The 72,089-nt window shown below is 39.5% G+C and overlaps 5 protein-coding genes and 1 long non-coding RNA gene across 6 annotated transcripts in view; 4 read left to right on the top strand and 2 right to left on the bottom strand.

Annotated features, from left to right (window-relative positions):
• Window positions 1-31,300: 31,300 nt before the first annotated feature.
• LOC140824298 (uncharacterized) lies at window positions 31,301-32,371 on the top strand. Its single transcript, XM_073185899.1, has one exon. The coding sequence runs from the start codon at window positions 31,301-31,303 to the stop codon at window positions 32,369-32,371; it is 1,071 nt and encodes a 356-aa protein (XP_073042000.1).
• A 4,181-nt stretch (window positions 32,372-36,552) lies between these two features.
• On the bottom strand, window positions 36,553-36,972 carry LOC140824299 (probable aquaporin TIP-type). The gene has a single exon (XM_073185900.1). It carries the CDS (start codon window positions 36,970-36,972, stop codon window positions 36,553-36,555), a length of 420 nt encoding a protein of 139 aa, XP_073042001.1.
• A 3,905-nt stretch (window positions 36,973-40,877) lies between these two features.
• On the bottom strand, window positions 40,878-42,002 carry LOC140823162 (probable aquaporin TIP-type). The gene is made up of 2 exons (XM_073184346.1): window positions 41,534-42,002; window positions 40,878-41,422 (listed from the first exon to the last, which is right to left on the bottom strand). The coding sequence occupies exons 1-2, from the start codon at window positions 41,942-41,944 to the stop codon at window positions 41,057-41,059; spliced, it is 777 nt and encodes a 258-aa protein (XP_073040447.1). The 5' UTR covers window positions 41,945-42,002; the 3' UTR covers window positions 40,878-41,056.
• Window positions 42,003-64,446: 22,444 nt separating this feature from the next.
• On the top strand, window positions 64,447-66,000 carry LOC140824300 (uncharacterized). The gene has a single exon (XM_073185901.1). The coding sequence runs from the start codon at window positions 64,447-64,449 to the stop codon at window positions 65,998-66,000; it is 1,554 nt and encodes a 517-aa protein (XP_073042002.1).
• A 1,855-nt stretch (window positions 66,001-67,855) lies between these two features.
• Window positions 67,856-68,484, top strand: LOC140824302 (uncharacterized). The gene is made up of 2 exons (XM_073185902.1): window positions 67,856-68,052; window positions 68,205-68,484. Exons 1-2 carry the CDS (start codon window positions 67,856-67,858, stop codon window positions 68,482-68,484), a joined length of 477 nt encoding a protein of 158 aa, XP_073042003.1.
• Window positions 68,485-72,038: 3,554 nt separating this feature from the next.
• Window positions 72,039-72,089, top strand: part of LOC140823163 (uncharacterized) — a 3,369-nt gene continuing 3,318 nt past the window's right edge. Inside the window, exon 1 of the long non-coding RNA XR_012116163.1 lies at window positions 72,039-72,089. This exon is cut by the window's right edge and continues 2,314 nt beyond it. This is a non-coding gene — a long non-coding RNA (uncharacterized lncRNA).

Below are 72,089 nucleotides of genomic sequence, written 5' to 3' on the forward strand. Positions count from 1 at the left end.
ACGAAACTATGCTGGAAATTCAGAGGGAGGGGGCGGCTGCTGACCTACTCAAGAACCCTAGGTTTTCACTTTTAAAAATAATAAAAATCTGAATGAATAGGGGTGTGTGTGTGTGTTAAGGGTTTCTAGTGTGTGTAAAAACGTGTAAATGTGTGTGGGTGTATGAAACGTGTGTGTGTTTTAATTAGGGATAAATTAGTGCTAAATTAACTAATTAAAATACTAAATAAAAGTTAACACACACTACTTTAATCAAAGTCCTTATTTAAAATAATTACACACTAATTTTAAAAGTTCTAAACTCTTAAATTGCTAAATACATAAATAAAGCTTTAAAATGCTAAACTAAATAAATTATTTAAAATTCCCATCTTAACTTAAAATAAAATACCACAATAAAATTGCCAACATCGTCACCAGTCTTTTCCTCGATCCCGCTTCGAATAATCGCCTAAAACATGAAACTCGAAAAACATTTTAACGTGCATCACTTAAACATAATTAATTTAAAATAATGCATTTAAATAAATCATGCAAGACTAAAACTCCTTTAAAAAAATTAAATGAATGATTTAATAATTAAATAAACGCATGAGTTTTATGCGTACTGAATTTGGGCACTACAGTTCCTCCCCCACTTATAAAAATTTCGTCCTCGAAATTAAGTCTTACCGAACAACTCCGGGTAGCGAAGTCTCATATCTGCTTCTGATTCCCAAGTGGCCTCTTCCACAGATTGATTTAGCCACTGGACTTTGACTAGCTTAGTCACTTTATTCCGGAGCCTACGCTCTTGCCTGTCTAGGATTTGGACTGGTTTTTTCTCGTAAAACAAGTCCGGAGTCAGCTGCAACAGCTCATAACTCAGAATGTGCGAAGGATTAGCCAGATATTTCCTCAGCATCGAGACATGGAACACATTGTGCACCCCGACCAGATTTGACGGAAGGGCAACACGTTAGGCTAATGTCCCAACTCTGTCAAGAATCTCAAAAGGTCCAATAAACCTCGGACTTAGCTTGCCTCTCTTCCCAAATCTCATAACACCTTTCATAGGTGCTATCTTGACGAATACATGACCACCGACGGCAAACTCGAGATCTCTCCTTCTCTTATCAGCATAACTCTTCTGACGGCTTTGCGCAGTCTTCATTCTGTCACGAATCTCGACCACCACGTCTGCGGTCTGCTGAACTATTTCTGGCCCAAGTGCTGCTCTCTCACCAACTTCATCCCAATGAACTGGTGATCTGCACTTTCTCCCATACAACGCCTCATAGGGAGCCATACCGATTGATGCTTGGAAGCTGTTGTTGTACGTGAACTCCACTAGAGGTAATCTAGACTCCCAAGTTCCTTGAAAATCAATCATGCAGGCTCTTAGTAAATCTTCCAGAATCTGAATCACTCGCTCAGACTGGCCATCTGTCTGCGGGTGAAATGCTGCACTGAAAAGCAACTTCGTTCCCATAGCTGCATGCAAGCTCTTCCAGAAGGACGAGGTGAACCTCGGGTCCCTGTCGGACACTATCGAAACTGGGAACCCATGCAAACGTACTATCTCCCGGATATAAAGCTCCGCATACTGCGTCATGGAGAAAGTCGTCTTCACTGGTAGAAAATGCGCTGATTTGGTGAGTCGGTCCACTATAACCCAAATAGAATTCGACCCTCTGACTGACCTCGGCAACCCAACCACAAAATCCATAGTAATGTCCTCCCACTTCCACTCGGAAATGGGGAGTGGCTTAACCAATCCTGCTGGCCTCTGATGTTCTGTCTTCACCTGCTGACAAGTGAGGCATTCTGACACAAATCGGCGGATGTCACTCTTCATCCCTGGCCACCAATACAAAATCTAGAGGTCTTTATACATTTTGGTACCTCCTGGATGGATAGAATACGGAGATGCGTGTGCCTCTGTCAAAATATCATGTCTGATCGATTCACCACTAGGCACCCACATTCTACCTCTGTATCTCACAATGCCGTCTATCACTGAGTAAAGAACATTGCCCTTAGCTTCATCTTTCAGTCTCCATTTCTGTAGCTGCTCATCTGAAGAATGTCCTGCCCGGATACGGTCTAGTAAATCAGATTTGACAATCAGATTAAACAGTCTAGGGGCTCTGCCCTCACGATAAATCTCTAGACCAAATCTCTGAATCTCCGACTGAAGCGGTCTCTGAGCTGACAACTGAGCGACAACTGCCACTCTTCTACTCAAAGCGTCTGCGACAACATTAGCCTTCCCTGGATAGTAGCTAATTTCGCAGTCGTAATCTTTCACAAGTTCCAACCACCGCCTCTGTCTCATATTCAGCTCTTTCTGCGTGAAGAAATATTTGAGACTCTTGTGGTCGGTGAAAATCTTACATTTCTCGCCGTATAGATAGTGTCTCCAAATTTTCAGTGCGAAGACAACGGCGGCTAACTCAAGATCGTGCGTCGGGTAGTTCTTCTCGTGCACCTTTAACTGTCTGGAAGCATAAGCTATCACCCGACCCTGCTGCATCAAGACTGCGCCTAAACCGAGCTTAGATGCATCGGTATAAAGCACAAACTCACCTTGGCCTGTCGGCATGGCTAGCACTGGCGCTGAAATAAGAGCTTGCTTCAGAGTATCAAAGCTCTTCTGACATTCATCACTCCACACGAATTTAGCATTTTTCTTGGTCAGTGAAGTGAGTGGTAATGCTATGGACGAAAATCCCTTAATGAACTTACGGTAGTAGCCTGCTAAACCCAAAAAGCTGCGGATTTCTGATGCATTCTTTGGCTCAACCCAATCCTTAACTGCCGCTACCTTGGCTGGATCCACCTCAATGCCGCTACTAGAAATTATATGACCCAAAAATGCTACCTTCTCCAACCAAAATTCACACTTACTAAACTTTGCAAACAACTTGCGGCTCTGCAAGGTCTGTAAAACTGTTCTCAAGTGCTGGCTGTGCTCCTCATGGCTCTTCGAGTATATAAGAATATCGTCAATGAATACTATGACGAACTGGTCGAGGAACGGCTGAAATACTCGGTTCATGAGGTCCATGAAAATTGCTGGAGCATTAGTCAACCCAAACGGCATCACCGAGAACTCGTAATGCCCATACCGGGTCCTGAAAGCTGTCTTGTGGACATCTGCATCCTTCACTTTTAGCTGATGGTACCCTGATCGAAGATCTATCTTAGAGAACACTGTAGCCCCCTGCAATTGATCAAACAAGTCTTCGATTCTAGGCAACGGGTACTTATTCTTGATCGTTACCTTGTTCAGCTCACGGTAATCGATGCACAATCTCATGCTTCCGTCTTTCTTTTTCACAAAGAGCACTGGTGCGCCCCACGGTGAGCAACTCGGGCGGATAAACTCCTTGTCTAAGATCTCTTGAATCTGCTGCTTAAGTTCTAACATCTCTGCTGGAGCTAATCTGTACGGTGTCTTAGAGATTGGCACTGTACCTGGCATGAGATCGATTGTAAACTCCACCTCTCTATCTGGTGGAAGGCCTGCGACGTCGTCTGGAAAGACGTCTGGGAAATCTCTGACTATTGGCACCCCTGATATAGAAGGAGTGGGCACGTCCGGTGCCGAGACGACACTAGCCAAGAAAGCCTGACACCCCTTAGAAATTAGTCTCCTCGCTTGCATGCAAGAGATCATGTATAATGCCCCAGAATTGTCGTAGAATTGATCAGACAAGATTACTGAAATATCCCAAGACTTGTAGAATTGATCAGATAAGATTATGGGATGTTGCTCGGAGCAAAATATAATTTTTCAGAACGTGCAAGACTGCACCCGCGCCCTTGTTTACACCGCACCCGCTATGTAAGTCCAGTAGGGTAGGGATTTTGGGCGAAGCAAGACCGCACCCGCGTTCTTGCATACACCGCACCTGCGGCCAAGACACCGCACTCGCGGTAATGATAACACCGCACCCGCGGTCTAAGCTTTCGGGAAAAAGAAAGGATAGACATTGCATGAGCGCAGCCGCGCTCCTTGCACTACCACACCCGCGGTGCGACGTGTTGTGCGAAAAATGGTGACACCTCTTAGCTTGCATGCACGAGTATATATATGTACGAAATCCTTCGAAAATCAGTAAGGAAAGTCGAGAAAAGGGTCTGAAGAAGAAAGGAGAAAATCCTTACGCCTTGTGTGAAAAATCCGTCCGTCTGAATTTGAATCCGACTTCGGTATCGAGTTCCTAGCAACGTAGGCTACAACTGGACGTAAGTTTTACTACGTTTTGACATGCTTTGAAATTATGGTATTGTCAGAATTGAATGGAACTCATATATGTTGTTCTTGACATATTAGACATCATAGAATCGAAGTCAGATTAAGACACGGACGGATTATGGAATTGTTATGATTTTCGGAGTAGTTTTGGAGTCGAGTTGATATCAGAATTGAGTTGTTATTGAGTAGGAGATATTAGAATTAATATCTGATTGATATGGTATGGTTGGGTATATTGATATTATACCGTTACGCCATCAATATTGAAGTAAGTTAAGTATTGAGCAGAACAGATTTGATTCGAGAGGTGTATTGATATTATACTCCTCGATATTGTTCTTGTCAGATTGAGTATTGACAGGCTTGGAGTTCGAGACTTCGACAGAGTCAGAGTATCAGAAAGAAAGGTATAAATTAATGTTGTGTTGGGATTGCACAACTCGAGGAAGGTTTAACTCGAGTTTCCCTAAATCACATGCTTAGTTTATTACATTGATTCTTGTAATTGATGAGATTGATGTTTGTTGTCTATTGATTTATAGCCACTGTATGTAATGACTGCTGATTCGCTAGTCATTGATTGAGTTGCTTAGATACTGACTGCATGTATTGATTACTGAGTCGTTGAGTCATAGGCTGATTCGCCTAGTCACCGGCTGATTCGTCGGGTTATTGACTGATTCGTCTTATTATCGGCTGATTCGCCTAGTCACCGGCTGATTCGTCCGGTGATTGACTGATTCGTCTAAACTTAAGCTGATTCGCTTAATTACAGGCTGATTCGTCTGGTTATTGGCTGATTCGCCTAATTACTGGCTGATTCGTCAGGTTATTGACTGAGTCGTCAATTCTGCGGCTGATTCGCCCAGACACTGATATATGAATTATATCGATGCCGTATAGGGATTGATTCATTCCTAGCGACTGAGATTCGATATAATTACCTATATCCAGACATCGGGATCCCTAGGATAGAGTTGAGTCGAGTCTGAGACGACGCGTCAGTGGAGTCGAGTCTGAGACGACGCGTCGGTTGAGTTGAGTCTGATATGACATGTTGATTTACATTGTTTATGCCATTCATGATTATTGAATGTTTGATATGAATTTATGTTTCTGATTTGAGACATGTTATGAATACTTCTTATATATGCTTTCGTATATGCTTTTATATGACTGCATGTTTACATTGTTTATACTGGGATATTTATATCTCACCGGAGTTATCCGGCTGTTGTCTTGTTTGTATGTGTGCATGACAACAGGTGGGGCTGGATCAGGGTCAAGAAGAGGATGAGAGAAGACGAGTTTAGCGTGGTGATTCCGGACTTGGTTTAGAGATAGGGTTAGACACTTGATATTAGTTGTTAAACCCTAGTTGAATAAATGTATGTTGTACAGGACTTGTACTTTTATACTGAGATGTATATTCATGTTTAATAAGTAATTTGAGTAAATTACATTACGTTTCCGCTTTGTATTTTAAAAAAAAAAATTTAGACCCTGTTTTCTAATTGATTAATTAGTCCCAATGATGATTAAGAACATGATTAGCGTCCGGGTCCCCACAACAGGTGGTATCAGAGCTGTAGGTACCAGAACTGTAGATTCTTAAGATATAGATAGAAGCTAGTGAGCGGGGTAGAAGGTGTTTATTTCCTTGCTTATGATTGCTAGCATTCTTTACTGCTTTATATGATACATGTTACTTGATATATCTGATTTGATATAGTAATATGTTTTATTGAGATTGGATCAGTATTGATTCTCGATCAGCAGTAAGATGATCGGAGGAGAGATTGAATTGAAACAGGTGTGTTGGATTGGATTACTAATCCTTTTGAGTTTCAGATATGCCTCCTAGACGAATCCTAGAACAGGGTAGTACATCGAATCCTCCAATGGATGTAACACCAACTCCAATGGAAACCTTGCTGAAGAGGTTTCAGTCATTCAAACCACCCACTCTGAAAGGTACTGAGACATCGGTCGAGTGTGAGAGTTGGTTAGGTAGCATTGAATTGCTGTTTGATTCACTGGAGTACAGTGATGAGCGCCGGATTAAATTGATTGGACACCAGTTGCTGGATGTTGCACAAAGCTGGTGGGTTACAATGAAGAGGGCTTTGGAGCAGCGAGGTACGATTATTACTTGGGATGTATTTAAAACTGAGTTTTATCAGAGATTTTTCCCAATATCGTACAGAAAATACAAGGGGGCGGAGTTTGCCAATTTGAGACAGGGTCAGCTGAACATTGAAGAATATGTGACCAAGTTCTCTACCTTGTTGAAGTTTGCTCCACATGTGTCCGAAAATGACGAAGCCGTTGCCGATCAATTCATCAATGGCTTGAATCCCGATATTTTTACATTGGTGAACACAGGGCGACCCAATAACTTTGCTGATGCCATGAATAGAGCAAAGGGCGCTGAAGCGGGCCTGATAAGGCAGAGAGGAGCTGAATTTGTTTCTCCAGTGTCGAGACCACAGCAACCACTTCCCCGATTCGAGGGTGGTAGTAGCAGTAGTGGAAAGAAAGATTTTCTGAAGGCTAGAGGAAAGCAGTTTAAGAAGTCTGGCGGCAGTTCTTCTATCTCTAGTGGTTCTCAGCAGAGTTATACTGGTGTTTACTGCGGAAATTGTGGAGGGAGACATTCCACTGAGCAATGCCAAGGAGTACTTGGTAGCTGCCACTTCTGCAAGCAACAGGGACATTTTGCCAGAGTATGTCCACAGAGGGGTTCCCAAAGATTCCAGGGAGCTGAACTGTAGTGACCCGTTCCAGAATCACCTACTAATCAAAAACTAAGCATGCAATTAACCTAATTAATTATAACCAGAGATAACAGCGGAAATATGGCCAACAACAATATTTATACAACCCAATCGAAATCGAAGTCTAGACTAACTCAAAATGAAATATCCAGTACAACCATATCGAATCAAATGGAAAACACTGAAAACTAAACCAACCAGCTACTCAACGTCCTCCTCCTGCTCCTCCTGAGCCATCCAACCTGAGGCCTGCCCCGTGGGAATGGGGTGTCCAAGAATAAACAAAACCGAGGACGTGAGCGATAAGAACGCCCAGTACAAAAGTATGAGTATACAAACCTATATGAAATGCACATGCTATGATATGATACCAGGGTAGTCAAGAAACAGGAATCACAAAGGATCTCAAAATGCTCAGTCTAGAGGCGCCAAGTGGATAGTGCCGCGCGGTCCAACCTCTGGGTCACTGCATCCACTACAAGACAGACGTGGACCTAAAATGTCCCGGACCACCGAAGCCCTCCCGACCCGTCGGCCACTGTGTACTCTCGGTGTCCATGCGTCCACAAGACAGGGCTGAGCGGCCCCAAGATATAGCTTATCTCGAAAGAGATACAGCTCAACAGTAAAGGCTATCTCGAAGGAGATACGGCTCAACATGATATGCAATATGCATCATAACTCGTGACATAATAGCATGCATCATATGACATATAACAATGCAGCAAATACTCATGCAACACATATATGAATGTATACTCAACCAGGATATCTCGGATAGTACTTTCGTACCTCTATCACAGCAAGCCTAGCCTTACGCAACACCGCTAATCAGGTCTAGCACAAGCCTACGCATCAAAAGCATACTCAATCAATATTACCATGCTCGACTAGCAAAACCAGTACTCCCTAGTACTACCAAAGGTTTAGGGTTTACCTTCGTCCGTCGACAGCCCTTTGATGTCGATTGCCTTGAAACTCAGGCGCCGCTACGCTACTACTCCTGGCAGCTCTTGGCTATCGCTCGACCAACAATTAACCCTAGAAACCTTCCAAATCCTCTCAACTATGAGGCAAAATCATGAATTGGCAAGTCACAAATGAGAAATCCGAGCACTATTTATAGGCCATGTTCGGATCCTCCGAACAACACTTCGGAACGTCCGAACGCTACGTGTCCATTGGCTCTTGACAGCTCATGATCGGATCCTCCGATCATACACTTCGGACCGTCCGAACATGCATGGAAAATGACGTGTCGATCAACACTTGACACCTATGATCGGATTCACCGAACTACACTTCGGATCGTCCGAACTCTTCGGTGCTTCCGAACCCTCTTCGGTCCGTCCGATCATGACCATAGCCAAAATTACACCTTAAACCTTCTTAATCACCATTACTCCGTTAATTACCCAATTTGGAATTCGGGCTACTACATTCTCCCCCCCTTAAAAGATTTCGTCCTCGAAATCAGGCTTAGAGAATGAACAAAACGAAATAACAACATCATTAATACATCTCAATTGTTGTTGAATACAACTGATACTATGATTACAACTGAAAACACAAACTTATACAAAGCACAACTCAAAAGAGCTCTGGATGCTCCGAACGCATACGACTCTCTAACTCCCAAGTGGCTTCTTCAGTGCCTCGACGCTGCCACTGCACTAAGACAAGAGGAATGATCTTATTCCGCAACACTTTATCTTTGCGATCTAGAATCTGAACTGGTCGCTCCACGTAAGACAAATCCGTATCAAGTTGAACTTCAGATGGATGTAAGATGTGCGACTCATCTGCTACATAACGTCTCAACAAGGATACGTGGAACACATCATGAATACTTGATAGGTACGGCGGCAACGCAAGTCTGTAAGCTAAATCTCCCACACATTCCAGTATCTCGAATGGACCAATAAATCTCGGAGACAGCTTACCCTTGAGACCAAATCTCAAAATCCTGCGAAAAGGCGAAACTCGGAGAAACACCTTCTCACCTGGCTGAAAATGAAGAGGTCGACGCTTTGTGTTCGCATAACTAGCCTGTCGATTCTGAGCAGTCTTAATCCGCTTCTTGATTACTGCAACCTTATCTATAGCCTGCTGGACTAACTCCGGTCCCTCTACCTGTCGTTCCCCGACTTCATCCCAGAATAATGGAGTACGACAACGTCGCCCGTACAACGCCTCAAATGGTGCCATACCAATACTACGATGATAGCTGTTGTTGTACGCGAACTCAATCAAAGGCAAATGATCCTGCCAAGCGGGTCCGAAATCCATAACACAGGCTCGCAACATATCCTCAAGCGTACGGATAGTCCTCTCTGATTGACCGTCAGTCTCCGGATGATAAGCAGTACTCAGACTCAGTGTAGTACCCAAAGCTGACTGGAAACTACCCCAAAACCGTGAGGTAAAACGAGGATCTCTGTCACTAACAATACTGACAGGCACTCCATGCAAACGTACAATCTCCTGAATGTACAATCGAGCCATACGATCGAAAGTGAAATCACGATTATACGGCAGAAAATGAGCAGACTTGGTGAGTCGATCCACCACTACCCAGATAGCATCGCTGTTTCTCGAAGATAATGGCAAGTGAGTAATGAAATCCAACGTAATATGCTCCCACTTCCATTCTGGAATAGGTAAGTTCAACAACAATCCTCCCGGTCGACGGTGCTCTGCCTTAACCTGCTGGCAAACTAGACACTTGGAGACAAACTGATACACGCTGCGCTTCATCCCTTTCCACCAAAACCGCATCCTCAAGTCTCTATACATCTTGTTGCTTCCTGGATGAACACTTAACTTGCTTCGATGCGCCTGAGACAATATCTCGTCCCTCAAAGTGTCATCCTCTGGTACTACAACCCGATTAGATAAGCACAGAAGACCATTGGACTGATAATGGAAATTGCTATCACCACCAACTAACCGAGCTAATCTCTGAGTCTTGAGATCAGACATCTGAGCTTCTCGAATCCGAGTGAACAAATTGGGCTCAGATAAAATGGTAGCAACACGAATGCTCTCCATACCTTTCCGATGCTTGAAGTTAAACCCCAACGAGCAACTATCCTGGATGGCACTAGTCATAGCACAAGTCTGAAGTGCAGAGGCTCTCACCTTGCGACTAAGCGCATCAGCTGTGAGATTCGCAGAACCTGGATGGTACTTGATCTCGCAATCATAATCCTTCAGCAAATCCATCCAACGACGTTGCCTCATGTTCAACTCAGCCTGAGTGAACAGATATTTCAGACTCTTATGATCAGTAAAGATTTCAAACTGAACACCGTACAAATAATGACGCCAAATCTTCAGCGCAAACACAATAGCTGCCAATTCCAGATCATGAGTGGGATACTTCTCCTCGTGAGATTTCAGCTGTCTGGAAGCATAAGCAATCACATGACCGTTTTGCGTCAACACACACCCTAAGCCTTGAGTGGAGGCATCGGTGTAAACACTGAAACCATCAGATCCTGACGGTAACGCCAAAACAGGTGCGGAAGTCAGAAGTCGACGAAGCTCTCTGAAACTATCTTCGCACTCGGATGACCACTCAAATGGAACATCCCTCCGAGTAAGTTGCGTCAATGGTCTGGCTATCTGAGAGAAATTCACGATGAAGCGACGATAATACCCTGCCAGACCTAGAAAACTACGGATCTCAGCCACCGTCGTCGGACGTGACCAATTCAGCACTGCTTCAATCTTGCTGGGATCCACAGAAACTCCTTCCTTGGAAATCACATGACCAAGGAATACCACACGATCAATCCAGAACTCGCACTTACTCAGCTTAGCATACAATTGCTTCTCGCGAAGAATCTGCAACACAATCCTCAAGTGTTGGGCATGCTCTTCCATACTGTGGGAATAGATCAAGATATCGTCAATGAAAACCACCACAAACTGATCCAGAAAATCTCGGAAGACTCGGTTCATCAGATCCATGAACACCGCTGGCGCATTCGTCAATCCGAATGGCATAACTAGAAACTCGTAATGCCCATAACGAGTACGAAATGCAGTCTTGGAAATATCATCATCTCTGACTCTCATCTGATGATAACCCGATCGCAAGTCGATCTTGGAGTAAACAGAAGTACCCTGAAGCTGATCGAACAAGTCATCAATACGGGGTAAAGGGTACTTGTTTTTGATCGTCACCCGATTCAGCTGGCGATAATCAATGCACAACCGCATCGATCCATCCTTCTTCTTGACAAACAAGACTGGAGCTCCCCAAGGCGAAACACTCGGGCGAATATAACCCTTATCAAGAAGATCCTGCAATTGCTGCTTCAGCTCTCTCATCTCTGACGGAGCAAGACGATAGGGGGCACGAGAAATCGGTGCAGTCCCTGGCATTAAATCTATGCCAAATTCCACCTCTCTAACCGGAGGAAAACCAGGAATCTCATCTGGGAAAACATCAGGAAATTCACAAACCACTGGAATATCCTCTAGACCAACACTACCTGTGGATGAATCAATCGCATAGATGAGGTAGCCTTCCCCGCCCGACTCTAAAGCACGACAGGCTTTCAGAGCAGATACCACTGGCATCGGAGGTCGCGCTCCCTCACCATAGAAAAACCAACTAGAGCTTTCAGTCGTACGAAACTGAACAAGCTTCTGGTAACAATCCACAGTAGCTCGGTAGGTAGTCAATAAGTCTATACCCAAGATACAATCAAAATCTTCCATCTCTAGGATCATAAGATTCGCAGTCAACTCGTTACCCTCAAAATCTAAGTGACAACCAATCACTAGACGCTTCGCTAACACCGAATGACCCATCGGAGTAGAAACAGAAAGAATGACGTCTAGAGAAACATAGGGTAACCTATGACGCTTAACAAATCGTGCAGAAATGAAGGAATGAGAGGCTCCTGTATCAATAAGAACAAAAGCAGGAATACCGCATAAATGAAAAGTACCTGCTATGACTCTCTCCGTCTCATCTGCAGCCTGATCCTGGTTCAGCGCAAAAACCTGACCTTGGGCACGAGGTCGAAGATTCGAACTACCCACTGCCTGACCCTGCCTCCTCTGCTGAACAGTCGTCTGAGATCCAGAACCGGATCCTGCTCCACCTCGCAACTGAGGACAATTCTTCTTAATATGCCCCATCTCTCCGCACTGATAACAAGCTCCTGCGGCTACTCGGCATTGCTCCGATGGATGGTTCTTCCCACAATGCGCACAAGACTCCTTCTTCTTACCAAAGCGGAAAACACCACTAGATCGAGATCCAGATCCAGAAGAAGATGAACCAGATTTCTTGAATGACTGAGATCGAGGCCTCAAAGTACTCGGAGATCTAGAAGAAGAAAGAATAGCCCTACCACGCTGGAGACTGATCTCTGCCTGGCGACACCGGTTCACTAACCCATCATAAGAAGTAGGATTATCACAGACAGTGACTCGATCAAAGATCTCCTGATTAAGGCCCTGGAGGAAATGATCATACTTGGCCTCAGAACTGCCACTGATATGAAGAGCGAAGGGTAACAACTCAAAGAATTTCTGCTGATACTCATCAACAGACATACTCCCTTGCTTAAGGTTCAGGATCTCAATCGTCTTGGCCTGGCGAAGGGCTGGAGGAAAGTACAGCTGCATGAACGCTGCACGGAAATCGACCCAAGTCGCTCTACCCTGCGACTGAACTATCGGCGCAGAAGTTGATCGCCACCACCTGCGAGCACGGCCCTCGAGAAGAAAACTAAGGGTCTCCATCTTCTGCTCATCGGTGCACTGGAATGCGCGGAAACAACTCTCCATGCGCTCTAACCAATCCTCCGCATCATCGGGAGTCTCACCGCCAACTAAAGGCTTAGGCCCCATCTGCATGAAACGATGCATATCGAAACGCCTAGGACCATCCCGACGATGACGATGCTCACGATGACGTCTATGATCGTCCTGGTCACCCCATCGACCTACACTCCCCTGACTACTCCCGTCATCAAAATGGTCAGCCATCGCTACAAGATAGAATAGGGAAAATGGTAAAATGGTCAACGGAAATCCCAAAACAGAATCTATATCCCAAAATCATACGCATGCTCTGATACCATAAATGTAGTGACCCGTTCCAGAATCACCTACTAATCAAAAACTAAGCATGCAATTAACCTAATTAATTATAACCAGAGATAACAGCGGAAATATGGCCAACAACAATAGTTATACAACCCAATCGAAATCGAAGTCTAGACTAACTCAAAATGAAATATCCAGTACAACCATATCGAATCAAATGGAAAACACTGAAAACTAAACCAACCAGCTACTCAACGTCCTCCTCCTGCTCCTCCTGAGCCATCCAACCTGAGGCATGCCCCGTGGGAATGGGGTGTCCAAGAATAAACAAAACCGAGGACGTGAGCGATAAGAACGCCCAGTACAAAAGTATGAGTATACAAACCTATATGAAATGCACATGCTATGATATGATACCAGGGTAGTCAAGAAACAGGAATCACAAAGGATCTCAAAATGCTCAGTCTAGAGGCGCCAAGTGGATAGTGCCGCGCGGTCCAACCTCTGGGTCACTGCATCCACTACAAGACAGACGTGGACCTAAAATGTCCCGGACCACCGAAGCCCTCCCGACCCGTCGGCCACTGTGTACTCTCGGTGTCCATGCGTCCACAAGACAGGGCTGAGCGGCCCCAAGATATAGCTTATCTCGAAAGAGATACAGCTCAACAGTAAAGGCTATCTCGAAGGAGATACGGCTCAACATGATATGCAATATGCATCATAACTCGTGACATAATAGCATGCATCATATGACATATAACAATGCAGCAAATACTCATGCAACACATATATGAATGTATACTCAACCAGGATATCTCGGATAGTACTTTCGTACCTCTATCACAGCAAGCCTAGCCTTACGCAACACCGCTAATCAGGTCTAGCACAAGCCTACGCATCAAAAGCATACTCAATCAATACTACCATGCTCGACTAGCAAAACCAGTACTCCCTAGTACTACCAAAGGTTTAGGGTTTACCTTCGTCCGTCGACAGCCCTTTGATGTCGATTGCCTTGAAACTCAGGCGCCGCTACGCTACTACTCCTGGCAGCTCTTGGCTATCGCTCGACCAACAATTAACCCTAGAAACCTTCCAAATCCTCTCAACTATGAGGCAAAATCATGAATTGGCAAGTCACAAATGAGAAATCCGAGCACTATTTATAGGCCATGTTCGGATCCTCCGAACAACACTTCGGAACGTCCGAACGCTACGTGTCCATTGGCTCTTGACAGCTCATGATCGGATCCTCCGATCATACACTTCGGACCGTCCGAACATGCATGGAAAATGACGTGTCGATCAACACTTGACACCTATGATCGGATTCACCGAACTACACTTCGGATCGTCCGAACTCTTCGGTGCTTCCGAACCCTCTTCGGTCCGTCCGATCATGACCATAGCCAAAATTACACCTTAAACCTTCTTAATCACCATTACTCCGTTAATTACCCAATTTGGAATTCGGGCTACTACATGAACCATCTGGATCAGCGGCACAGTGGAGTAGACGATCAGCTGCCGTTCCTTCATTTCAGCCAGCACCATCTCTGTCACAGCAGAGGCCAGGAGGAAGCCAGACAGTGGGCCAGCCTCCTAGACAGCAGGCCAGAGTATTTGCTTTGACCGAGGAGCAGGCTCAGGAAGCACCAGATGATGATGTTGCAGGTAACTGATTTGTTTGATTATCCTGCATATGTATTGAGTGATGCCGGTGCTTCACATACTCTTATTTTTGAAAGATTTGCATTGATGCATGCATTATCTGTTGAGTCCCTATGTACTGTAGTATTTGTTTCTTTTCTTTTTGGGAAAAGATCTTGTATCAGTTATTTCTGTTAGATCTTGTATACTACAGTAGGATGAGAATGAGATCGAGTTAGATCGTGTGGTAGCTTGTATTGTACTGGTGTTCTATGATTTTGGAACTGCATTACTGATATTGATATGCGGACCAAGCACAGAGCTACCATAGATTAGTTCCAGAAAATGGTGAGAATCAAACCTGAGATGACCAAGGGATGAATATAGTACGATAAGAATTCTAGACTGAGAATTCCTTTGATATTCGTACTAGCTATGACTCGATTATTACAGAAAGGAGCAGAATGACTCCTTATGTATTCAGTTGATTTACTGAAGTTGAGTCTATCATTGGCTGATTTACCAATGATAAGAAAGTTCTTGATGTTTTCTCTGATAAGACTTCAGATCTGATTCCAATCAGAGAGATTGATTTTAGTCTTGAACTGATATTAGAAACTGTCGATATAGTACATCCTGGTTGAGACAGATTGCATTCAGGATGTGTTATATCTGGAAATGATATATCTGTTGATTTTAGCAGAGTTAAACCGTGATTAGTCAGTTGAGATTGACATCGGTGTCAGACATTTGTGGTTTATGAGTTTAGCATGTTGTGAATCTGATTGAATATTGATGATATTCTGAATGCGTATTTGAGACTGATTGGGGACAACGGAGATTAGGTTGTATCGTCCGAACCAGAGCGGATTTTGAAACGTTAGCAGTTCGAAAAGTTGATTAGAATGTTTCGAACTCAATATCGATAGTCAGAACAGAGTGTCGATCAGAATATCAGGCAAGTAATACTGTATTGTATGAGAGTGATTATTCTGTTATGCTAGATGTGTCAGAATGGTACAGTAAAGCTTGATATTGATAGTCAGAGCCGAATACCAGATAGATATTTCCTCTTTACTTTATGTTATTAACTGATTTGTGTATATCAAATAGTTCGAATCAGAAAGAACAGATATTGTTAGAAGCTTACAGTCATGGATTCAGTGTTCAGTCTGATGACTGAGACTGTATTGTATTCGAACAGATAGTTGTGATATAGACAGATGAGATCAGTTATAACAGAAATGTATTGAAATGTTGGCGGAAATTGTACTGATAAGTCTGAATTGCTAACAGAAGAAGCCAGAAAAGATAGAAATCAGAAGATTAGTAAAGATTTTGTATAGTTCTGAACAGAAATGGGAGTACATTTCTATGGCTTTCGTAATGAAATTACCGCCATTTTCTTTAGATTATGATATGATATGATTATGATTGACAGATTATTCAATCTATATCTATCAGTTTGTACCAGATTACGTACAAACAGAACCAGATGGCATAGATCAATGTCAAAAAAATAGCCAGATTGACGAGAATGCAAGAATTAGATGATATCAGATTGTGATTTTGACGGAGTTGTACTTGTGATAGATTATATCATAAGCTCTCTTGTGCAGATTTATTACAGATTGACAGATAGTCAGAGTAGATTACCAGATATTGACAGATAATTGTAGAGCTTTGGTACTGGATGTTAGTACTAGTTGATATATATTATTGTCATGATATGATTGACTGTATGGCAGTAGCTATCAAGATAGTTCAGAATGGATAGATTTAAGAAACCAATGTCGGATGATGACGATTGGTAGTGGAAGAGGAAGATTGATTATGTTCTAGATTGGGATAAACAGATAGGATAACAACTACAGATGGTATTGTTTTGTGATAGATTGCAGATTGGAATATACGGATATGGTATAGCCAGTAATGCGGGATTGATTCGGCTAGAACGAGTTGAAGAAGGATTATGATATTATAATTCTTGACTTCTGATTCCAGACCAGAGTCAGAGCTTGATCAAAGAAAAATACCTCAGAATGATGGTAGTAAAACGAGTTTGGATGTTAAACTCTATTATATTTGATGGAATTGTCATGAGTTCGGGGACGAACTCAGATCTAAGAGGGGGAGAAATGTAATGCCCCAGAATTGTCGTAGAATTGATCAGACAAGATTACTGAAATATCCCAAGACTTGTAGAATTGATCAGATAAGATTATGGGATGTTGCTCGGAGCAAAATATAATTTTTCAGAACGTGCAAGACTGCACCCGCGCCCTTGTTTACACTGCACCCGCGGTGTAAGTCCAGTAGGGTAGGGATTTTGGGCGAAGCAAGACTGCACCCGCGGTCTTGCATACACCGCACATGCGGCCAAGACACCGCACCCGCGGTCTAAGCTTTCGGGAAAAAGAAAGGATAGACATTGCATGAGCGCAGCCGCGCTCCTTGCACTACCGCAGCCGCGGTGCGACGTGTTGTGCGACAAATGGTGACACCTCTTAGCTTGCATGCACGAGTATATATATGTACGAAATCCTTCGAAAATCAGTAAGGAAAGTCGAGAAAAGGGTCTGAAGAAGAAAGGAGAAAATCCTTACGCCTTGTGTGAGAAATCCGTCCGTCTGAATTTGAATCCGACTTCGGTATCGAGTTCCTAGCAACGTAGGCTACAACTGGACGTAAGTTTTACTACGTTTTGACATGCTTTGAAATTATGGTATTGTCAGAATTGAATGGAACTCATATATGTTGTTCTTGACATATTAGACATCATAGAATCGAAGTCAGATTAAGACACGGACGGATTATGGAATTGTTATGATTTTCGGAGTAGTTTTGGAGTTGAGTTGATATCAGAATTGAGTTGTTATTGAGTAGGAGATATTAGAATTAATATCTGATTGATATGGTATGGTTGGGTATATTGATATTATACCGTTACGCCATCAATATTGAAGTAAGTTAAGTATTGAGCAAACAGATTTGATTCGAGAGGTGTATTGATATTATACTCCTCGATATTGTTCTTGTCAGATTGAGTATTGACAGGCTTGGAGTTCGAGACTTCGACAGAGTCAGAGTATTAGAAAGAAAGGTATAAATTAATGTTGTGTTGGGATTGCACAACTCGAGGAAGGTTTGACTCGAATTTCCCTAAATCACATACTTAGTTTATTACATTGATTCTTGTAATTGATGAGATTGATGTTTGTTGTCTATTGATTTATAGCCACTGTATGTAATGACTGCTGATTCGCTAGTCATTGATTGAGTTGCTTAGATACTGACTGCATGTATTGATTACTGAGTCGTTGAGTCATAGGCTGATTCGCCTAGTCACCGGCTGATTCGTCGGGTTATTGACTGATTCGTCTTATTATCGGCTGATTCGCCTAGTCACCGGCTGATTCGTCCGGTGATTGACTGATTCGTCTAAACTTAAGCTGATTCGCTTAATTACAGGCTGATTCGTCTGGTTATTGGCTGATTCGCCTAATTACTGGCTGATTCGTCAGGTTATTGACTGAGTCGTCAATTCTGCGGCTGATTCGCCCAGACACTGATATATGAATTATATCGATGCCGTATAGGGATTGATTCATTCCTAGCGACTGAGATTCGATATAATTACCTATATCCAGACATCGGGATCCCTAGGATAGAGTTGAGTCGAGTCTGAGACGACGCGTCAGTGGAGTCGAGTCTGAGACGACGCGTCGGTTGAGTTGAGTCTGATATGACATGTTGATTTACATTGTTTATGCCATTCATGATTATTGAATGTTTGATATGAATTTATGTTTCTGATTTGAGACATGTTATGAATACTTCTTATATATGCTTTCGTATATGCTTTTATATGACTGCATGTTTACATTGTTTATACTGGGATATTTATATCTCACCGGAGTTATCCGGCTGTTGTCTTGTTTGTATGTGTGCATGACAACAGGTGGGGTTGGATCAGGGTCAAGAAGAGGATGAGAGAAGACGAGTTTAGCGTGGTGATTCCGGACTTGGTTTAGAGATAGGGTTAGACACTTGATATTAGTTGTTAAACCCTAGTTGAATAAATGTATGTTGTACAGGACTTGTACTTTTATACTGAGATGTATATTCATGTTTAATATGTAATTTGAGTAAATTACATTACGTTTCCGCTTTGTATTTTAAAAAAAAAATTTAGACCCTGTTTTCTAATTGATTAATTAGTCCCAATGATGATTAAGAACATGATTAGCGTCCGGGTCCCCACATCATGCGCGGGAAACACCTCCATCTGGCTGGCTCAAATAGAAACTGCTCCATGCCCAAAGGTCTGACTAACACTGATCTCTTCTGAAAATCGATAAGAATTCTGTTCTTAGTCAGCCAGTCCATTCCCAATATAATATCGAATTATGGCATCAGCAAGATGATCAAGTCGGCATATACTAGGTGGCCGTGCAATTCTAGATCGATATCTCTGACCACGCTGGTAGCTAACAGCTCTTCCCCTGATGGGACTGTCACTGAAAAGTTCACGTCTAGGCCAAAGGACTTGAGGTCCAAATGATTAGCAAACGTCTCCGACATTAAGGAGTGAGTGGCTCCTGAGTCTATCAGTATAGTTGTGGATAATCTCTTAATAAAAATGTTTCCTGAGAGACGTTAGCACACAAACTAACTTATATCCCCAAAATTACTAACATAAACCTTAAGCATAATAGAACTCAATAACCCTAGGCACACAAAATATTACTAGCACGCTAATAATCCCATGTAAAAATTCCATATGCAAGGCAAAATAATACTGACCTTAGGTAGAAAAGCTTACCAGTCAGTAAGGTGGTGTCTGGGTCCGCCTCATGTGCATGCATGGCGAATACCCTGCCCTGGGTTGGCTGCTTCCACTGTGGGCACTCTTTCAGCACGTGATCTGTAGCCCCACATTTAAAACATTTCCCGGATCCCCATAGACACTGTCCGGGATGCTGGCGATTGCACTTCTGGCACACTGGGAAGTTACCAGGCTTCTGAGGCGCCCCTAACTGCTGAATTGGACCCTTGCCCTTTGGCGGTCCTGGATATGGCTTTTTCCCAGGCGGCCCCTGAAACGGCCTCTTAAACTGGGGTCTCTGCTGTTGTTGTTGCTGGTGTTGTGGTGGTGCCTGATAGGGCCTCTTGCCCTGCCTGTCCATCTCGATATCTCTCAGATCTTGCTCTGCAGCCAATGCTCTAGATACTGCGACTGCGTAGCTAGTAGGGCTAGCTACTCGGACGTCACGGCGCAAGATCGGCCTCAAACCATTCAGGAAATGCCTCAACTTTGCCTGGACATCATTCGCAATGAGGGGTACGAAGTGACACCCTCTCTCAAACTTCCTAACAAATTCTGCAACACTATTGTCACCCTGACGCAGTGTCATAAACTCGCAGGTTAGGCGAGAGCGTACTTCCTCAGTGAAGTACTTGGAGTAAAAGACCTCCTTGAAACCATTCCAAGGCAGCACCTGCAAGTTGACTGCCACTGATGCACTCTCCCACCATAATCTGGCGTCCCCTGTCAGGAGGAACGTGGCACATCTGACCCTATCTGCGTCGGTCAGTTCCATAAATTCAAAGATTACCTCTATGGACTTAATCCATCCCTCTGCTACCATCGGGTCAGTGGTACCCGAAAACTCCTTAGGACTCATCCTCCTAAACCTTTCATATACTGCCTCTGGTTAGGGCCTCGCCCCTGCAACTACCGCTGCAGCCTGGTTCCCCGCAAACTGTGCGAAGAACTGCGTCATACCCGCAAGCATCTGCGCCTGCATATCTGGAGGTAGTGGTGGTGGAGGATTGGCCCTCTCCTCAGCTCGAGGCTCTCTGTCCTCCTCCCTTGTTTCACGGTCGATCACACGTCTAGGAGGCATACTGTTCCAATAAATTACCCAACACGTAAACCCAATATGCAAGAACATATATCAATATTTTATGATGCACGTAAATCAAACTTAAAACATGCACATACTGAAATCATAACTTGATGCTTACTACATAACATAATGCAAAACTTTAAACTTACAGATTTGAGGTGTGACTTCGTGAGCTTCTTGCGACTGGCAGTAGGCATAACCCTTTACAAGAACACGGCTCTGATACCAACTGTAACGTACCGTATTTTCATACTTAAAAGTTTGTGGAAAAATTAAAAAAATTCTTAAATGTAAACATCCATACGGTCGTCACTCAACATTCATAAAAATAAATCTCAAAATCATCCGTCACCAATAAAATTTTGCTAAAAGAAACTGTCTCAAAATATTTCGCATCCAGATATTTAAAAATCAGAGTATTTTGAAACTTTGCATAAAACTTAAGCATTGCGGTCCTCGGGTCTAGCCTTCCATTCAGTCCAAGCCTGCCCCTTGGTCGCCACCTCCTGTCTCCCCAACATAGTCACCTGCATCGATCAAGTCTAGTGAGTCTAAAGACTCAACACCTATAAACTGGGATAACGAGTACTACGTAATAAAATCGCATGCAACTTTAAAAATAGGACATACATAACTTGAGGCTTGAACTTGCATAATAAACTTGGACATACGTACGTACATAACTAGACGTGCCATCAACATAAACTTTCATAAACATACTGCATACTTGAACATACGTTCTTCATCATTTTCGTAGAGGATGTTTCAAAGCAAGTGACACATACATAATAAACGCCTGATCAGAGAAACCACAGTACTGGGCTGACAGGGACGTATCCACTGCCACATACATGAGATCCCCGTTCATAATTTAACGGGCTGGTTGGTCCCCGTTCATAATTTAACGCTTTCCAACCATGATCTAACCCGTTCATAATTTAACGGGGTGGAGATGTCATCGACCACGTTCACCGACTTCCAAAGCCATTCATAATTTGGTCACAAGACATTTAGCATACCCCAAAAACTTAAAATATTTTCTTGCACGTCATACATACTTACTTGGCGTTGAGGGATTCGTTGGACTTCGATCAGGGCCGTTGCTGCACATACTAACATGAATTCACATACGTAACTTGCATAACTTAGACGTAGGTAATCATGCTTACTTACGAGTTCGTTCAATTACCTAGGACGTTCTAAAATTCCCATGGCTCGACCTTGTAAATCATTGCACTAGACCAAGACATCAAACCTCAAACATGTTATAATTTTATTCCCAAAATATGAAGGACACGGACCTCATGCCTACATCCGTGTAGGGGTCCGTGTAGGCTCGGGTGAAAAGGTTCGGAAAGAAGGGTGGACACGACCCCGTGTCAGGGTCCGTGTGGGGGTCCGTGTAGACTCTTGAAAAAGACACCAAGGAGAAACAAAGGCACGGACCCCGTGTCAGGGTCCGTGTACGGGTTCGTGTACCTACTGTGATCGCGAACTTACGGAAATTATGTACATGCTTCGCTCAACTTTCTAGACTCGGTTTCACGGACTATGAATCGACACCCCGAGACCCATCCTAGCATACTATAACATCAAATCGCTTCCGTGCAACATCCCAAGCAAAGATGTTCACCCTATGGTACATACGAGTCAAAAACGTGGTAATTGACACCAACTCGATTCCTACGACTACTAAAGTGCTCGATTACCTATCGACACTAAACGACGTATCAATTAACAGCCCAAAATCATACTAATCATACCTAGACGCAGCAACGATCACCCGTCGAACCCCAACGAAGCCTGCAACATAAAATCTTCAAGAACACAATTTTCGTAAAAGTCGCAGTTTGAGCAGTCCCACAAAAACGTCATAACTCACTCAATTTTCATCCAAAAATCTCGAATTTTATATCAAATCGAAGGCTTCGAAAATTTCTACAATTTTCTAGTTGAAAGTTTTCTCAAAATCCCGACAGAAAAGTCGCAGTTTTAACCAGAACAGTAAAAACGTAAATTTCAGATCTAAAAAGGGTTTCAAAAGCGATTTAAACATGATTGCTCAAACTTCTACACCACATACACATGGTTTTACGCATAAATAACAATCCACGCATAATATGACATGATCGATGCATCAAGAAATGAATATACGTGCCTTTTGATATTTAAAAGTACCGTAACGACGATACCGAAGAGGAGATGGCGTGAGGATTGATCCGAGACGATCGTGGAACGATTTTCTTTGAAGAAAACTCGACGAAACTATGCTGGAAATTCAGAGGGAGGGGGCGGCTGCTGACCTACTCAAGAACCCTAGGCTTTCACTTTTAAAAATAATAAAAATCTGAATGAATATGTGTGTGTGTGTTAAGGGTTTCTAGTGTGTGTAAAAATGTGTAAATGTGTGTGGGTGTATAAAACGTGTGTGCGTGTGTTTTAATTAGGGATAAATTAGTGCTAAATTAACTAATTAAAATACTAAATAAAAGTTAACACACACTACTTTAATCAAACTCCTTATTTAAAATAATTACACACTAATTTTAAAAGTTCTAAACTCTTAAATTGCTAAATACATAAATAAAGCTTTAAAATGCTAAACTAAATAAATTATTTAAAATGCCCATCTTAACTTAAAATAAAATACCACATTAAAATTGCCAACATCGTCACCGGTCTTTTCTTCGATTCCGCTTCGAATAATCCCCTAAAACATGAAACTCGAAAAACATTTTAACGTGCATCACTTAAACATAATTAATTTAAAATAATGCATTTAAATAAATCATGCAAGACTTAAACTCCTTTTAAAAAATTAAATGAATGATTTAATAATTAAATAAACGCATGAGTTTTACGTGTACTGAATTTGGGCACTACATGAAGGATAAAGCAAACTGCGCGCATGCAAGGAATGAGTTGAATAATGCGATAGGAAAGATTCTGACACACAGGGAAGAGATTGCTGAGTTGAAATCGGAGAATCAGAGCCTTCAGATGCAGCTTGCAGAGTTCTTAGACCCAGAGATGCCTGAGGATCCCGAGGAGGAAGAAGCCCCACCTAACATAGCCGAGGGAAATGGAGAGATATCAGATTAGAGCATCTTAGTGAACCGTTTTTAGTATTTTTTTCCATTGTCGCTACGTTTTTATCCAGTACATTTATTTCATTAGATTGGTCAAGTACTTTTATTTCATTCAGATTGGTCGTGTTCATTTAATTTCCTGCTTGAGAAATCAATAAAATATTTTATTTGTTCCATTGATTTCAATTTACTTCTACGCAATCTATTGCATAAATCCTACTCGTACAAATTCTTAGAACTTGCGATTATAGGAAATGGCCGGCAGACCCCCGAGGCAGAACCGCAACCCGCGTTACGCTAATGCCAACCGTGAAGGCGGACAGGAGAACGAGCAAGGGAATGGACCCCCGCCTGCAGTCAACTTAAGCCGAGCTGATCTTATGGCCATAGCCACCATTGTGGCAACCACACTGCAAGGGTTGGGAAACCAGAACGCCAATCAGCCACCACCACCAAATGGAATCAAGTTCCACTATGAATCACTCCGCAAGAATAGGTGTCCAACCTTCAGTGGAGCCGCTGACTCTGAAGTTAGCCAGAGTTGGCTGAAAACTGTAGAGACTCAACATCGCCTATTGGAAGTTCCTGAGGCAGTGAAAGTGGACGTGACTGTGCCGTTCCTGGAAGATAAAGCAGGAAAATGGTGGGAAGCAATCTCGCCAGCCATGATAGCTGCAGGACCAATGACTTGGCATCGATTCCGAGAAGCCTTTCTGAAACAGTATTATCCAGCCGAGGTCAGACTACAGAAACTGAGTGAATTTGAAAACCTCACTCAAACTCCGGATATGTCGGTTGTGGAATACACCTCCCAATTCAATGCCCTTGGATCTTATGCTCCGGCAATCATGGCGGACGAAGTTTTGAAATTGCACCGCTTCAAGAAGAGATTGAGCAGCAGGATCCAATCAGCATTAGCAGTCTACCAACCCGAGAATTTTTCAGATCTTATGGGTGCAGCTATCCGAGCTGAAACAGACATCCAGCGCAGAGAGAAGGAATTCAAGAACAAAAGGCCTATGAATAATCAGTCCTCACGCAGCGATCAGACTTTCAAGAAGCCTAACAAGTCCGGTGAACCATCCAAAGGGCCTTCGCCTACCTCAAGCTACCAGGATATTAAGCCTTGCCCAACTTGTCACTTACGACACCTAGGAGAATGCCGAATAAACAGTGGTGTATGCTTCGGATGTGGGAAAGCGGGGCACCGAATTGCCGAACGTCCTACTGCCGCCAACCATGCCGCCGGGCCCAACAAAGGAACTGGGCCAAATACAGGAGCTAACCCCAACAAGCCAAAGGAAGGCAAGCCTAACGCTAGGGTCTTTGCTATGACTCAAGAAGAGGCTGACGACGCCAATGAAGTCGTTTCAGATACCATCCTAATTCAAAAAAAAAAGTGCCTGATTATGCGTTATTTGATTGTGGTGCTACGCATTCCTTAGTATCTAAGAGATTTGCTAAGAAACTAAGACTTAAGCCGAATCACTAGCTGAACCTTTCGAATAACCACACCGAAAGAGAAGCCACGTGGGAGCTAGAAGAAATGTTGAGAAACCAATACCCGTACCTCTTCATAGACCAAGTCAACCCAAGTTTCGAGGACGAAACTTCCCATAAGGAGGGAGGGATGTAAAACCCGGGATTTTGTACAATCGGGATCCTATCAGATTAATATCATAGGAATAATTTGAGTATGCTTGAATAGAGTAATCTTGGATTTTCAATTATTATTTAGAATATAAGATTTTTATTTTTGAGTTATCTAAGCCGTGTAAATAATTTTATCGGGTGCACAACTTGAAAGTTTGGTAGGAATAAATTTATCTCAATCCAAGGAAGTTATTAAGGAGTTTTGAATATAAACAGATAAAGATCTGAGATTTGAGTGCGATTGAGATACCGGGATAAAAGATCAAGCAGGAGATAATCAAATCTCTAGAATTCGAATTAAACAGTGTACATATTATACAATTTCGAAATTTGTATGGGATGGAAGACCTAGATTTCGAAATCACCCAATATCACGGATAAATCATGATTTTAGATGAAAATTTGATTCAGAGTTAAATGCAACTATAGCTCTTGATCACGATAGCAGCCAACCCCTATAAATAGGAGGGCCACATGACTCGAAAATTACACCTCAATTCTCACCAAATTTTCGAGAATCTCCCCCTAGTCCCCTTAGGAGTTTTCGAGCACAGCGAAGCGCTGCCGCCGTCCAACTAGTGAACTAGGAATTTCGAAGAACCGTAGCCTTTTTCACGTTTTTCTCAAGAATTTAAGGTAAGTGGGCAAATTTTAAAATTCTTAAATTTTGGGTTATGTGTTATCCTTTTTCAAAAATTCGGTCGAACACCGTCTACGTTTTTTTTAAATCTTGTTACGTTTATACGTTGACACTGTGAGGATTCCCTGAAAATGGGTGGAATTTTAACATATGGCCCTTAACAGTGAGATAGAACTGTTTTATGGCCTCGCCCCCTTAGAGGATTAAAACTTAGGGACTGATATCAGTAAACCATGAAAGGTGAAAAATTGCAGTGTTACAATGATATGAATACGAAGTTACGATTATGAAAAGCATGCTGTAAATATGTGTTATTTTCGAAAATATTGAAAATTTTATGTTGTATTCGATATCCCCCACTTGCTGAGTATCCCCAAAATACTCACCCCCTTACACCCTTCCCCAGATAAGTCCGAAGAACAGGTTGAAGAGGAAGAATCTGAACAGTTTTGGGGATGGTGAAGTGATGATTTAGTTTAGTTATGTTATCTTTTGAATTTTAGTACTTTCAGTTTTATGTTAGACGTTTCCGCAAATTTATTTTTATTTCAATTGTAAAGACATTGGTTTTTTGAGAAATTATGAATAATAAACTGGTTTTCGATTTATACTATACTACGAGGCTGGTTATTTTCAAACGTGTGATTGTTAAACGACGCCGGTGTCAATCCCGAGTTTCGGGGCGTGACAAATGGCGTTGTAAATTATATCATGAAGAAACTAGAACATTTTTTTCCATTGAGAAAATAACATTTCTTGGGGGTGAATTTCAGTTTTTGGGTAACTGCAATGTGTTTGAAAATTAAAATGGGATAATATACCAAGAAATTTTAGTTGAATGAAAGAAAATTATGGTTCCAAAAGTTTAAACCATAAAAGTTGAAGGGGTTGAACATGATAATTGTCATATTAATATTTTCTAAAAAAAAAAAAAATCATACATGTTGACATTATTGTCATGTTAATATTTCCGTTACTGTGAGATATGTTAGGGGTCCATCGATCATCCCGTATTTTCTAATTGTTGGTTGGCCATCCTGCAACTATCACCAAAACCAGAAACAATACAATATGATATGTTAGGATAAAACGAGGCTCAGACGAACTGATTTTGGCCTCTCCGAATACGCAGTAAACCAAGGCGAAGACCACAAAAGGTTTCCCAACGGAAAAACTGATTAATGCCCTCAACTCCCGCTCTAGCTATCTCACTTCCAAGATGGCCAGCAGGTTGGGCACACACACAGATTCAGCGCCTTTCTATAACGCGAACAAACGAGAGAGAAACACAAAGAATAACACAAAACAAAGAGAACACCGAAGACATTCAGTCACCGAAGGAAGACGCACAGACGCAACCTTTTATTTTCTCTCAAGTCTCAAGCTCGGCAGCTCCAGCAATCTTGGAGAGGAAGAAACGTTCTAAGGCGGCCGGCCTCCTTTAAAATGAAAGGGAGAGAGCTTATTTAAACCCTATAACCCTGACTGAAAAAGGGTTGGAAGGGGAAGAGTAATGGCAATGGTCCGGAGGAAAGTTGGGCCAAACCCAACATGACATTTTCAATTTATTAGTAGAAGGGATCGATCCTAGGGACATGATCCCGTAATAAACCAAATTATCCCCCACAATTAACACGGAGGATAAGAAGGATTGGTCCTCTATTGCGTCCCAAGCCTAGGTAAAAGGGCGAATAAATTTATAGTCTCGGGGAAGCTCAGGCTGCTCGAGCATAGAAGATGAGAAGCCTGTCAAACATGTTAATGGACGGGGGAGTTGAAGAAAGAAGAATTTGTTTCTCCATCTCTTCAAAGAGGAATTTATATCTGTTAGAAACTGGTACTTCATGCGGGCCATGAAAGAAAAGAACCCTTCATTGAACCGTTAAGAATAAAAAAAGTGAAAGATGAAGGAGTTGATGGGTAGATTTAGATTTTTCATACGGAAAAGAATAAAAGTGACAACCATGACCCTAAAGGTATTAGGGTGAAGGTGATTAATCGGGAGCCCAAAGAACCGGGCAATCCCTTCAAAAAAGTGGTGGACCGGAAATCGAAGTCCACTTCTAAGTTGTTCTACGAAGAAGGTTTGGAAGTTGGGAGGAGGAGTGTCTGGGTGATCATTGGGCCCGGGAATTTTGATTTTATAAGTAGAAGGGATCAATCCTAGGGACCTAATTTCCTTCAAGGCCCCGAGATGGAGAGTGGAAGTCGCTGTAGAGAACCATAAGGGCCCTGTTACCTTGTCCTACTCTTTCCCTCAAGAACCAATAGCCCGAGAAGAAGTGGTGGTTTCTTGTTTTTTTGTGATGGATCGAAAAACTGGGATGAGAATGGCTATGGGGATATGAATGGAGGTTTCGGAAAGGGTCGGAGAATTGTCCTTCGAAAAACCCTTAGCATTTTGACCAGAAGTGGAATGTGACATGATTGACAAAGAAAAGATAGGGGTAGAAGAGGTATAGGAAAAGGACAAGCGAACTTACAAGGTAAAAAACGGTGGTCGGTGACTGGTAACAAAGAGGTCGCCTGGAATAAGAATACGTCGCCGAAGAAGATGAAGTGCGGGACAGTAAAAGCGCGAGAAGCAAAAGTTCTGAATGAATTTGAAGCAAGATTATATATAGAATAGGGGGACTAATCTAAGCCGTTGATCACGAAACTAATGGACGGATAAGATTAACCTTGGAAATTATTGCGTGGGATATTTGAAAAGACAGGCACGAGATTCGAGGCGTCGTGATGATTTATCTTCTCGGAAAACGAAGAGTCTCTGACAAGATGTAAATTCCAGGGCTTACGTCAGCACCGATAGTCTGACATCAGCCCTAATGACTCAAGGATACTAAACGAGAAATTATTTCTCCTGACCGGACACACAAGACTGATCGAGACAGCGAGTATGACTCTAGCCCGACTATTTAAGGAGGGAGTGATGATATCCCGGGATGTCCCGGGCTATAGATAGTGCACGGGTCAGGAGGGCGGAGTTTTCCCGGGTCACGCATGATCCAGGTCAATAAGAAGGTGAGCCGCACAGAAGCCCGGATCTCAGGCTACTCAAGATAATAAAGGTACAACTTGACAGGGAGAATCTGTGAAGAGGCCACCAAAAGGCCGGGCCGTTGAACACCTGGGACATAACCTCCCCGGGATATTGGATGCTCGAGCTCTCATGTAAATTCCCGAGAGGCATTCTACCCGGGCCGCTTCGATATGAGTGCCGCATTTAATTACGTCGACAAAATAGGGTGTGTGTGGCCGACCTATCTCTGACACAAGTACAAGTAGTTGACAAAATCAGGTAGGCTGGATGTGACTAGTATGAGATTTGAATGTCAGAATAATAGGTTTTAATCAGTCGTCCTACTATAATTAATGAGCATCGCAGAGAACGAGGTCATCATTACATCGTTTACTACAAATATCAGGTTATCTACTTGCATTTATTCTCTATTCAGATATTGAATGCACATATTTATTGTTCATTTACTACTTACCTTCCACATCAATCTCACAACCATCATCTGGTTACATTGTTTTATAGCTTGGGTCCTCCACTGACTTAAGCATCGGAGTGGTCACTTCGAACACCCCTCCGACGCCTATTCACGTGGTTACTTTCTTTTTGCAGATATTCTCGGCTGCCCAAGGGAGGAAAGCTTCTGATCCGAATATTTTGCTCTTATTTCCCTCATCATACTGATAGCAGATCCGGTAGAACCCCCGACTCGGTTCATCCATTTCACTCGGATCACATTAGACATTAATATAAATCAAATGTTATAAAGTCCTTATTATGTTTTAGCTTCAACAATATTAATTTTAAAGTGGATTTTCTGCTCTATTTTTACAATGATTAAAGCATGTATACTGGTGATATGAAGTTGATCATGATAATTTCATCATTTACAACTTCATCTCATGTTTCTATAATAGTGAGATGAGGTTGAAATGTGAATTATTTTATTTCATCCAATATTTTTTATTTAAATAAAGAATAAAATTGCACATAATTATAACAATCGTGGTAAGTGCTTCACTGCATGGAGAGTCTCCGTTCGGGGTCAATCACGTGCATCCTCACACACAGAAATATCAACGTGCGAGGGCCGAGGATTTGTGTTTCATCGACCCTCGTACATGCATGGCCTTAAGCCGGGCTGGTCCGTTGTCATATTTGAAGCTGTGGGGACTTCGAAGTAAAATAATGCCTCCGATTTTCCGTCTCCAATGTAAGTTTTATCCAATGGGATGGACTTGCGTTCTTAAAATAAGAAAAGGAAAATAATTAAAATAAATCTATCAAACATGTATTGGTAGAATATATAACTCGTTTCACCATTGTTTTTTAATTAAAGTTTTGGCATCAGGCTTTTGCTATAGTAAGTTTCTAGAAAACGGTTTGAATAAAATATATAGAATTAAAAAAAATGTATTTGTCATGTTAGCGGATGGTACTTCATTTTTATTAAAACTCGATACTTGCATAGCGTGTAATCTATCAAATATTGTTGAGTGTAGTATGATTTAAAATCATTCATAGGACGTTTAGATTTGATTTATTTTTGATATTAAACGTCGGTCGCAACTATTCATTGTTTTGATAATAATGACTCTTTTTGTAATTAAACTCTTTCTTAGGTTCTCCAAATTAGGCCAACTATTGAAGACAATGTTTTTTTTTTCCCAAATTTGTACTAGTAAATTAGATTAACACAAAAATTCAAATAACTATTCTAAAAAAATAAATCAAATAACTCGAAAAGTAACTTTAAATTTTTTCTATAAATAGTGATTGTCGTTTGCATAGTCGTACATCAACATTTATTTATAAATATAAATTTTTTAAAAAAATGATAATTCGTCATAGTCATCTAAATTGTGAGTGAAAATATATAACTAATATCATTTTCAAAGGCACTCAATTTCTTTGTCCGTCCAAAACAAAATTGATGATGTGATAGCTGAAAACGCAAAATTTAGAAAATCTTAAAACTTCATTAATATAAGAAAAAAAAATCTTAAAAGCTTCAATAATAAAAGAAAAACTATAATAAAATAATAAAATCGATGCAGTTGTACATCTCAATGTACACCTGCATCGATGTTAGTTTAACAAATAAAATAACAAAAATTTCAGAATTGCATATTAAAAGTAGTAACATGCATAATTTGTTATAATATTTATTTTCAATAATAGTAATGCAATTTTACTCTATTTATGTCATGATTCTAATTATATAATTTTTTTTTAAGTTGCAATGGCGAACATCACCAAACTTGAGTTTGAAGCACTTGATTTGACTGGAAAAAATTATTTATCATGGATTTTGGATGCCGAGGTCCACCTTATCTCTATGAATTTAGGAGATACAATAAAAGAAGGAAATGAAATGTCCCAGCAGGACCGTGCAAATGCACTTATTTTTCTCCGTCATCACCTCAATGATGGGTTGAAAGTCGAATATCTCACTGTGAAAGAGCCACGAGAGCTTTGGAAAAATCTAAAAAAAAGATTTGACCATCAACGAACCGTAATTCTCCCAAGAGCCCGATATGAATGGATGCACCTACGGTTACAAGATTTTAAGTCCGTAAGTGACTATAACTCTGCATTATTCAAGACTAGTTCCACACTGATACTTTGTGGAGAGAAAGTCACTGATCAAGACATGTTAGAAAAAACATTCTCCACTTTTCACGCATCAAACGTACTCCTGCAGCAGCAATATCGTGAACGTGGATTTCAAAGGTACTCTGAACTCATCTCATGCTTACTAGTTGCTGAACAAAACAATGAGCTGCTCATGAAAAATCACCAAATGCGCCCAACTGGATCCACACCATTTCCTGAAGCAAATGGAACTATATTTCCTGAAGAATATGAAATTGCATTTCCTGAAGCGAATGCTAATTCCACTCAAAATCATAACAATGAAAGTGGACGTGGACGTGGACGTGGACGTGGGCGTGGGCGTGGACGTGGCCAAAGAAGATACTATCAGCAACAAAATGGGAAGAAACATAAAACAAGCCACCAGCAGTGGAATTCCAATAATGAAGAAGCAAAGGAGAAGAGTTCCAAAGTATATGAAGAAAAATGTTATAGATGTGGAATGGAAGGGCATTGGTCTCGTACCTGTCGTACGGCAAAACATCTTGTGGATCTATACCAAAAATCAATCAAGGAAAATGGAAATATGGAGATAAATTTTGTGGACAATGATGATCCAGTTGATATAACTCACTTGGACGTCTCTGATTTCTTTGCTAATCCAGATGGAAATATAGATAATTTGATTGGCGGTGGTGTGTTAGAAAATAATAAGTAATCACTTTCATTGGTCTTGTTCCTACTTTGAATTTCTATTGTTTATTAGGTTATCGTTGCCTCGTTTTTATTTTGATGTTCATGTTTAGGATTTGTCATGGAGGTTTATTTTGTTATTCAATAAATGTTTTCATTATTCAATAAAATATTTCCTTTGAAAGCTTTACACATTATTTATTGAATTTAGCTTATTGAATTATATTTTTATTTTAGATTAACGATGAAATATCAGGATGAATGCTTAGTGGAAAGTGGTACAACACATACCATTCTTCAAAATAAAAGGTATTTTTTGGAGTTAACATTAGATGAAAATAATGTTACAACAATATCGGGTGCATCAAAAATTATTGAAGGTTATGGAAAGGCAAAAATCATTTTACCAAATAATACAAGCCTATATATTGAAAATGCCCTATATGCGAGCAAATCCAGTAGAAATTTGCTTAGCTTTAAAGACATCCGCCGAAATGGATATCATATTGAAACATTAAATGAAAATAATTTCGAATACCTTTGCATAACATCTATTATATCTGGCCAGAAGCAGATAAAAGAAAAATTATGTGCACTCCCTTCTGGAATGTATTTTACAACAATAAAAACAGTCGAAGCAAACATTGTCACAAACCAGAAGTTTGTTGACCAACAGAGCTTCAAATTATGGCATGATCGACTTGGTCACCCTGGGCAACAATGATGCGCAGAATAATAATTAACTCACATGGACACCCTCTAAAGAACCAGAAGATTCTTTTACACAATGATTATCCATGTGTAGCTTGTTCACAAGGCAAACTAATTATAAGACCTTCCCCTACAAAGATTGATGTTGAAATCCCAACCTTTTTGGAGAGAATTCATGGGGATATTTGTGGGCCTATACACCCACCATGTGGACCATTTCGATACTTCATGGTATTGATTGATGCGTCTACTAGATGGTCACATGTTATTTTGCTTTCAACTCGAAATATAGCTTTTGCTAGATTACTTGCGCAAATTATTAAATTACGAGCTCAATTCCCAGATCACTCAATCAAGACAATTCGTCTTGATAATGCAGCTGAATTTAAATCGCAGACATTTAATGACTATTGTATGTCAATAGGGATTTCAGTTGAGCATTCGGCTGCCCATGTCCGTACACAAAATGGCTTAGCAGAGTCATTTATTAAGCGTTTGCAATTAATTGCTAGACCATTATTGATGAGAACCAAACTTCCATCATCTGTGTGGGGACATGCCATATTACATGCTGCATCATTGATTCGTATGAGGCCAACTAATTATCACCAATACTCACCCTTACAACTTGCTTATGGTCGAGAGACTGATGTTTCTCACCTTCGAGTATTTGGTTGTGCAGTACAAGTCCCTCTCCCACCTACACAGCGAACCAAAATGAGCCCACAACGTAGACTTGGGATTTATGTGGGATATGATTCACCATCTATTATTAGATTTTTGGAACCTTTAACAGGAGATTTGTTTACTGCGAGATTTGCAGATTGCCACTTCGATGAATTGGAATTTCCAAATCTAGGGGAAATAAAGTTGTGTCCCGAAGAACAACAAAAGATTTGTTGGAATGAGAAAACACTATCTCATTATGATCCTCGAAATAATCAATGTGAGCAAGAAGTTGAAAGAATCATTCACTTGCAAAGAATTGCAAATCAATTGCCCAATGCTTTTGTTAATACAAAGAATGTGACAAAGTCACATATACATGCAGAGAATACCCCTGTAAAAATTGATGTCCCCATAGGACCAGCTATTATTCAACCTGCAAATGAATCTAAAATACGCCAGAAGCGAGGTCGACCAATTGGTTCAAAGGATATTGTACCTCGAAAAAGAAAGGTACGAGATAAATTCAAAAGCTCCTGAAGAGGAAATCTTGGATGATATAGTAAGAGAGATCAATGAACCAAACTTGGATAATATTATTCCTGAAGAATCAAATTCTCATGAAAATAATGAGATTTCAATAAATTATATATCATCTCGAAAATTGTGGGATCGAAATAACACAATTGTTGACAATGTCTTTGCCCTAAATGTCGCCCTTGACATCATACATAATGAAGACCCAGAACCACAATCCGTTAAGGATTGTCAACAAAGAGATGATTGGCCAAAGTGGAAGAAGGCCATACAAACTGAATTAGACTCACTAGAAAAACATAAAATGTTTGGACCTGTAGTACGAACACCTGAAAATGTAATCCCAGTAGGATACAGATGGGTTTTTGTACGAAAGAGGAATGAAAATGGTGAAATTGTAAGATACAAGGCCCGACTCGTAGCCCAAGGTTTCTCGCAGAGACCTGGAATTGACTATGAGGAAACATATTCACCTGTGATGGATGCCACTACTTTTCGATTCCTAATCAGTTTAGCAGTATCAGAAACTCTTGATATACGACTTATGGATGTTGTAACTGCTTATCTTTATGGTTCACTTGATAGTGATATATATATATGAAAGTGCCTGAAGGATTCAAACTATCGAAAGAAAATGATGAAGCACCCAGGGCTATGTTATCAATAAAACTGCATAAGTCCTTATATGGATTAAAGCAATCTGGTCGCATGTGGTACAATCGTCTTAGTGAATATTTGTTAAAAGAAGGATACACAAATAATGCTATTTGTCCATGCGCTTTTATTAAAAGAACAAATGAGGGTTTTGCAATTGTGGCAGTATATGTTGATGATCTAAATCTTATTGGCACTCCAGAAGAGCTTACTAAAACTGCCAATTACTTGAAAAATGAGTTTGAGATGAAAGATTTAGGAAAGACAAAATTTTGCCACGGATTGCAAATTGAACATTTGCAAGAGGGAATATTTGTTCATCAATCATCATATACAGAAAAAATATTAAAGCGTTTTTACATGGACAAGGCACACCCATTAGCATCACCAATGTTTGTTCGATCACTTGATGCTAACAAAGATCCTTTTCGACCACCTGAAAATGGAGAAAAAAATCGTTGGTCCAGAAGTACCATATCTAAGTGCCATTGGTGCACTGTCATATCTCGCAAATTGTACTCGCCCAGATATATCATTTTTTGTTAATCTTTTAGCGAGATATAACTCATGTCCAACCCGAAGACATTGGAATGGTGTAAAACACATATTTCGTTACCTTCGGGGTACAATTGATATGGGATTATTTTATTCGACAAAATCAAAGTCTCCTTTAGTCGGATATGCAGATGCAGGATATCTTTCTGATCCACATAAAGCTAAATCTCAGACAGGTTATGTGTTTACACGAGGAGACACTGCTATATCATGGAAGTCGGTGAAGCAATCTTTAACAGCGACGTCTTCAAATCACTCTGAGATCATTGCAATGCATGAAGCAAGTCGGGAGTGTGTGTGGTTGAGATCTATGACACAACATATTCAAGAATCATGTGGACTCCCAACAGCCAAAGATGACCCAACAGTAATATTCGAAGATAATACTGCTTGCATTGTGCAGTTAAAAGGAGGCTACATCAAAGGTGACAGAACAAAGCATATTTCACCAAAGTTTTTCTATACACACGAGCTTCAAGAAAATGGTGATATTGACGTCCATCAAATTCGCTCAAGCGACAATGTAGCTGACTTATTTACAAAGGCATTACCAACTTCAACATTCAAGAAATTGGTGCAAAAGATAGGGATGCATCAGTTGAAGGATCTCAGATGATTGAGATCAGGGGGAGTATCTATTGTTGTACTCTTTTTCCTTCGTTCAGGTTTTCCCATTGGGTTTTTACTGACAAGGTTTTAACGAGGCAGCATTTGAACTCCCACATCTCTTAGAAGTAATTTAATGAGTCGATAATCATCTAAGGGGGAGTATTATAGAAAAGATATTATAGATGATTATAATATTGTTACATATTCAAGTTCAGTAAATCTACTCTATAAATAGGGGTCTCCAATGATGAATAAAGCACACAAAAATCATTTTCTCTTCTCTATATTCTCTACTATTCACAACAGAAAACTAGTTAATTTACCAAACTGGATTTTTTTTTAAAAACCCATTATTTTCCACAAAAGATGGATCATTCTGCTGATAACATGACTGCAAATAATAAAATTGACCAATTCCAATTCCATCACAAAAAGCTAATTAACATAAACAGTAAAAGGACCGCCGTTCATTTCTCAGAAATCCGGCAACGGCTCGTGCGTGTGGCTGATGAAGAACGCCTCAAACACAACTCCAGCGAGTCCGCCGCCGATGATAGGCCCTACCCAGTAAACCCAATGGTGTGCCCAAGCCCAGCCGACCAAAGCTGGGCCAAATGCCACTGCAGGGTTCATGGATGCTCCTGTGAAAGCGCCGCCGGCAAGGATGTTGGCTCCCACTATGAAGCCGATTGCGATGGGTGCCACGATGCCGATTTCGCCTTTCTTTGGATCCACCGCGGTGGCGTAAACAGTGTATACTAAACCGAATGTCATCACAATTTCGAAGACGAGGGCACTCCATACGGATAACCCCTCGGTGAGAGCAAATGCAGCACGGGACACGAAGAACGGAGATAGAAGACGTTGAATCCGGACACGGAGAAGCACTTTCATATCTCGCCAACACGTTCTTAATTCGGTTTCTTATTTTTACGTTTTTAATGATTACAAACAGGTTTTGTATTTATTTAAATTCGAGTATAAACTAATTCTATTTTCTAGATATTGACGTAGTCGAGGTCGAACCTATGTATTGACGTTTTGAATTTTCATTGAATTATTTCATCGTGTTTATTTGTGATTTTTTGTTTTTAATGCTTTTGAATTAATGGCCATAATTCGATTGATTACATAATTGAAATCTAACACTCGACAGGGGGATTGAAATTAGGACAGAAGAAATCACATCGTTAGATATTTATAACGTGCAAAAGACGTATAACTCTGACGAATCCATAAAAGAACCTTGTTTACTTTTATTACGTGTTACGAGATTTTGAATAAACATATTAAAATCAGTAATAGGTAGTACATTTCTATTTATCAATCGACAGAGGGAATAGAAAATAGTGCGAGTTCTTGGTTAATACACATGGTGCAATTTAATTAAATGTTAGTCAATGTTAATTTAGCATAGGGGAAACTCGACGAAATCATATCTCTAGATTTATTTCCTCAGTGACTTTTCTGCTGCGTGCTAGAATTACAGGAATTGTTATTTTATTCGAATTGATTTTAAACCAACTATTTGAATTGTTTAAATAAAGTTGAGCTATGTCAATTATGGTAATTAATATACAGTTTTAAATATTTACTCTTCATGGGATCGATATCTGTACTCTAACCAGTACTAAAACTTGACACCGTATACTTGCGAGAGTGAAAACACGCAACACTTATATATCTTCACCAAATCTGCAACCATTGGCATCGAGAGTTGTAAATAAATTCGATAACAATGTGATATATATTTGAATAATAATAGTGACATAATATGTGCACCTGAGGAAACATCTTTGTAAAATGTACATGTCTTACTCTGGCAAGAAATTTCTTGTACCATTAACTCATCGGATCATATATGATATCTTCTCCCATATGTGAGTGGTGAATCATCAACAATATATTGACTCCTACGTATTTCAAAACTACATCCAATATCGCCATTTGATGACTCTCAATGGAGTTAGTAAATGGATCAAAATACATGCTAGTATGTAGAGTACTCTCTATGTTGTCCCGGAACAATTGACTAATTGTGAGGTCTAGTTATTATAGTCACAATTAATTATCAAAAAATATTAATTAATTTAACGTTACAGCGGAAAATTGGTTTAAAGTACTTAAAATGGACCTCATGACCTATAGAAATTTCGAGATGACATTCTCATAAATAAGACATACCAAAAATCTAAAATACATGTAAAAAGAAAATGACTCAAAGATGATATTGTTATATTCATAAACACACACACAAAAGTATCAGTCATATACAAATTAACAATTCACAAGCAACAATTCAAATAAAGCCAGCAAGGCATAAATCCATACCCACCATAACAACTTCAAATAATCATAGAGATATACCGAGCATCTCCCTGATAAATAAAATATGACGCAAAGATGATAAAGACTCGAAATAATATATATATATATATATATATATATATATATATATATATATATATATATATATATATATATATATATATATAGCAATGATACCCTGCACACCAGGTGTGCAGGGTATCATGTGTACCGCATACGTGGCGGTGTATGATTGATCAACTATTTTTTAAAAAAACAAAACAAAAAAATTTGTGTGGTTGTGTGCGTGCCACGTAGGCAGGTGCCCACAGGTGTGCAGGACACCTATATATATATATATATATATATATATATATATATATATATATATATATATATATATATATATATATATATATATATATATATAAACTAATTGGGAGGCTCCAACATCTAACAACCGAGAAATCTTATCTCACTCACGGGATCCACTGGCAGGCCAGAACCTCTGCCTAGTACTGCAAAACTACTTGGGTGACCTACCATGGTGCCTGACAGCAAACACGGTACCGCATAGTACAAAATAATGATGTTAAGATTCTGGTATGAAATAGTTAAACAACAACAATAATCATAAATCATGCATTATTTAATAAAATTGAATATAAATGGTACGATAACAACTGGAATACTTCTCGAGCAACAACGTACAGAGGAACAACATCATCATGTAACTAAACTGTCATGCCAAGTATGTGAGGTATGTCGTGCTGTGTTCAATCAAACACCCACGACTTGACCTCCATACATCTGATCACGATACATCAGAAAGACATAATAAGATCATATCACACAGAAAATGCATCAAGAAATAAACAATCATATTTTCGGTTTCAAGTATAACTAGGCTCGAAGGCCACCAACTGATTCCGAAATAACCACGTGTTCCAAGAGTATAATATAACAAGACAACGATTAACAATAACGATAGAAATCAACATGTATGTCATAATATCATGTACTAAAATAAATGTCATAATATGTTACAAAAATAATCCTATAATCAATGAGACATACATAAAACTTGTACAATCCACATAATCACGTTAATAACCATAATAATACATAAATATGCTTAAGACATAAATTATATGTTATCGTCGTATGTTAACAAAATATAACATACTTATACCGATTTTGAACGATACAAAAGCTCAACTTTATCTCATCGGCCTAACAAATAAGATAGCAAACCGAATAATTCAACAATTCGCAATAAACCTAAAATAATCCAATTAATTACCAAAGTTAAATTTATTTGCCAAAAATCCAACTTAACGACTTAATTATCAAAATTTAGTCTCAATATTCTCAATATTTCACCAAATTATTATGTCTTATTTTAAAATAATTCTCCATTCCCAAATTAAGTCTAATATTCAACTATAAATATCTAATAATCTCCCGAATAGATTATTTTCCAACTTTTCAAATAATGTGATTTTATTTAACTAATTATTGTTCCAGTAAATTCCAACAACTACGAAAATCATCGCAATTTATTAATTCTAATTTATCAGTTCGAAAAACTATACCTCAAGCACGTCCCAACACTTAAACCTAAAATTAAACTCGAATAATACATCATTACATTTTTAAAAAAATTATTTAGATTTAAGTAAAAATAAAAAAAATCATCAAAATAATAGTAAAAATATGTTAGATATATATAAATATAAATTATTAGAAAAATATTTTAATTAATACCGTCGTAACTATTAAAAATATGAACCATATTCCTCAGGAAAAAACTTTACGAGTAATGTAGTTAAAAAAATACGATTTTATTTTTATATTATATATAATATGTGTATGAATATAAATATATATTTATATTTGCACTCCCTACCTGTGCAAGAGGCGGGGACCAAAATATTATTTTAATTTTCTATTTTGCTGTCCCGCTTATTGCAGAGTTGGAGCAGTGTGATTTTTTTTTTTATTTGTAATTTTTGTCATAATTTGATAGATTATTAAAATACATTATATTTTGATAATTTTTTTGGAAAGTGCTATATTCTGTTAATAAAAACCCATCCAGTTGTATTTTTTGTTTTTTGGGTCAATTCCAATGGTGTATTTAGATTAAGTGATTAACACAAAAATTAAAATAACTATTCTAAAAAAAAAATCAAATAACTCGAACTTTAATTTTTTTTCTATAAATAGTGATTGTCGTTTTCATAGTCACATCAACATTTATTTATAAAATATAATTTTTTTTAAAAAAATGACAATTCGTCATAGTCATCTAAATTGTGAGTGAAAATATATTACTAATATCATTTTCAAAGGCACTCAATTTCTTTGTCCGTCCAAAACAAAATTGATGATGTGATAGCTGAAAACGTAAAATTTAAGAAAATCTTAAAACTTCATTAATATAAGAAAAAAAAATCTTAAAAGCTTCAATAATAAAAGAAAAACTATAATAAAATACAAAGAAAACTAGTTAATTTACCAAACTGGATTTTTTTTAAAAACCCATTATTTTCCACAAAAGATGGATCATTCTGCTGATAACATGACTGCAAATAATAAAATTGACCCATTCCAATTCCATCACAAAAAGCTAATTAACATAAACAGTAAAAGGACCGCCGTTCATTTCTCAGAAATCCGGCAACGGCTCGTGCGTGTGGCTGATGAAGAACGCCTCATACACAACTCCAGCGAGTCCGCCGCCGATGATAGGCCCTACCCAGTAAACCCAATGGTGTGCCCAAGCCCAGCCGACCAAAGCTGGGCCAAATGCCACTGCAGGGTTCATGGATGCTCCTGTGAAAGCGCCGCCGGCGAGGATGTTGGCTCCCACTATGAAGCCGATTGCGATGGGTGCCACGATGCCGATTTCGCCTTTCTTTGGATCCACCGCGGTGGCGTAAACAGTGTATACTAGACCGAATGTCATCACAATTTCGAAGACGAGGGCACTCCATACGGATAACCCCTCGGTGAGAGCAAATGCAGGCGCTAGCTGCACAAGATATATGGAAGATAAATGCCAATGCAGAGTTCAGCTTGGGGATGGATTCACTGTTACACTTAGTTCTACATGAATAATTAAAGAGATCTGAACAAAACTTACAGTCCACCCAGTGCAGAAGGAGAGGAGCAGGCAAGCAATAACAGATCCAAGCAACTGAGCTATTATGTAAAGGACGCCGCGGATGAGACTGATGTTACCACCAACAAAAAGCCCGAAAGTGACGGCCGGGTTGACGTGGCCTCCGGAGATATTGGCCGCAACAGAGACTGCCACGAACAACCCGAAAGCATGGGCTATCGCGGCAGAGATGAGGCCCGCGGGCGATCCCGGTGCGTTCCCCGTCAGCTTATTGTAAGCCATTCCAGATCCGGAGCCGGCAAAGACGAAGATGAGTGTGCTGATAAACTCGGCCACCACAGCTTTCGCGGTACCTGGATGCCGGAATTCATTTGGTTCGCCGATGGCGACATGGCGGAGGGGGACGTTGAAGTATTCGTTGGAGGTCGGCATTATAGGGAAATCTAGACTTTGTTGGGTGAAGCAAGTTTTGGAGTGTAATAAATAATATATGTGCATGGCATATAATTTATTTATATAATGGATGGAGGCTTGGTTTTGAGTTTTGACCGAAACCCGTGGTAATATTCAAATCATTTTTTTATTTTTATTTTCTACTTTCGTGTTAGTACAGAAATTTATTTTCTGCGGTACAATAATTTTACTATATTAATGTTTTGAAACAATTGTAGGTTATATTTTAGGTCTCGTATATTTTTCATTTTTTTATTATATTATAAGTTAATGTATACTCCAGTTCATTAATTTAAATATTTTTTCAATTCTAATCTTTTTCTATCATTGAAAATTGCTCAACATCAGTACTTCGATGGATAATAATTAAAATTGAAAAAATACAAATTATAGACAAGAAAGAGCATAAATTAACTGATAAATGACCAAAAATATCACGAAAATTAATTTTAACTTCTTTAAATTGAAAAGTATTTGAACCTCGAGGAGCACCTACAGTTTAAATTCTAAAGTATGATCATTCTTACGTTTAAATGTTTCAATTTAGTCCTCTTTTATTAATAATCAAAATAAATAAAACGAACTAATTTTTAATATAGAGAAAAATAAAATTCCTTATTAAAAAAAATGAATTTAACAAAATACATGCAACCCATAACTGAAATACAAAACAAATAAATTCAATAATATATTGAAATTAATTGAAGCTCGCAGCCAATTTCAAGTGGCTATGGGGGATATTTAAATGAAAGCTGGTGAGATTTCAGACTGACACGTGTCAGTGGTTGTCCCTTGGTCACTTATTTGGGTCTTTCAATCACGTCGTTGGAACATTCGAGTTTGATTTTATGTTTAATTTAGAGAAAAATAAAATTCCTTATCATTTTTAAATTTTACGTATTAAATGCTAAAGTCTTGGCTCTATGTGTAAGCTTTCAAGGAATAAGACAGCACATACAAAAATATAAATAATATTTACAATATTTTATAGAATCTGAGTCACATACAAGTAGGTCTGATAGAATTATGTATGTAATTAGATATCGTTTGATGTACTAGATACATGTGAAATGAAATAATAAAAATTATTTCACATTTGTCTCATTTTTTAGTCATCACAATTTTATCAATTAAATCATTATGATACTAGATTCAAATTGCATTAGACATTTACGTCGATTTTGTTGAACATATGATAAGTATGGTGTGCATAAAATTTTATAATTATATCATTTGATGATCATAATTGATTTAAAATTTGCAAGATATATAAAGTATTAAATATAATAATCATTCAAGTTAAAAGCTTACCAAAAGTACAAACAATTATATTGCATATACTACATACAACAAATTATATTGAATAAATTTATTATTATTTTGTTGTAGCTACTTTGTCATTATTGTTTGGATAATACAAGATTTTTAAAAATAAGTTAATAGCAATTATATTAAAAATACGGGAAAATTGTTTATTTGGTCATATATGTTTGTCTATTTGTGGTTGTCTTTGTGTTATTAGATTTCAGTTTTCTTTGCTATATTTGTTTTCTTTGGATTTTTTTGTGGCACAATTGTAGTATTGATGTGATATTGATGTGTATAATGTCATATCAAAATTCTCGATAAAAGATTAAAATTATCAAATTAAAAATCAAAAAATGCAAGATTAAAATTGAAACTTGAAAAACAAATGAACAAAATTGCAAAGTGACAAAAGTTCAAGATAAAAATGCACTTTTCTAAAAATATTTATAATTTATATAGATATATATGTATGGATTTTTTAAAAACAATTTAACGACTATATTAAAAAAAATGTGTAATTTATTTTGTGGGATTTGAGTGGAGTATGATAGTTGAAAGTTAAATTAATATATTTATAACGTGAGAAGTTACAATCGCTACTTTTTTATGAATACCGAGTAAATCTCATGGCTAACGTAACAACATGCAAATCATGTTATCCAGGTAAATATTATTGAGCAAGCCATGTGTGATAAACTATTCCGAAAAAAACGTTGATAGAAGAAATCGAATTCTTAATCCTAAATCAAATGCTCATATATGCTATCAAAATTAAATCGTTTGAGGAAATGGATAGTAATGCATGTTATTTGAAAAAAGTCATACCGAGGTACTGATTTTGTTTTCCAAAGAGTAGATTTATTATCATATGGTATAATTAAATTATTGAATTCAATGTTTATAAATATATATATTAATAGAAATTTCGGGGGGAAAACTATAAAATAATTAAATGAGTAATACACATTACTTTTTGGATATATGTAAATTTTTTTATTTGAATTAACTTTCGCGTTTGTGTTATGATATGATTTTGAATGTTAATAATTATGTAGATAATTTTTTTTATTATTAAGATTTAGCGGAAAGTTTATCATATAAATAAAGATTCTCAGCTATGAATAAAATAGTAAAATTTTCTTATATTTATCTTGTCTCCTCTATTCTCTTATTAAATTTATAACAATTTGAAATTTTTGGATAATTTGCAGGAACTTTCTTCTAAATTATTATAACTTTCTTCTAAATTATAGTTGTGATAACTTTCTTCTAAATTATAGTTGTGACATGAAGTATTTTGGAACGGAATTTGGAATATCTCTAATATTTTTTAAAGGGTATTTAACTTCTTTTTAACTTTATATTATCAATATATATAGTAAATTTATATTCATTATATACTTATTGTTATGCAAAAATCAGTAAAGCTCCAATATTTCAATTATTATTAAAATTAGGAAAGCGCCAATATTTCTCTTTCGGCAATCGCCGACCGCACTTTAAAAGACACGTGATGGGACTGGTTCCGTTTCTTGTTAGAATTCTCCTCGATATGATAAAAATTGTGAGATATTTTAACGTTAATCCAAAAGCAAATTTAAGTTTTAAACAATCATCAAAATTGTGAGATATTTTTACTGTTATTTATTTATTGTGTATATATTTAATATATAATATAATATTATTATTAGAAATAATATAAATAATTTTTTCGAAAACTTGTTATAAATCATGGAAGGATGTTAAGACGACATCCCACACTCCCGGTAAGGGATACGACAAGTATAAAAGCTTACAAGATTTTTAAATAAAATAACTTATAACACATCATTATAATAATATGATATGATATACATAATTATTTAAGCATGTCTAATATTATATACATCATATTATTACCATAAAATTATATAAATACATACCTTTATTTTTTGTACACCAACGATCATAAACGATAACAAAACGGCTAGTTTTTGTCCTATAAATATGATATCACAAACACATTCAATCACTCCAACTTTCACTTCTTCTCTAAAAATTATTCTTCATCAAATTTTTGAAGAAAAAAGAAAATGGCTTTCTCAAGGTTATTTTTAATTATTTAGGTTATCATACTCACGAGTCTTTTATTTATCGGAGAATATCCTCCTCGTGTGTTTTCTTTATTTTTACAAATGCTTGTATTTGTTGTTTATCCATTACTTTGTATTGCAATATTCATTAACTAATAAAATGCATCGTAATTTTTTTTAGTACCACCATGTCAAACTTGACAAAGCTCGAATTAATTGCTCTTGATATCACGGAAAAAAATTATATGCCATGGACTCTCGATGTAGAAATGCATCTTGAGTCATTGGATCTAAATGAGACCATAAAAGAAAATGGCATATCGACATCCCAAGAAAAGACAAAAGCCATGATATTTTTGCGTCGACATCTCGACGAGGGATTGAAATGTGCATATCTAATTGAAAAAGATCTCATGGCTTTGTGGAAGGGATTAAAAGAAAGATTCGAACATATAAGGGAAGTTATACTTCCGACCATCCAGAATGAATGTAATACGTTGAGATTCCAAGATTTAAAAAAAGTCAGTGATTACAACTCAGCGATGTATCGAATAATCTTGCAGCTAAAATTTTGTGGACATGAGGTCACATAATCGGAAATGCTTGAAAAAATATTTTCCACGTTTCACCCATCAAATATAACTCTACAGCAATAATATAGAGTACGTAGATTTGCGAGATATTCTGAACTCATCGCCTGTCTTCTTGTGGCGGAAAAGAATAATGAGCTATTAATGAGAAATCATCATGCACGACCAACTAGTTCAACGGCATTTCCTGAAGTAAATGTCGTAAACAAAAATGAATTTAAATCTGCAAACCAAAATCAAAGTTATAGACAAGATTTTGGTCGAGGACGAAATCGAGGTCGTGGTCGTGGGCGTGGAAGTGGTCGTGGACACGGCCGTGGTTTTGAAAATAATCGAGATAGTTACTTTTATAACTCATCTCAAAAGAACGTCCCAAACCATCCACAGAAAAGGCATCATGAAAATATGAGTGTTAATGAGAATCACTCAAAAAGATTTGAAAGTTCTTGTTTCAGATGTGGTACTCCAGGACATTGGTCCCGTATTTGCGAGATATTCCGAGCTCATCGCCTGTCTTATTGTGGCGGAAAAGAACAATGAGCTATTAATGAGAAATCATCAGTCCCGACCCACTGGATCAACAGCATTTCCAGAAGTAAATGCTGTGAGTAAAAATGAATTTAAACCTGGAAACCAAAATCAAATCCAGAGACAAGGTTTTGGTCGAGGTCGAGGTTGAGGTCGTAGACGTGGACGTGGAATTGACCGTGGTCGTGGTCGTGGCCGTGGTTTTGAAAACAATAGAGATAGTTATTTTTATAACTCATCTCAAAAGAGCGTCCCAAACCATCTACAAAAAAGACATCATGAGAACATGAGTGTTAATGAAAATCACTCGAAAAGATTTGAAAGTTCTTGTTTCAGATGCGGCACTCTAGGACATTGGTCTCATATTTGTTGAGCCCCCGAGCATGTAGTATCCCGATGCCTAATTTGAGTTAATTATTGGATTAATTATATTTCGTTGGGATCGGAAGGACCGAACCGGGTTCGGATCGTCTGAAGAGGGTTCGGATCGTTCGATCAGGGTTCGGATCGTCCGAAGACAGGTGGCTGGACACGTGGAAAACATGCAAGGTTCGGATCGTCCGATCAGGGTTCGGATCGTCCGAAGACAGGTGTCTGGACACGTGGAAGACATGCAGGGTTCGGAGCGTCTGATCAGGGTTCGGATCGTCCGAAGTGTGCCGGATCGGATCGTCCGAAGTGGATCGGATCTACCGATCGTTGTCTATAAATAGAGGCGCGAGGCTTCACTTTTTACTCGCCAATTCCGAGTGTTCCAGAGCGTTTTAGTCGTTTCTGATGGGTTTCTAGTCTTTTCCCGAGGTTTAGGCACTAGCGGGGAGCTACTGGTTTTGTAGCGGAGCTGTGCTCTAGTTGGGAGCTAGCGGCATCAGTGGGCTGACTACGGACGCAGGCTTGATTCTAGGGCTGATTGCTAGGATCTACTGATTTGAGATACGAAAGTACTATCCGAGATAGCAGGATTGAGTATGCTTTACTATGTGTTGAATGTTTATATGTTGCATTATTATCTGTCATATGATGCATGGTTTATTATGCGGCATTTGCATAATCATGTTGAGCCTGACTATTTTTGAGATAGCCTGTTGAGAGGGTGCTCAGCCCTCGTTTGTTGTGGATGGTTGGACCCCGTTGGCCGACGGTGGTCAGGTCACCGGTATATCCACAGGTTTATTTTGGTATGGGAGCCACCTCCTGGTGCGACGGCGCAGAGTGCTACATACCTTGACGTCATTTACCTGAGCAGTATTTCGTTATACCCAGATCCTGGTATCCAGTACATTTTGCATACATGCATGTCATAGTCTTGTATACTCATGCTTTCGGTGCTGAGCGTTTTATGCTCACGTCCTCGGTTTATCTCTGTTTTGGACACCCTATTCGATGGGGCAGGTCTCAGGTTGGGCGGTCCAGGAGGGAGTGGACAGGGAGCTGGCAGAGGTTGACCTATAGTTGTTGGTATTTGTTCTTGATATTTAGTTCGATCTGGTTGTTTAAGTATTTTGTACTTACAGATTCGATTGGGTTGTATTACTGTTTTTCCGCTGTTTACCTGATTCAGTTTTAAATGTTAATTTTGCATGCTTGAGTTCTGATTAGTAGGTGATTCTGGAACGGGTCACTACATTTATGGTATCAGAGCATGCGTTAAGATTTTGGGATTAGGAACTGTTCTTTTGGGTTTAATCTCTGGTAACTTTTGTAGCTAAGAGATGTCTGGTTTTGACGACGATGCTAGTAGTCATGGCAGCATTGGACGCTGGGGAGATCGCGACGATCGGGAGCGTCGCCGAGAGCATCGAGAACGTCGTCAACACCGTCGTGATGAGCCTCGGAGTTTTAGTATGCATCGGTTCTTGCAGATGGGGCCGAAACCTCTTTCGGGCGGTGAGACTCCGGATGTTGCGGAGAACTGGCTTGAGAGGATGGAGAGCTGCTTCAAGACTTTTCAATGCTCGGCGGAAGCAGCAGATTGATACCCTTGATTTCTTGCTGGAGGGTGGTGCGCGTAAGTGGTGGAGGTCTACCTCTGCACCGATAGTTCAGCGACAGGGTCGAGTTCTTTGGGCCGATTTCCGAGCCGCTTTCATGCTGCTTTACTTTCCGCCAGCTCTTCTGCAGACCAAGGCGATTGAGTTGATCAATCTGAAGCAGGGAAGTTTGTCTGTTGATGAGTATCAGCAGAAGTTCTTTGAGTTGCTTCCGTATGTTCCACATGTTAGTGACAATGCTAGGGCCAAGTATAACCATTTTCTTCAGGGCCTCAATCAGGAGATTTATGATCGGGTTGTTGTCTGCGATAATCCGACATCGTATGAGGGCCTTGTGAACCGTTGTCGCCAGGCTGAGGGCAGTTTGCTGAGAGGTCGAGCCATGCAGTCTGCTCGTCCTACTAGTTCTTTGGGTCCCCGCGCCCAAGCATTCAAGAAAGCTGGATCTACTTCTTCTTCCTCTGGATCTGGAGGAGTTCACCATTTTGGGAAGAAGAAGGGCCCGTGTCAGCATTGCGGGAAGGATCATCCGACGGAGCGTTGTCGCAAGGTTGCGGGTGCTTGTTACAAGTGCGGTGAGATGGGCCACATGAAGAGAGATTGTCCACAGACGGGCGGAGGATCAGGATCTGGTTATCAGGCTTCAGTTCATCAGAGGCCACAGCAAGGACAGTCTACTCAGGGTTCTAACCTCCGACCGCGTACTCAAGGGCAGGTCTTTGCTCTTAACCAGGATCAGGCTGCTGAGGAGAACGAGAGAGTTATCGCAGGTGTTTTTATATTATGTGGATTACCGCTTACGTTCTCATTGATACTGGTGCATCACATTCATTCATATCTGCGAGATTTGCTAAGCGTCATGCATTACCTTTCACTTCTTTGGACGTTGTAGTATCTGTTTCCACACCGATGGGTCATTCGGTGCTAGCTAAACGTCTAGTTTTGGGTTGTCCTCTAGAGTTTGAGGGTAATGTTTTAACTGCTAATTTGATGATTCTTGCGATGGAGGATTTTGATTGCATTCTGGGAATAGATGTGCTGACTGTGTTTAGAGCTACTGTGGACTGTTATCAGAAGTTTGTGCAGTTTCGTCCAGTTGAGGGCGACAGTTGGTTTTTCTATGGAGAGGGAGCGCGACCCCCGATGCCCGTGATTTCTGCTCTGAAAGCCTGTCGTGCTTTAGAGTCGGGCGGGGAAGGCTACCTTATCTATGCTATTGATTCGTCCGCAGATAGTGTCGGTATCAGTGACATTCCAGTGTTTTGCGATTTTCCGGATGTTTTTCCCGAGGAGATTCCTGGTTTTCCTCCCGTTCGGAAAGTGGATTTCGGCATTGATTTAGTGCCAGGCACGGCACCAATCTCTAGAGCTCCTTATCGTTTAGCTCCATCGGAGATGCAAGAATTGAAACAGCAGTTGCAGGATCTTCTTGACAAGGGGTATATTCGACCCAGTGTGTCCCCGTGGGGAGCACCAGTTCTTTTTGTCAAAAAGAAGGATGGTTCTATGCGGCTCTGCATAGATTATCGGCAGTTGAATCGTGCTACGATAAAGAATAAGTATCCGTTGCCACGGATTGATGATTTATTTGATCAACTGCAAGGTACCTCTGTGTATTCCAAGATTGATTTAAGGTCTGGTTATCATCAGCTTCGAGTTCATCAGGGAGATATATCGAAGACTGCATTCAGGACCCGGTACAGGCATTATGAGTTTCTGGTTATGCCTTTTGGGGTGACGAATGCACCAGCAGTTTTTATGGATCTGATGAATCGGGTTTTTCGGGAATTCTTGGATAAGTTTGTTGTGGTGTTTATAGATGATATCTTAATCTATTCGCATGATCAGCAAGAACACGCACAACACTTAAGGATTATTTTACATACACTTCGCGAGAACCAGCTTTATGCGAAGTTGAGTAAATGTGAGTTTTGGATTGACAGGGTTGTATTCCTTGGGCATATCATTTCTAGCAAGGGAGTTTCAGTTGACCCGAGCAAGGTGGAAGCGGTATTGAACTGGTCGCGTCTGACGACAGTAGCCGAGATCCGCAGTTTTCTGGGATTGGCTGGGTATTATCGCCGTTTCATTGTCAACTTCTCTCAGATTGCTAAGCCACTCACTCAGCTCACTCGGAAAGATGTTTCATTTGAGTGGACATCAGAGTGCGAAGAGAGTTTCTTGGAACTTCGCAGACGCTTGACATCTGCGCCTGTTCTGGCTTTACCATCTGGATCTGGTGGTTTCAGTGTCTACACCGATGCCTCTTTAAAGGGACTGGGGTGTGTTCTGATGCAGAATGAGCACGTGATTGCTTATGCGTCGAGACAGTTGAAACCTCATGAGGAAAACTATCCTGTTCATGATCTGGAATTAGCAGCGATCGTTTTTGCTTTGAAAATCTGGCGCCATTATCTGTATGGTGAGCGATTTGAGATTTTCACCGATCATAAGAGTTTGAAGTATCTGTTCACTCAGGCTGAGTTGAACATGCGTCAGCGTCGTTGGATGGATCTACTCAAGGATTACGATTGTGAGATCAAGTATCATCCAGGATCTGCGAATCTCACGGCCGATGCTCTTAGTCGCAAGGTGAGATTATCTGCTCTTCAGACTTGTGCTGTATCTGGGATTATTCAAGATTTCTGTTCGATGGGATTCAATTGTAAGCATCGGAAGGGAACGGAGAGTATCCGTATAGCTACTATTTTGTCTGAGCCGGTTTTGTATTCTCGGATTAGAGATGCTCAGATGTCTGATTCTAAGGTTCAGAAATTAGCTCGGTTGGCTGATGGAGATAATACTTCTGGATTCCACTATCAGTCCGAGGGTCTTTTGTGCTTATCTGGTCGTGTTGTGGTACCAGAAGATGACACTTTGAGGGAGGAGATTTTGTCCCAGGCTCATCGTAGCAAGTTGAGTGTTCATCCGGGGAGCAACAAGATGTATAAGGATTTGAGGACTCGATTTTGGTGGAAAGGTATGAAACGTAATGTTTATCAGTATGTCTCCAAGTGCCTAGTCTGTCAGCAGGTGAAGGCTGAGAATCGACGACCTGGAGGTTTGTTGCGGAATCTTCCTATTCCGGAGTGGAAGTGGGAGCATATCACGATGGACTTCGTGACTCACTTGCCTATGTCTGTGGGGAATAGAGATGCTATCTGGGTGGTAGTGGATCGACTTACTAAGTCTGCCCATTTTCTTCCGTATAACAGAGATTTCACTTTCGATCGGATGGCACGGTTGTACATTCAGGAGATTGTACGGTTTCATGGTGTGCCTGTGAGTATCATTAGTGACAGAGATCCTCGATTTACATCTAGATTTTGGGGCAGCTTTCAGCAAGCTTTGGGCACTACCTTGAGTTTGAGTACTGCATATCACCCAGAGACTGACGGTCAGTCAGAGAGGACTATTCGTACTCTTGAGGATATGTTGAGATCTTGTGTGATGGATTTCGGGCCAGCTTGACAGGATCATCTGCCACTGATAGAGTTTGCATACAACAGTTTTCATAGGAGTATTGGTATGTCTCCGTTTGAAGCATTGTATGGTCGACGTTGTCGTACTCCTCTGTTCTGGGAGGAATTCGGAGAACGACAGGTCGAGGGTCCAGAATTGATTCAGCAGGCCATGGACAAAGTTCTTGTGATCAAACAGCGGATTAAGACTGCTCAGGATCGACAAGCGAGTTATGCGAACACTAAGCGCAGACCTCTTTATTTTGATGCAGGCGAGAAAGTGTTTCTCAAAGTATCCCCTTTTCGGAGGATTCTGAGATTTGGACTCAAGGGTAAGCTATCTCCGAGATTCATTGGTCCTTTTGAGATCTTAGAATGTGTGGGAGATTTGGCCTACAGATTAGCTTTGCCACCGTATCTGTCTAGTGTTCACAATGTGTTTCATGTGTCCTTGTTGAGACGATACGTAGCGGATGAGTCTCATGTTTTGCATCCGACAGAAGTTCAGCTGAATCCGGATTTGTCTTTTGTGGAAAGACCGGTTTCGATCTTAGACCGGAAGGATAAGGTACTGCGGAATAAGACTATTCCTCTTGTCTTAGTGCAGTGGCAGCGCCGAGGTACTGAAGAAGCTACTTGGGAACTAGAGAGTCGCATGCGGTCAGAGCATCCAGAGTTGTTCTAGTTGTAGTATTTTCAGTTATGATTGTAATTTCAGTTGTGCTTTCAGTTGTAATTCATTCTTAAGTTGAATGTATTGTTGTTCAGAATTGTCATTCTTCAGACTCGATTTCGCGGACGAAATCTTTTTTAGGGGGGAGAATGTAGTATCCCGATGCCTAATTTGAGTTAATTATTGGATTAATTATATTTTGTTGGGATCGGAAGGACCGAACCGGGTTCGGATCGTCTGAAGAGGGTTCGGATCGTCCGATCAGGGTTCGGATCGTCCGAAGACAGGTGGCTGGACACGTGGAAAACATGCAAGGTTCGGATCGTCCGATCAGGGTTCGGATCGTCCGAAGACAGGTGTCTGGACACGTGGAAGACATGCAGGGTTCGGAGCGTCCGATCAGGGTTCGGATCGTCCGAAGTGTGCCGGATCGGATCGTCCGAAGTGGATCGGATCTACCGATCGTTGTCTATAAATAGAGGCGCGAGGCTTCACTTTTTACTCGCCAATTCCGAGTGTTCCAGAGCGTTTTAGTCGTTTCTGATGGGTTTCTAGTCTTTTCCCGAGGTTTAGGCACTAGCGGGGAGCTACTGGTTTTGTAGCGGAGCTGTGCTCTAGTTGGGAGCTAGCGGCATCAGTGGGCTGACTACGGACGCAGGCTTGATTCTAGGGCTGATTGCTAGGATCTACTGATTTGAGGTACGAAAGTACTATCCGAGATAGCAGGATTGAGTATGCTTTACTATGTGTTGCATGTTTATATGTTGCATTATTATCTGTCATATGATGCATGGTTTATTATGCGGCATTTGCATAATCATGTTGAGCCTGACTATTTTTGAGATAGCCTGTTGAGAGGGTGCTCAGCCCTCGTTTGTTGTGGATGGTTGGACCCCGTTGGCCGACGGTGGTCAGGTCACCGGTATATCCACAGGTTTATTTTGGTATGGGAGCCACCTCCTGGTGCGACGGCGCAGAGTGCTACATACCTTGACGTCATTTACCTGAGCAGTATTTCGTTATACCCAGATCCTGGTATCCAGTACATTTTGCATACATGCATGTAATAGTCTTGTATACTCATGCTTTCGGTGCTGAGCGTTTTATGCTCACGTCCTCGGTTTATCTCTGTTTTGGACACCCTATTTGATGGGGCAGGTCTCAGGTTGGGCGGTCCAGGAGGGAGTGGACAGGGAGCTGGCAGAGGTTGACCTATAGTTGTTGGTATTTGTTCTTGATATTTAGTTCGATCTGGTTGTTTAAGTATTTTGTACTTACAGATTCGATTGGGTTGTATTACTGTTTTTCCGTGTTTACCTGATTCAGTTTTAAATGTTAATTTTGCATGCTTGAGTTCTGATTAGTAGGTGATTCTGGAACGGGTCACTACAGAGCACCTTTGCAAGCCCTATAAATAATCAATAAAGGGGAAAGAAAAGAGACCAACTTCACTGAACGCAGTGACCGTTTGAGTGATTCAACTCATTTTGATGCTGCTGATTTTCTGAATGATTTCTCTGGAAATGATCAATATGTTGGTGGGATAGAAATGAAAAACATGGATGCTGCAGATTTTCTTAATGATTTCTCTGAAAATTAAAAATATAGTGGTAGAATATGAATGCACAATAATTTATTTTTCATGTATTCATATAATAATGTCTTATTGTATAATTATGATATGTGTTATATTTAAAAATGCATTGCCAGTAATTTTATTTCATTGCATATTTTTTTGAAGTTCAAATATGGAAAATGCTATGAGCAAAGCTGAAGTTTGCATATCCGATAGTGGTATAACGCAAACTATCCTCCGAAATAAAAGACATTTCTTGGAACTAAAACCAACAAAAATAACGGTGAATACAATATCAGGTCCTGTAGACTTGATTGAAGGATGTGGTAAAGCACAATTTTTGTTACCTAATTGTACAAAATTTTTGATCAATGATACTTTATATTCACCACAATCGAAAAAAAATTTGTTGAGTTTTAATGATATATATTCCCATGGTTATGATACTCAAACAATGAATGAAGGGAATGAGAAGTATATGTGTCTTATCACATATAAATCAGGAAAGAAATATGTGATTGAAAAACTACCAATGCTCCCTACTGGATTGCATTATACACGTATAAGTCACATTGAATCAAACATGGTAGTTGATAATTCTTCAATATTAACCAATTGACATGATCGATTAGGACATCCTGGTTCAACAATGATGCGAAGAATTATAGAAAATACACATGGTCATCCGCTGAAAGACCAGAAGATCTTTCAGAATAATAAGTTTCAATGTAAAGCATGTTCTCTTGGAAAACTTATTATAAGACCATCACCAGCCAAAATCCAAACTGAATCACCAATGTTTCTTGAACGTATTAAGGGTGATATTTGTGGACCAATTCATCCATCATGTGGACCATTCAGATACTTTATGGTATTAATTGATGCCTCCAGCAGATGGTCACATGTATGTTTATTGTCAACTCGAAATGTTGCATTTGCAAGATTACTTGCTCAAATAATAAAACTGAGGAATCAATTTCCCGATTATACAATCAAGAAAATTAGAATTGATAATGCTTGTGAATTTACTTCTCAGACTTTCAATGATTATTGTATGTCTATGAGAATCATTGTTGAGCATCATGTTGCTCATGTACATACACAGAATGGATTGGCTGAACCATTGATTAAACGTTTGCAACTGATTGCTAGACCAATGATTATGAAAACAAATCTACCTATTTCTATATGGAGACATGCAAATTTACACGCTGCTTCATTAATTCGCATCAGACCAAGTGCATATCATAAATACTCCCCATTGCAGCTTGCATTTGGTAAAGAACCAGATATTTCTCATCTGAGAATTTTTGGATGTTTGGTGTATGTGCCTATTGCACCACCACAACGAAAGAAAATGGGACCTCAAAGAAAGATTGGAATTTATATCGGTTATGATAGTCCATCAATCATTCGATATCTTGAACCTCAGACTGGTGACGTCTTCACAGCACGTTTTGATGATTGTCATTTTAATAAGGAAATCTTCCCAATGTTAGGGGGAGAACAGAAACATATCGAAAAAGAAATTACATGGTATGTATCATCATTGTTACATCTGGATCCAAGAACAAAACAATGTGAAAAAGATGTACAACAAATTGTGCACTTGCAAAGAATAGACAATCAAATACCAGATGCATTTACAGATGCAAAAAGGGTAACTAAATCATATATACATGCTGTAAATGATCCTGCTCGAATTGAAATTCCAAAGAAACAAATTGAACAAAGTCATGATTTCGTAAAACGCCTGAAGCGTGGAAGGCCAGTCGGTTCCAAGGATAAAAATCCTCGAAAAAGAAAATTCATAGAGAAACACGATGATCACAAAATAGAGAATGATGTTCCTGAAGAAACACATTATGATCACAAAATAGAGAATGATGTTCTTGAAGAAACACATGATGATGAAAATGTTCTGTCAGAACCACAAACTGACGAGAATCATGAAATCTCTATCAATTATATTAATACTGGAAAAATATGGAACCGAAATGATATAGAAGAAATCGATGATATATTTTCTTATAATGTGGCAATCGACATTATAAATGATAATGAAGATCATGAACCAAAATCTTTTGGGAATGCAAAAATCGACAGGATTGGATAAAATGGAAAGAAGCCATCCAGGTTGAATTGGATTCGCTAAATAAACGTAATATTTTTGGACCTATAGTTCTTACACCTGAAGGTGTAAAACCTGTTGGATACAAATGGGTTTTTATTCGAAAGCGAAATGAGAAAAATGAAATAGTAAGATATAAAGCTCGACTTGTTGCACAAGGTTTTTCTCAAAGACCTGGAATTGATTATGAAGAAACGTATTCTCTCATGATGGATGCAATTATGTTTCGGTATTTGATTAGCTTGGCGGTATCTGAAAATTTAGAAACGCGTCTTATGGATGTTGTTACAGCTTACTTATATGGATCACTTGATAGTAATATATATATGAAAATCCCTGAAGGATTTAAGATGCCTGAAGCATAAAGTTCAAAACTCAGAGAATGTTATTCTGTGAAATTACAAAGATCATTATATAGGTTAAAGCAATCCGGTCGAATGTGGTATAATCGACTAAGTGATCATTTATGAAAAAGGGATATGTAAATAATTCAATATGCCCTTGTGTTTTCATTAAAAAAACAACATCCGGATGCGTAATTATTACTGTATATGTTGATGATTTAAACATCATTGGAACGAATAAGGAAATTCAAGAAGTTGTGTCATACTTGAAGGAAGAATTTGAAATGAAGGATCTTGGAAAAACCATGTATTGTCTGAGTTTACAAATTGAACAAAAATAATGTGGAATGTTTGTTCACCAGACAAATTATACAGAAAATATACTTAAACGTTTTCATATGGATAAATCAAATCCTTTAAGTATTCCAATGGTTGTTAGATCACTAAACATAGAAAAGGATCCATTCCGTCCATGTGAAGACGATGAAGATATTCTTGGTCCAGAAGTACCATAGCTAAGTGCTATCGGTGCCATTATGTATCTTACAAATTGTACAAGGCCTGATATATCTTTTGCTGTAAATTTGTTGGCAAGATTTAGCACACATCCAACAAAGAGACACTGGAACGGAATTAAACATATATTCCGTTATCTACGAGGAACGATAGACTTGGAACTTTTGTATTCAAAAGATGCTAATCCAAGTATAATTGGTTATGCCGATGCTGGATACTTATCTGATCCACACAAGGCACGTTCTCAAACTGGATATGTATTTACTCGTGGAGGCACTGCAATTTCTTGGCTTTCACAGAAACAAACGCTCGTAACAACTTCATCAAATCATGCCGAGATTATTGCACTACATGAAGCAAGTCGTGAATGTGTATGGTTAAAATCAATGACCCAACATATCCAAATCTCATGCGGATTATCATTCAACGAGAAGCCTGTGATACTATATGAAGATAATGCTGCATGTGTTGCTCAAATGAAAGAATGATACATAAAAACGACAGAACTAAACATATTCTTCCTAAGTTCTTTGCATTCATCAAGGAACTTGAGAAGAATAAATATATTGATGTTCGTCACATTCAATCAAGTGAAAACTCATCAGATCTCTTTAAAAAGCACTTCCTACGTCAATATTCAGAAAGCACATATATAATATTGGGATGCGCAATCTACGAAATTTGTGAAGAATTGTTCGTGTCAACATGAGGGGGAGTTTACGTGACTGCACTCTTTTTCCCTTACTATGTTTTTTATCCCAATGTGTTTTTCCTAGTAAGGTTTTTAACGAGGCAGTACAAAAACACGTAATGAAGACATCATCGTATCATGATCATCATCACAAGGGGGAGTGTTGAAAATAATATATTTGAATATTGAAAAAGTAATAGTTGAATATTTGAATGTTGAAAATAAGAGTTGTAAAAATTAGAAATTTGTGTGTGATGATGTAGGTAATGATGTATTTTATTTTTGGATTATTTGTAAAGATTTTCTATAAATAGATCTCTCATTTGTGAAGAAAATCACAATTGAGTAGAGAGAAAAATATTATAAAGTGTGTAGTTTGATAAATTTTGAGAGTTTGAGATTTTTACTTTTTATCATAAATTTTTACTTTTTTACAACAGATATATCATTTCATCACTGAAACTGGTAATGAAAAGACATTAAAAATACAACACATTTTTACCTAGCACACACGAGAAACCTTAAAAAAAATCCGACGATACTTTGTATATGATAAACTCTTTGAACATAAAAATTTATATTTACAAAAATATTTATTGTATTACGAGTCAATTTTGTGATATAAATTTCTAACAAGATCCAGATCATTAACAAATATTATTTTTATGTCAAAAATATTATTTTTTTGCTATAAATATGCATCCAATCTGTTACGGGAAAATTAAAGGGCAAGAAACAAATTAAAGAAAAAAAACATAGGACAAATGCAAGTTTCTTTATTTCAAAAGATCAATACAGATTATATTTCTTACTACATAAAATGCTACTAAATTTTTGCCCATTATATCGAGCTGAAAATGGATGATCACGAGCAACTAATAATTCCAAGAAAAATGCAGAATTCACTACCAGACTTCCAAAAACCTTGGTAAATATGGAATTGGTAAACACCAACTAAATTATTCCAATAAACTAAATAAAAATACTACAAAAAATCTTTCGTTTAGCGACGAATTTGCGACGGTTTTTAACTATCCCTAATTTGAATTTTTCGAATACCATCGTCAAATTAAGACGGGTAGTTTGACAGTCGCTATTTTAGGGACGGTTTTTTACAAACAGTCGCTAAATTAGCGACGTTTTTTATAATTTCGTCGGTAATTTAACGACGTTTTTTTATAAAACCGTCACTAAATTAAATTTACCCACTGGTTTTGACACAATCGTGGCCAAATTACGACGGTTTTTGAAAACCGTGGCCAATTTAACGACGGTTTTTTAGCGACGGAATTATAAAAATCATCGCTAAATTAGCTAATGACTTTGAAAAATCGTCGCTAATCACCTATATATCCACTCATTTCATTCATTTTTTTTTTCCACAGGGTTTTCGCCTTTTCTCTCAGCTAGAGTCGATTTTTTGTCTTTTTCCCCCTTCAAATCTCTTGATTTCTAATTACTATAACATGTTTTTTGTTTAATTTTGCAGATCTAATCTTTTTTTTTTGAAGGTAAACACTCATAAATATATTGATTAAAAATCATCCATTACAAGTCGAACCAACCAAGAAGGGAATTCACCATTCACCCAAACAAAAGGTGAAGGAGAAGAAAAAGAAAAACGAGCCAGATTATGAGCAACTTTATTCGCCGAGCTACGAACATGAATGATCTCGGAGATAACTGGGGTCTTCAGTCGCTCTCTAATATCCGCTACACAAAATCCAATATATCCAAGATCCTCCTGATTAGTAGTGACTGCCTGCACTGCCAATTGGGAATCTGTAGCTACTTGAACATCCGAAAAGCCTCTGTCGTATAGAAGAATAATGCCTTCCCGGATCGCCAGAAGTTCACCATGTACTACTGATATGGGCTGGTTAATCTGTTTACCAAACGCTAGCAGCAAACGACCTTGGTTGTCTCGAATTACTCCACCAATGCCAAACTGATGTCTAACCTCGTTCACAGCCACATCCACATTAAGCTTTAAAGCACATGAAGCTGGCGGTTTCCATACCTTTTCCGAATTTTGCCTCAGTGAAGCTTCCTCTATCTTCTCCTTGGCCCGAGCTTTTTGGAATTCAGGGAGTATGACTGAACTCCAGGAGACATTCTCTGCTATTGGTTTTTCCTTATCGCTGTGAAGGAACTTTTGCTTTTCTCTCCAAACCGCCCACGCGTGTATTGCAAATCCCTCAAATTCCGCCTTAGATAGTTGTGTTTTCAGCCATAAACAAAACTCCAATGTGCACGATTGTGAGGCTCCCCGTAGAACGAAAGCAAACGATGTATTCTTCCATAAATGTTTGATTGCCGCACAAAAGAATAATGCATGGCTAGTTGAATCCAAGGGGAAGTTGCACAGGCTGCAGGATTCAGTAACCGGAACATGATGGCGGAATAAGTTCTGGTTAGACGGAATACAATCATGGGTAATATGCCACCAGAATAGGCGGATCTTCGGGGGGACAGAAAGACTCCAAATAAAGGACCACCATTCTTCATTGGGATATTTCGATTGGTGTTCCGGTGTTGTGAAGAGCCCTCGTTGAAGTCTACAACCATCTCTCACAGTATACTTGCCTTTGGTATCATATCTCCAGAATATAGAATCGCACACATTAGCTGCTGGAATTGGGATTTTAATGATTTCACCAGCGACATATGGGTTAAATCTGGCGTATATTAGTTCAGTATCCCAATTTCCTTCCCTGATTAAAGTACTTACTGTGTCTGCTCGATCCCAAGGGACTAATGGCGGACCCAGAATGGAATTCATGCTTGGTATCCATCTTTCCTCAAAAATTTTTATTGATTTACCATCTCCCACTCTCCATAATAGTCCCTTCTCTAGAAGATCTTTACTCCCTATCAACGATCTCCAAATGTAGGACGGGTTACTTCCCAAGCCCGCATTTAGAACCGAACTGTGTCTGAAATATCTTCCCTTCAGTACTCGACCAGCAAGAGAATTAGGATTGCGGATGAGACGCCATAACTGTTTAGCAAGAAGAGCTTTATTAAATTCAACCAATTTTCGGAAACCAAGGCCTCCCCTGCCTTTCGGTAGGCAAAGGGCATCCCAAGTTTGCCAGTGCATTTTCCTACGTCCATTCTCTACTCCCCACCAAAAATTTGCACATTCTCTTTCAATATCTTCGCAAACCAATAATGGTAATTTAAAACAAGACATGGCAAAAGTGGGAACTGCTTGAAGTATTGATTTGATAAGAACTTCCTTGCCTCCTGTGGAAAACCACTTATTACCCCACCCTTGGATACGTTGCACCACTCTGTCTACCAGATATTTAAATTGAAGTCTCTTACTTCTCAAGGATACTGTAGGTAGACCCAGATATAAATCATGTTGATGCAGATCTAATCTTAAGATTGAGCAAACATGTTTTTTTTTTATATATAAGTTCATTATTATATATATTCACATGTTTGCGAAATATATTGATCTTACATGTATTATATGTATTTGTATATGTAGTATAATTTTTTAGCATTTTGTGTTAGATGTGTAGACACAGTATAAATATTTCATGTCATTTACATATTTTTTGTTAAGATGCATATGAAATTGTATAAATCTATGTAGAGTAATTCATTTATGTATTATTTTATTGTATCTTGATACTATCAGTCTAAATTTTTCATGTGTGTTCCATTAATGTATATTCATTGTATTTATCATGAATTAAAATTTATATTCACACTAAATGAAAGTGTTCACGAGATTAATTTGAAGATAATGACGGAGAGATAGAAATGATCACGCTATTGATGATTTTCTTGTTGGTGTGAGAACCGAAAATCTTGCAATAATACAATTAAATAATTGTAAGGAATTGTTAGGATTTTATTACTATATTTTTGGAACCTATATTTTTGAGGAGATATATTGGAATATCTTGGAAGTACAATATTTAGTCATACATATCATGCTTAATTTCGAAATTTGGGGGATATATTTCAAGTATGGGAAGGTAATATACTTGACCTAAAAGACTAAGGCATAAATATTGCCTATTTTCGAAAATCCCCTCAATTAGCCACCATATTTTCAAAAATATTAAGGTGGGGAATCAAGGATTTAAATCCCACAAAATTGGAAGATAAATCAGCAACCATGGCAAGGATATTGGAGTCAATTAGGAGATTTGACACGATTTTTTGTATGATTTTTGTGCCAAATTTAGCTCCACCCTCCTCCCCTATAAATAGTGCATCAACCCTAGCCATTCTTACACCTTTAATTTTGAATTCCCCTTGCTGAAAGTCTCGAAATTCAGCAGCTCCCCTAGCCGAAACTCTGCCCAAATATCATCCCGAAATTAGCCTAAAGATCAAGCCGAAGTGCCGCCGAGTGTAGAGCAAGGAACGACCCATTCCCGAAGCCAAGCAACCACGTTTTTAACATCAATAATTATTGTAAGTGGGATGTTTTAAATACGTATAATTTCGGTTTTTATGCATATGAAACTTTCGGTTTTGGTTTAAAAATACGGTCAAGTACCGTCGTTTTGTCTATACGTTTTACGAAAATATTGGTACGTTATGTGGACACTGTAAGGATTCCCTGAAAATGAGTGGAATTCCAACATATGGCCCTCAATGATGGGATAGACCCGTTTTATGGCCTCGCCCCCTTAGAGGATTAAAACTTAAGGACTGACGTCAGTAAACCGTTAAAGGTGAAAAATCGCAGTGTTATTACGTTATGAATTTTTACGTTACGATTATGAAAAAGCATGTTGTATGTATATGTTATGATTCGAAAGTGTTATAAAATTGTAATGCTATGTTCAATATCCCCCATTTACTGAGTATTCCCAAATACTCACCCACCCTTACAACATGTCCCAGATAAGTCCGAAGAACAGGTCGAGGATGGAGAGTCCGAACAGTTTTGGGGTTGGTGATTCGCAAGAATAGTAGTAGATTTTATTTCTAATATTCTTATTTAAATGAATTGTAAGACACTTCCGCATTTATCACTATTCATTTAGATTTTGTTTTGGAAAAGACAGTTGTTGTTACGTTTAAATTATGATATATAAACTGGTTTGGTTTATACTGTGCTACGAAAGGCTTGTTGTTTCGATTGTGTGATTGTTAAATAACGCCGGTGTCAATCCCGAGTTTCGGGGCGTGACATTTAAGTGGTATCAGAGCCGCCAGGTTCATAATACAAGTGGAAAAAATCGATTTTCGAAAAAAAAAATCGAAAAATTTTCGGACGAATTTTGACTCGAGGCCGACGCTATCCTCTCCGAAATGGCCCAATGAACAAGACTCAAGACCCTAAAGTGGTGAGGTAGGGACTGAAATTGCGAAATTCCTCCGTTTAGGCCTCCGAAACGTCGTTTTTGCCAGTTTTAGGAAATATTCGTAGACCCTATAACTTCTCGTAGGAAATTCCGAATTCGATTCCGTCAATTGTTCCGGAATCCTCTCGACATATGCTTCGAACCCATATGTCAAATTCAAAACTTTCCATTTTTGGAAAAAAATATATATTTATTTAAATTTCGAAAATTTTATATATATTGCATATTCTCACTTGTTATATACTGTCTATTTCGGATTCTGAGCATTTACATTTTTTGATTTCAGGAAATGGCTCCATCTACCCCTATGCGACCCCACACCCGTGCCCAAGTTGCCATTCGTATGAAGGAGCTTGCCCTTCACTATCAGTCCCGTCAGATTCGGCGACTTAGGGCCAGATTGAGTTAGAGGAGGAGTGAGGTCGAAACCTTAGCCGCTGAGAAAGAGGAGATTCAGGTCCGCCTTAAACAATCGATCTATCAGGGTGAGTTAGTGAGAGGCTGATAACATGGATTTGAGGGATGACATAAAGCATGGCATGTATCGAGAGAAAAAGCTGCAAGAAGATATCGACCGGTACCGAAAAGAATGGGAGGAAGAAAAACAGCTGAATGACAGGAGCAAAAAGAGACTGGAAAATTTGAGTGAGGCTATAAGCTGCATTGCCAAGGTGAACCATCAACTGACTCAACAGGGTGAAGCACTGAAGAACAAGATCAAGGAGAATAAGAGGGGGTACGAACTGCGCCACCAGTGTACCATAGATCTTTTGGACGAGGCAGAGGCAGATGTTCAGGGGTGGAAGACGCAGGTGGCCCAGCTTAATGCAGAGAATGCCCAGCTTAATGCAGAGAATGCCCAGCTCACCCACATGGTGGAGCTACTGCAAGGGGAAGAGCCAGAGGAGGAACCGGAAGAAGAGGAGCCGATAAAGATCGACGAGCCTATAGCTGCCATTGGAGATGGAGAGATAGGTGATTAGAGTTTCTTAGTAACCTTTCCTTATTACTAGGAGTTTATCTTCCCATTGATGCTATTTTATTTCAGTCAGTATGATTTATTTCCTTTCAGTACGCTTTGTTCATTTAGTTGTTTCTTTACATTCAAAAATTAATAAAATTATGATTATTTATTAATCTCAGTTGTTCATGTATATTCAAGTTATGCTTACTTATTAACTTCAGTTGTTCCAGCATAACTTATCTATTCAATCTTGTCGATATATACAACAAATTCTTAGAAACGTTTAACTTGTAGGAAATGGCTGGTAGACCACCAAGACAAAACCGCAACCCCTGTTATGCTAACAACAACAACAATGCCAACGAAGAAGGCAACGTACCTCCACCTCAGTTCAGTCTTAATCAAGCAGACTTGATGGCCATAGCCACGATCGTGGCGATAACACTGCAAGGGTTAGTGAACCCGAATGCCAATCAACCACCACCACCTCCACCGCAGCATGGAGTCAAGTTCCATTATGAATCACTGCGCAAGAACCGGTGCCCGACGTTCCAAGGAGACGCAGATCCTGAGTTAGGCCAAAACTGGTTGAAAAGCGTGGAAACTCAGATGCAACTGCTAGAAATACCCGATGCTCTTAAAGTGGATATGATAGTACCCTTCCTTGAAGGCAAGGCAAGTAAGTGGTGGGAAGCAGTCTCCCCAGCCATGTTAACCGTCGGGCCAATCACATGGCAGCGCTTTCGAGATGCATTCCTCAAGCAGTACTTTCCAGCCGAGGTCAGGTTGCAAAAGTTGAGTGAGTTTGAAAATCTGACTCAGACTCCGGATATGTCAGTGGTAGAATACACATCCCAGTTCAATTCTCTTGGATCTTATGCACCGACAATCATGACAGATGAAGCTCTGAAATTGCACCGCTTCAAAAAAGGTTTGAACAGCAGAATACAGTCGGCTTTGGCAGTCTACCAACCTGCGAACTTTTCAGACTTGATGGGCGCAGCTATCCGAGCTGAAACTGATATCCAGCGCAGAGAGAAAGTTAGGAACAATAGTCAGTCCTCGCATAGCAGTCAGACATTCAAGAGGCCTAACCAGTCTGGTGGACCATCTAAGGGGCCTTCACCCGCCACAAACTACCAAGCCATTAAGCCTTGCCCAACTTGCCACTTACGACACCTGGGAGAATGTCGTAGAGCCAGCGGCGTCTGCTTTGGATGCTGGAAACCAGGACACCGTATGGCAGATTGTCCAGCCGCCACCAACAAAACAACCAGACCAGGTAAAGGAGACGGATCAAGCTCAGGGGCGAATACCAATAAACCGCGGGAGAACAAACCGAGTGCCAGGATGTTTGCCATGACACAGGAGGAGGCAGATGATGCAAGCGATGTTGTGTCAGGTACCATATTTATTCAGCAAGTGGCTGCTTATGTGTTATTTGACTGTGGTGCCACACATTCCTTTATGTCTAAGAGATTTGCTAAGAAGCTAAAAAGTAGGCCCGTTAAGCTAACTGAACCCTTTCGAATAGCCACACCTACTAGTAGAGCTATTGAAACTGACGAGATTTACAGAGATTGTAAAATCAGTATTAGTGATCAGCCTTTTAGCGTCGATTTAATACAGTTGATCATGGTCGATTTAGACGTCATCTTAGGAATGGATTGGTTAGCAAGAAACAATGCGATAGTAGATTGTAAGGGAAAGGAAGTTAAACTCCTAACCGCAGAGCAGAAGGAAGTCGTGTTTCATGGTAAATCCAAGGAACGGAAGTTGCTACTTTCCGCAGCTCAAGCCTGGAAAGCCATGAAATCAGGAGAGGGACATCTACCTGGCTATGGTCAGTGAAATAAGAAGAAGTCGAACTGAATCTGGAAGACATCCCGATAGCGAGAGAGTTCCTAGATGTTTTTCCAGAAGAACTCTCAGGGACGGTTCCGGACCGCGAAGTGGAGTTCGAGATCAATCTGATTCCCGGTGCTGCACCAATCTCTAAAGCACCTTACAGAATGGCACCAGCCGATTTCAAGGAGCTAAAGGAACAACTCCAAGAATTGCTAGATAAAAGGCAAATTCGACCGAGTGTGTCCTCCTGGGGAGCTCCCGTTCTCTTCGTAAAGAAGAAAGACGGGAGTATGAGATTGTGCATCGACTACAGAGAATTGAACAAGATCACAATCAAGAACATGTACCCTCTACCTCGGATAGACGATCTGTTTGATCAGCTTAAAGGAGCCGCCGTCTTTTCTAAACTGGATCTTAGGACAGGTTATCATCAGTTGAAGGTCAGGGCTGAAGATATCCCCAAGACAGCCTTCCGAACCAGGTATGGGCATTATAAATTCACAGTGATGCCTTTTGGTCTGACCAACGCACCGGCAGCATTCATGGACCTGATGAACAGAGTATTCAAGCCATTCCTGGATCAGTGTATAGTGGTATTCATCGATGATATCCTCGTCTATTCTCCTGACGAGACGAGCCATGAAGAGCACCTTCACCTTGCTCTGCAGACTTTAAGAGAGAATAAGCTATATGCTAAGTTCAGCAAGTGTGAATTCTAGCTAAGGAGTGTGTCATTTCTGGGGCACGTGATCTCGAGAGAAGGAGTGTCAGTGGATCCAAGGAAGGTAGAGGCAATTACTGAGTGGCCGAGACCGAAGAACGCCACCGATATCAGAAGCTTTCTCGGATTGGCAGGTTACTACCGGAAGTTTGTCGAAAGGTTCTCCTCGATAACCGTGCCACTGACGAAGCTCACACAGAAGAATTCTAAATTCATCTAGGATGACGGTTGTGAGAAGAGTTTCCAGACAATGAAAGAGAAACTCACATCCACGGCAGTATTGATCCTGCCCGCAAAAAATAAAGATTTTACTATTTACAGTGACGCCTCTAAGGACGGTCTAAAATGCGTACTAATGCAAGAGGGAAGAGTGATCGCCTACGCATCAAGGCAGTTGAAACCGCACGAGCAGAACTACCCTACTCATGATCTGGAACTAGCAGTGGTTGTCTTCGCCTAAAAGATTTGGAGGCACTACCTATATGGTGCTAAATGTGAAATTTTCACAGACCATCAGAGCCTCAAGTACTTGTTCACCCAAAAGGAACTTAATATGAGGCAAAGGCGATGGATCGAACTTCTGAAAGATTATGACTTGACCATAAGCTACCATCCGGGTAAAGCAAACAGGGTGGCTTATGCGCTAAGTAGGAAGGGCCCAGGCAAGGTGACTCTAGCCTCCCTCTCGGCCCAACCATGCCTACGGGAGACCGTCAAGTTAAATCAAGATCAAGACCTGGTACTGATCAAACTTAAGGATCAAGTCAGAGAAGGAAGATCTCAAGACCATCAGATAGACAACAAGGGAATATTATGGATGAAAGAAAGACTGTGTGTGCCCGACAGTAATAACCTTCGCCGAGAGATAATGGCAGAGGCGCACAAGTCAAAATTCTCAGTCCACCCAGGCAGTACAAAAATGTACAGAGACCTCAAGAATAGTTTCTGGTGGAATGACATGAAAAGAGATGTAGCAGAATTCGTCTCCAGATGTCAGGTATGCCAGCAGGTCAAAGCAGAACACCAGCGACCTGGAGGATTATTGCAACCTCTGGAAATTCCCGAGTGAAAATGGTAGCACATTTCCATGGACTTTGTGGTAGGATTGCCGAAGTCTAGGCAAAGCCACGACGGTATATGGGTGATAGTAGACGGACTCACGAAGACTGCACACTTCTACCCGTCCGCATGAATTACAATCTCGATAAGTTGGCTTCACTGTACATGGACAACATTGCGAGACTGCATGGAGTGCCAGTGAACATCCTATCCGATAGAGACCCGAAGTTCGTCTCGCGCTTTTGGAAGAGCTTTCAAGAGGCCATGGAACAAAAGTAACCCTCAGCACAACCTATCATCCGCAAACCGATGGGCAAACTGAGAGAACCATACAGACCTTAGAAGATATGTTGAGAGCATGCACTCTTGAATTCAGTAGCAACTGGAGCACTCATTTACCCTTAATTGAGTTCGCTTACAACAACAGCTATCACAACAGCATTGAAATGGCTCCATACGAAGCTCTGTATGGAAGGAAATATCGATCACCACTTTATTGGGACGAAGTGGGAGAGAAAGCCTTAGTGGGACCCGAGCTAGTACAAATGACTGTGGACAAAGTTAAAATTGTCCGAGAGAAGCTCAAGGCAGCTCAAGACCGACAGAAGAGCTGGGCAGATCTTAAAAGAAGGCCGGTAGAGTTCAACGTGGGCGAGAAGGCTTACGTCAAAGTCTCACCAATGAGAGGAGTTGTCCGATTCAGGTAAAGTCGGGAAGCTGAACCCTCGATATGTTGGACCCTTTGAAATCTTAGAAAAAGTGGGCACGCTAGCATGCAGACTGGCACTGCCACCGAACATGTCAAGGATCCACAACGTGTTCCATGTGTCCCAACTGAGAAGGTACATCCCAGACCCAAGTCACGTTTTAGAAATAGAACCACTCTTGACCGAAGGAAACTTGGGAGAAGGACTGAAATACGAAGAAGTTCCTATCAGAATCGTGGACACCAAAGAACAAGTTCTTAGGCGACGTATCATCCCCTACGTCAAAGTGCAGTGGTCCAACCACACTGAGCGAGAAGCTACTTGGGAAGTTGAAGAGAAGATGCAAAAGGAATATCCCTACCTATTTGGAGATCAAGTCAACTCCAGTTTCGAGGACGAAACTTCTCATAAGGAGGGGGGATGTGAGAACCGAAAATCTTGCAATAATACAATTAAATAATTGTAAGGAATTGTTAGGATTTTATTACTATATTTTTGGTACCTATATTTTTGAGGAGATATATTGGAATATCTTGGAAGTACAATATTTAGTCATACATATCATGCTTAATTTCGAAATTTGGGGGATATATTGCAAGTATGGGAAGGCAATATACTAGACCTAGAAGACTAAGGCATAAATATTGCCTATTTTTGAAAATCCCCTCAATTAGCCACCATATTTTCGAAAATATTAAGGTGGGGAATCAAGGATTTAAATCCCACAAAATTGGAAGATAAATCAGCAACAATGGTAAGGATATTGGAGTCAATATTAGGAGATTTGACACGATTTTTGATATGATTTTTGTGCCAAATTTAGCTCCACCCTCCTCCCCTATAAATAGTGCATCAACCCTAGCCATTCTTACACCTTTAATTTCGAATTCCCCTTGCTGAAAAGTCTCGAAATTCAGCAGCTCCCCTAGCCGAAAATCTGCCCAAATATCATCCCGAAATTAGCCTAAAGATCAAGCCGAAGTGCCGCCTGAGTGTAGAGCAAGGAACGACCCATTCCCGAAGCCAAGCAACCACGTTTTTAGCATCAATAATTATTGTAAGTGGGCTGTTTTAAATACGTATAATTTCGGTTTTTATGCATATGAAACTTTCGGTTTTGGTTTAAAAATACGGTCGAGTACCGTCGTTTTGTCTATACGTTTTACGAAAATATTGGTACGTTATGTGGACACTGTGAGGATTCCCTGAAAATGGGTGAAATTCCAACATATGGCCCTCAACGGTGGGATAGAATCGTGTTATGGCCTCGCCCCCTTAGAGGATTAAAACTTAGGGACTGACGTCAGTAAACCGTTAAAGGTGAAAAACGCAGTGTTATTACATTATGAATTTTTACGTTACGATTATGAAAAAGCATGTTGTATGTATATGTTATGATTCGAAAGTGTTATAAAATTGTCATGTTGTGTTCAATATCCCCCATTTACTGAGTATTCCCAAATACTCACCCATTTACAACATGTCCTAGATAAGTCCGAAGAACAGGTCGAGGATGAAGAGTTCGAACAGTTTTGGTGTTGGTGATTCGCTAGAATAGTAGTAGATTTTATTTCTAATATTCTGATTTAAATGAATTGTAAGACGCTTCCGTCTTTATCACTATTCATTTGGATTTTGTTTTGGAAAAGAAAGTTGTTGTTACGTTTAAATTATGATATATAAACTGGTTCGATTTATACTGTGCTACGAAAAGTTTGTTGTTTCGATTGTGTGATTGTTAAATGACGCCGGTGTAACGTGATAGTTGGAATTATTGGATCTTGGTATCATCAGAGATACATAACCAAAGATCTATCATCGAGTTCTGAAAATATAAGGGCTTATTAAAGGTAAATTTGGATGATATGTTCAAGTCATGAACCTGTTTGTACAACTTAATTACTTGTAAACATTGGAGGATTTAATAGGTTGTGTAATATATTAAATTCTGAATGTGATTTAGTTGTTACAAAAATTGTGACAATGGAAGAAAGTGTGACAGATTTCTTGAATATTATTGGTGATGACAAAAAACATAGTACTATTAGAGAGCCATTTTGGAGACTCTGGAGAAACTGTTAGTAGGTAATTGCATACAGTTTTGATGCAATGTTGAAAATAGGAAAACTTTACATCAATCAACAATCAAGTGGAATACGTAATGAGAGAGATATTGAGAAGTGGAAATTGTTCACAATAAATTCTAAATTATTGTATGTGTTTTCTTATATTGTAATTGTATATACCAATCAATAGTAAATTACAGAATGAAGTAGGATCCGAGCTTTAGATGAAACATTTGTGATAACCTTGTCCCACACACTAAAAATTAGTGATTTAAAATGGGTTTATAATGGGCTTACAATGGACTTCTATAGCAACTTGGATTAATCATTTTCGTAAAGCGATGATGGATACGAAGTAGTTGTTATAGGGGCCCATTGTGCAGTCACACAGCCGCAAGCCTGGGCTCGGGGCATGACAACATTTGTTGATCTCATAGTTCCAACTCAAGATCTAAGTCATTATATAGGAGTAGAAAAAGTTAATTTATGTCCCAAGTCTTGGGAGCATTTTATACTAATTTGAAGTTTCTTTATGTGCTACCTAGACTGGGAGAGATTCATTTCAGATGCTCAAGTGATGCGTAATGAGTTAAGTAGATATAATGACTTTAAGTTAATAAAGGTATGTTAAAATTAAAATGCTTGAGTTGATGTAATTTTTTTGGTAAGTTTGCGAAGTTTAATCGAATATTTTTGCAATTTTGTTTAGATAAATATTATCTAGTTGATGATGTATATATAAATGGTCCATGTTTTCTTGCTCAATTCAGATTGACTTGTTATCATCTCAACGAGTGGAGAAGAAATACTCCAAGAAATAATAAAGAATTATTTAATTTTTGACATTCTTCGACATGAAATGCAGTAGAACGAAGTTTTGGCTCAACTACTTGATGTATTTAAAAGAAAAAAATAATTTTTCCTTATGAAATCGATTATCAATATGATATATATATTCTTTTTAGAAAATTATCAATATTTTGTTGGAGTTTTATTTTTATAGATATTCTAGTATGTTATCCAATTTTAAAAAATAAAAATAAAAATTATTTTATTTTGAATTAGACATGGTTATTTTGTCATTAAATAATAACAATTTCGCTCTCAACATATATATACATTTTGAAATTATAGGACTAAACATTTATCGCTTTATAAAAAATTATAGTTAGTGGTAACTGTACAATTCAATTTTTTTAAATTATACAACAGACCAAACGTCACGATTTGACCGCTCTCTCAGCAAAGATAATTATAACACTACAACAAGAATTCTTAACTTTTTATCCGAACAACATATTTCAAAGTAATGGATTTAAAATTCTCTTTGAAATTCCATGTTCATCAAACAAGGGATTTGAAACCAACCCAAACCAACCCAAACCTACGTAATTGCATTCTACCATATTAACACGACGACACTAAATCTACTATACTAAAAGAGGGAATAAGTTAGAAATGGCCAGTTCCCTCCCGGTTGCAGGTCAGGTAAGGTACACGTGGTTTGCATTCCTTTCTCCACCGCTCCAATTGTTTGTG

This window comes from Primulina eburnea, chromosome 2, assembly GCF_022965805.1.
Source record: "Primulina eburnea isolate SZY01 chromosome 2, ASM2296580v1, whole genome shotgun sequence".
Classification (NCBI taxonomy): Eukaryota; Viridiplantae; Streptophyta; class Magnoliopsida; order Lamiales; family Gesneriaceae; genus Primulina; species Primulina eburnea.

Coding starts and splice junctions, on each gene's coding strand:
- LOC140824302 (XM_073185902.1), top strand. CDS start 67,856: ATGGGTGATAGTAGACGGACTCACGAAGACTGCACACTTCTACCCGTC. Junction 68,053..68,204: donor CAAGAGGCCATGGAACAAAA/GTAACCCTCAGC, acceptor TTACAACAACAG/CTATCACAACAGCATTGAAA.
- LOC140824299 (XM_073185900.1), bottom strand. CDS start 36,972: ATGAAAGTGCTTCTCCGTGTCCGGATTCAACGTCTTCTATCTCCGTTC.
- LOC140824300 (XM_073185901.1), top strand. CDS start 64,447: ATGGCTGGTAGACCACCAAGACAAAACCGCAACCCCTGTTATGCTAAC.
- LOC140824298 (XM_073185899.1), top strand. CDS start 31,301: ATGGCGAACATCACCAAACTTGAGTTTGAAGCACTTGATTTGACTGGA.
- LOC140823162 (XM_073184346.1), bottom strand. CDS start 41,944: ATGCCGACCTCCAACGAATACTTCAACGTCCCCCTCCGCCATGTCGCC. Junction 41,423..41,533: donor CCTTCTGCACTGGGTGGACT/GTAAGTTTTGTT, acceptor TATCTTGTGCAG/CTAGCGCCTGCATTTGCTCT.